Genomic DNA, 72,089 nt, shown 5'->3' with positions numbered 1-72,089 from the left:
GCATTCCATTTATCAGATGGAGGCAGAGGTTTAATTAAATATTAAAGGAACAAGAAGATCTTTAATTATTTAGTGTTTTCTCAGAGAGTTTTAAAAATACAGTTTAAAATTAAAACCCAGAGAAAATGCTGGCATTAATTTCACAGAAATAATGTGGCATAGTCTGCAATTCATAACTCAGACTTATAGAGGCTGTCTGATTCTAATGAAATAATAGAAGAAAATAGGGAATTAACAAGCAGGTTTGAAAAATTGAGTATTTATATATTTATTAAACTTATATGCCACCCATCTTGTTGTCATGCAACTGTTCCTTAATCGTTGACTTCTCTTTTAACTACCTGAGTGCTAAAATGAAAGCATACAATTTGGATATAAAATCAAACCTTTGTGCCTTTTTTCTCATTAGATGAGTTACAGGTGTTATGCACAGAACTTTGATTTTGAGAGATGATCTCATCACAAATGTCAATCCTCATCAGATAAGCCAGGGGTGTCAAACTCAAGGCCCATGGGCCTAATCTGGACCACGGAATGCTTAGATCTGGCCTGCGGGACTGCCCTGGAAACAGTGAAAGACCAGCCTGCGTGCCTCTGCCAGCAAAATAGAGCTTGGGAGGGCCGCGTGTGGCCATTCCAAGCGCCGTTTTCACTGACAGAGGGTTGTAAGAGGCCGTCACAGCCAAAAATGGAGCTCACAAGCCCATTTTTGCTGGCAGAGTGCTCCAGCCAGCTCAGGTGCCCCCAACCTGAGTGACATCAAGATGGCCATGCCCACCCTGATCATGCCCATCCTGACCTCACCCATCCCAGCTCCCTGAGGTCAAACACAACCCTGATGCAGCCCTCAATGAAATTGAGTTTGACACTTCTGAGGTAAGCAGTGAGAGTTGCCAGGAGTCATAGCTTGTCACCTCTTGTTTTGTCAAGTTTCAGGCAGTGTCTAGGTGAGAGACAATTGGTTCTTTGAGGGTCCAGAGACAATGAACTCACCAATGGATAAGAAGAGTTTAAGTTGTATTAATGACTTTAACAGGTAAACAGAAACATGAAAGCATAATATACCAAGAAAGAAGATTAATAATTCTCCCTTCAGCTGTTGAGATCCCTAAAACAACAACAGAAAGACTTCATACTGCACTAACTGCTTAAGTCTATGCCAAAGTTCAAAGCTCAAAGGACAACATTAAGGCTTTTGGTAAGGCCTGGACATGATCCCATGCTAAGGGAGCCAATCTGACCTGACCTTGACCTTGGTGCATTTGTTTATCATGCAGATTGACATAACCCTGGGATGGGAAGGAGAGTCTGAGATAAGCCGGGCCTGTGTGTGAAGATAAGCTGTGTGAAGATCTCTGCCACCACCGCCAAGAGTGAAAAACAAGCAGATTAACTCAGAATGAACTCCAAGCTTCAAGAATGTTCTTAATATGAAGGAGAAGTCAAAATATGCTACTGAGCTCCTCAAAATATAAAGGTCTTCTGCAGTGCCACTACAGGCCTACACACCTCACCCTGCCTAGAAAAATGATGTCACAATTCCAAATAGCATCCTCAATCAAATAAGACTCCGAGGCTTGAAGTTCCTCAAAGTTCCAATTTATTAGAGATATCATATTGGCACATCTGGGGAAACCCAAATCTGAAAGCTTCCAGATTTTCCCCACCTAGTTGAAAGTTCAAGACCCTGCCCCAGCACCCACATGTCCATCACATGGTCCAATCAGTTGTCCAGAGTAAGATTCCACCCAGTTATTCCACTCCACGTGCAGTGGCAAGTTGACCTTGACTCACTTAGAAAGAATGTTATTTTGACTACATACCTCCCATGCTCCATACAATCCCCCCTTCCGTTTTCCGACTGAGGCCCACTGTGAAAGATGGCTTCCAAACCTGACAACTGGCACTGGTAATGTAAGAGGATTTACTGATTTCTATGCAATGGTTTGGCAAATTCCAAACACCGTTCTGCAGCAGTGTTGTACCCTCGTAGCTGACCTACCATGCGGTCTAAACCTAGTCTAAGGGTTGAACTAAATAAGATGTACGAACTATGGATATATCTCTGGGCTTTTTACATTTTTATAAATAGCAACCATGGCAAGAAGAGACCTGATCTGGGAATGGGGCACAGGAGATATCTGTGTGTTTTTGAAATGATTGTGCTCTGCTCCATATTCCTAAAATAAATGACTGTATATATTCAATTTTTTTTTTCTTGTGGGCAAAGCATATTTGCAGATGTGAGTGTTCATGAAAAGGAAATGCCCCTGCAGATGTGGTGGTCAGTTACTGGTTTTCACTGAGTGTTTACTCACTGCTTCCCCTAGGTAAAGATGAAGGTTCCCCTTGCACATATGTGCTAGTAGTTCCTGACTCTAGGAGTCATGGTGCTCATCTCCGTTTCAAACCCAAAGAGCCAACGCTGTCCAAAGACATCTCCATGGTCATGTGGCCGGCATAACTAAATGCCCAAGACGCATGGAACAATCTTACCTTCCCACCAAAGTGGTTCCTATTTTTCTGCTTGCATTTTTTATGTGCTTTCGAACTGCCAGGGTGGTAGAAGCTGAGACAAGTAATGGGAGCTCACTTTCTTACACAGCACTAGGGATTCGAACCACCGAACTGCTGACCTTTCTGATCGACAAACTCAGCGTCTTAGCCACTGAGCCACCACATCCCCTAACCCTTCCCCTAATCCTTTGCCAAAATGGACATTTTTGAGAAAGAAAATATCTCATGTGCCACATCATGCCCACTTACTCTGAGGGACCATCTACAGGTCGTCTTCTATTTCAGGACCATTGTGTTACCTATTCATTGGGCCCATGTTGTTCCCAAGGTCCATGAAGTTTGAGTGGTATGAATAATATGAAGTCAAAGAACATGCTATTCAAAAACTCCAAATGGAAAGGCGTTGAGGACAAATTCAAACAATGGAATCAAATCGTTTACAGTTAAGCTTTGAGCTCCTTTTCCACCATAGCATAGTTTCTGTATTTGAATACAAACAGCAGTGGGTTCTCCTAGGGAACAGAGCAAAATACTCCATAACAACTCACTCAATACTATTATGAACTCTCTACACACACATGCTGGCAGCCCAAATTACAGCGTTTTATTATATTGCATCTTTGTGGTGTATTTTATTTATCTCTGTTGTATCTTCCCATTTTAGGCGTCAATTCATCCCTCTACCTGGATCTCCCTGCTGTTTGTCCTTCTAGAAAACTGTTGTGTGCTTTACAGTGTTAGCCGTACTGAATCTACAAAATTGTCAATCTGGATTGATAAAAACACTGAAATATACGTAAGTCCTCAACTAACCCCTCCAAGTATTGTTTTATTACTTTATTTTATGTATTATTTTATTACCAATTGGCTTTTGTGGTGGCTCATCTTACAACCACAACTTGGGGCATCTTACAACTGATATATAAAATCAAACATTATATAAAGAGGTAAAAGCAGAAAGAAAAACCTGGTGCTACAACCAATCTCCTTTGATGAAATCAGCACCACTGTCTTCCAACTCCAATTTTCCTCCTTCACAGCAATGGTTAGGGAAAGAGATAGCTCTTCATGGCTTTCGAGAAGGTTAAAAAGGCAGGGATAGTGTATATTGGATTCCAAGAGGAAAGATATTCCATTGGGTGGAGGCTGTGATGGAAAAAGCACACTTCCAGGTCAAGGTCCCACTAGATGAAAACATTTAAGAGAAGGAATCAGAGGTGGGTTCCTACCAGTTCAGCCCGGTTCAGCCAAACTGGTAGTGGCATGGCTGCCTGAGTCATTTGAACTGGCAGCAACCCAGGCCTGCCATGCCCCTGAACCGGTTCCCTGGTCACCGCCATCGCTGCCACCATCTTGTTTTTGCGTTCTGTGCATGTGCAGAACAATTTTAATTGAACTGTGCATGCACGCACAGCACGTGCACAAGCGAACCGGCAGTAAAGCCAGCCAAACCCACATAACGTTTCAGATAGATTATGTTTTACGTTCTATAAGTAACCAGGTGAGATCTAGTTAAGTTCTTCCTATCAGTGGAGCTAGGAAGAGAGTCTAGTGACAATTTCTTACCAATGTTGACATGACACAATCATTAGTTGCACAGGTCAGGCAAAGATTTTGTAGCAAATACGGAGCAATGAAAAAGTAAGTGAATATTTAAAGAAACCAAAATTAGCCAAAATAAGAGAGAAGCAAAAGCAGATGATGAATGGATCTACAAAAATGAGGGAGATTTGTGAAGCAATAAATAAGACTAAAATAGGTAATGCTCCAAGACCAAATGGAGGCATAAATGTTTTGAAGATGAATTGATGCAGCCTTTCCCAAAAATGATGCCCAAACATATTTTCAAGGCACTGAAGGGTCTAGAATTAGTGGTTCTGGAGGGTTCCAGCTGGCATTAGTGGTAGATTAATGATTAATCCAAGCTTTATGTCATCCAGTTCATCATATCCATCCGGTCTCGGATGAAATTGCTTTTGAACTTTTCTCATAGTCAGTTTTCATTTTAGAAAGCAAGCAACCTCTCCAGGTGTGAAGTTCTAAAAAGAAGGCCTTCTGGAAATGCTGCGGCTTAGGAAATAAAATAATCTAACTGACCTTTATGTCTAGGTCAGGGGTGTCAAACTTGATTTCACTGAGGCCTGCATTAGGGTTATGTTTAACCTCAGGGGGGGGCAGGGGGGGCCTGGCCAGCTCAACATCACTTGTTTTGGGGGCACCTGTGGTAAAATTAACAAAAAAAATATATGGCTTATGAGTGCAAGATCTATGTTTCCTTTGGGGGTGGGGAGTGTCACATCTCAGTCTACCGGTTCTATGACAATGGTGGATTATTTCAATTCAGTTTTAATAACAAGGTAATCTCAGTAGTTAATCTGTATTTTTTTAAAACAATACATCTGGAGAATGAGAATTTGAGGTTGTACGTCAGGAGTATCAAACTCGATTTCATCTTGGGCCGCATTAGGATTGTGTTTGACCTCGGGGGGGGGGGGGTGCAGAGTGGGCATGACCAGGGTGGGCATGGCCAACTCAATGTAACTCTTGTCCTATGGTGGCCTGAGCGCTCTGCTAGAAAAAAAGGGCTCCCGAGCTCCATTTTCTGCAACCCTCTGCCAGTGAAAACAGAGCTCGGGAGAGCCTCACATGGTCCTGAGCTCCATTTTCACTGGCAGAGGCACCGTGGGCCGGTCCTTCGCTGTTTCCAGGGCATCCCTGCGGGCCACATCTAAGTACCCCATGGGCTGCATCCAGGCTCCGAGCCTTGAGTTTAACAACCCTGGTCATGTGTTCAAGCTCCACTGGAATCATCTCTCCAGATAGAGCCTACTGTGTCTAGTAATACGTAAGTCCAATTAGCACATCCTAAGGCACGTAGCTTTGAAACAGATGGACTTAGCAGCAAGGTTCACTTAGACCCAGCTGCTCTCTTTAGGGAAATCTTTTACAGGTACCAGTTTGGCTTTAAAGGCAACATTACTGCTTTTGTCAATAACCTTAAATATCTGACATACAACGCCAGCCAAGATAATACAAGGATATGTGGTTATGTTAGGGGTGACATTACAGGTAGTCCTCAACTTACAACAGTTCAGTTAGTGACCCTTCAAAGTTACAACAACACTAAAAAAAAGTGACAGGACTATTTTTCACATGTATGACCATTGCACATCCCGATGGTCACATAATTAACATTCAGTTATTTGACAACTGGTTCATATTTACGACAGCTATGGTGTCCCATGGTCATGCAACCATCTTTTGCCCCCTTCTGAGAAGCAAAGTCAGTGGGGAAGCCAGATTCACTTAACAACTGTGTTACTTATTTAACAACTGCGGTTATTCACTTAACAAATGTGGCAAGAAAAGTCATAAAATGGGACAAAACTCACTTGCGGTTGTAAATTGAGGACTACCTGTACATCAGTGTTCCAATATCTATGGAGCTGCCACAAAGAAGAGAAGAGAGGAGATCAACCTAGTCTCCAAAGCAGCTGAAAACAAGAAATTGGTTGACGGAACAATTAATCATTGGAACGACTTTCCTCCTGAAGTTGTAGGTGATCCAACACTGGAGGTTTCTAAGAAGAAATTGGACAACTATTTGTATTTGTATTTATTAGTTTGTCAAACATGTACAGGATAGCAGGTATAAACATAGACATGGATATAAACGAAAGAAAGGAATACAAATAGATAGGGACGGTAGAACAGGGATGTTAGGCATGCTGGTGCGCTTATGCACGCCCCCTTTACGGACCTCTTAGGAGGGGTGAGGTCCATGGTAGACAGCTTAAGGTTGAAGCTGTGAGGGTTAGAGGATGTAACAACAGAGTCAGGTAGAGCATTCCAGGCGTTGACCACTCTGTTGCTGAAGTTGTATTTTCTGCAATCAAGTTTGGAGTGATTTACCTTGAGCTTGTATCGATTGTTTACCCGTGTATTATTGAGGTTGACGCTGAAGAAGTCGTTGACAGGTAGGACATTGTAGCAGACAATCTTGTGTCTGAAATGATATAGGGCTTCCTGCTTGAGCAGAAGGTTGGATTAGAAGACCCCCCCACACACACAAGGTCCCTTTCAACTCTCTTATCTGCCCTATATGTACACGCTAAATCTCATAGAGACGTTGCTGCAGAGATCAGAAAAGACCAGTATGGATGTGTGTGAACCATACTTCTAGATATATGAAAAGAGCTTCCTGCTCTTTTATCAAACCTCAGCCATAACAGATGCTAGTGAAGGCATCAGCACAGCTGCAGAAGCTGTATATATGATACACAGAGGTCACAACAAAGAAAAACCAGGCATTTTAGACTTCTCACAACCTCTTTCTAATACAGTTTCTGTTGTTTTCTGCAATCTGATCAAAATATAATCTTTGGATACGTTTTAAATATCCTGATCTTCTTGTTTGTCTTCTTTCCCTCTTCCTGTAGGGCACTACAAAGGTGTCATTTTCTCACTTCTCTTTTTCTACTTTCTCCCCATTGCTCTGCCTCTTCGCCAGTACATATGTCAAGTCTCTTTGTCCTGCCTTCTTGATTTCATGATACATTTATTTCTATGTTTATTGTATTTGCTTGGATGTTTTCTTACAGAGCTGATGGTAAATCTCTCCTGACTCAGCAGGAAACTATTCTTCACCACAATTACACCTGCTGTTGGCCTTTTCATTTTCCTTCAGCTTTTGATGAAATTGTATTTTCTGAAACCCTATGAATTTTGCCTCTGATTCTTACCTAACTCATCAATTCCACCATCTCCTTTCCCCCCACCCCCAATCTCTCTTTTCTATCAACGTTTCCATTTTGTGAGGTATTTTCCTAATTTTCTCAGATAATGCTGTTCTCCGATACTTTATATTTGGTTTCCTCCACTATAAGGATTGCAAATTGTCACTTGACTTTATATTTTCAAAGATTTTGCAAAAGATCCAGCCATACAGTTCATACAGTGACTGAAATAACCCCCATTGACCATAATGGGATTTGTGCTGTTCAACCCTATGCAAGTCTTGAAGAGTAGAAGGCAGTGTGGTTTCAGGTTATTTCTCCCCTTTTAACGCTCCAAATCTCTTCTTCATAACTCCAAAGTGAAGGCTCTATTTTCTTCTGATTTTGTTTGAAAACGTCAAAATATATGGATACCATGCCTGGATACAATCTACAGGACAGAGTGTTGAATTTAGATATGACAGATTAGTCTTAAATTTAGTGGAGCTATGAACTCACTGAATGATCATGGGCAAATCATCCTGTTTAAAACTATTCTTATATGTAAAATGAGCATCCCAAGGAGCTCTTATAGTCCTACAAAATGTTATTCATATCCAAGACCACATTTCCAGTCATCAATTCTAAAAGCTAAACTTTCTCAACTCCGTCATTGTCTCTTATGATGGATTGACTTAGATCAGCAGCAGTGGTGGGATTCAGCCAGTTTGAACCAGTTGTTAACTTTCTAAGCAGTTCAGAGAACCGGTTGTTGGAAGAAATCTCATTTTTGTTTTTTTCACTTTACAGGGCTAATCCTGTAAGGAAGACAGGAAGGAAACATTCTGGTGTTGTTTCTAGCTAATCTTTATTGCTCTGCTTATAGAAACTGCCTGTCCGGTTAACCTTTATTACATTGTAAAAGCTAAGGCGAAGCGCCCATCGACTTGAGTGATGTTGAATTGGCCATGCCCACCCAATCACATGACCACTGAACCCCATCTACCCAGCTGGTCATTAGGGCAGAGAACCGGTTGTTAAATTATTTGAATTCCACCATTGATCAGCAGTCACCAACTGTTGGTCCACAGACCACTGGTGGTTCACTAGAAAATTTTGGTGGTTCGCAGAAAAATTATTTATATATTTTTATATTGCACTCAATACTATTTATCTTTTTAAAAAAAATCATATTAGTGGTCCACGGGATTTTAAATTATGAATTCAGTGGTCCCTGAGATCCAAAAGGTTGGCGCCCCCTGATTTAGATCATTTCTAGGTTGCCCTATCTGTTATGACTCTGGAAAACTTTCAACATACAACATTAAAAAATTAACATAAAGAATTACATAATAATAAAAAAAGGTTAGAAAAATAAGACACATCAGCCATTCAAAAGACAGAAACATCATTCTTCTGTTTTAATTCCCTGGATTGATTTCCTCCCCTTTTTCTGAACTTCACCCAGACAATCAGGATTCTTGAAGTGTGAAGACCAGACACAAGATAAAGTATGAACAAAGCAGAATCAAGTGAAATGATGATTTTCCATGAACTGGAAACCATACAGTGAGATTTCAGTTTAACAGCTCAATTGTGGGATGGAAGTTCAGTTGCCCCCACATGACCATTACATCACAAATTATGCCATTTTTTTATATCTTATATCATTTGAATTATTGCATAATGGCATCATACTTAGAGAGTGCTGTAAAGCACTATGAAGCTGCGTATAGGTCTAAATGCTATTGCTGTTACTCAAATAATGTAGATTGTCTCAAAGGAAATAAAAAAGTAATGTTAAAGTAAAGTAAAGTAAGCCTAACAATCTCATATTTCAGATGCAAGGGACCTTCTGACAGAAATTGGATCCATTGCATCCTAAGGCCCACTAAATGGTATTTAAATACAGGATCTATTAAATCTATTAAACTGAGGTTTCGTTGTTCTTTTGGAATTACATTTGCTGTTTTTGCAGCCATGTCACGCTGTTGGTTCAAATTCCCTTTGCAATCAATCTCTATTTGAAGCTATTGTGACCAGGCAGGAAACATGGCCAAGTGTGCTCATTCCATTCTATTGTAATGTTACATCAAGGGAACCTTGCAATCTGAAAGTACATTTCTCCTCCCATCCCTTTTACAGGCCAAGAAAATAGGGATAGTCCTTTCTGAGCTGCTTGGCCCTCTACATTTCTGTGCAGTCTGTGGACACGCGAGCTGTTGCCCAGCACAGCTCCACCGCACATGCGCGCGTGTCTCCTGCCAGCCAGCTAATTTGTGGGTCTCTGCCATGCATGCGGGAGATGCACGCACATGCATGGGGTGCAGGGGGTGCACATGTATGGTGGGAGCAAAGGGAGGGTGCAGTGCACTCCCCCATGCCCCATTTTTGGTCCCAGGAGACTTCAGGGAGGTTTGCTCAATATGGCGTGTGGGGGGTCGCGAATGCATGTGCAGAGGAGCGGGGGCACAGGAAGTGTCACACATGCATTGCAGTATGGGTGTGATCACGCATATGTGTGCTGTTGCACGCACGCACACGTGCACACTTTTGGCATGCGAGGAAAAAAGGTTAGCCATCACTGTCATAAACCATTACAATCATTTTCATATGTATCATAACCAAGTCAAATGCTACCATCCTATGCCTATTAGAGCCCTGGTGGCTTAGTGGCTGGAATGCAGTACTGCAGGCTAATTCTGCTGACTGCCAGCTGCCAGCAGTTTGGCAATTCAATTCTCACCAGCTCAAAATTTACTCAGCCTTCCATCCTTCCTTATGGTCAACCAAATGAGGACCCAGATTACTAGGGGCAATATGCTGATTCTGTAAACCGCTTAAAGGGGACTGCAAAGCACTGTGAAGCGGTATATAAGTCTAAGTGCTATTGCTATTGTTATTAATCTTGAGTTCTGCTTCCTAACTGAAGAATCAGTTTAATTTAAAGATAATATTGAAAAAGAATAGGAATGCTGCTACATTTACCATACATATAAATAGAAAAATCTTTTAAAAGTCTAAAGGCCTCATATTTGAATACCGAAGTAGTATGTTCCTCAAAAGAAAGGAATATGAAAAGGGAATTGGAACCTGATGCCAGGATGATTTGCAAGCAATTTATAGAGAGGTTTCAACAGACAAAAATCAAAAAGAAATAAAGGAACATAAATCTTAGCGGGAGAAATGCAAACAGGCAATAAGAGATGAGATACCAATAGATCAAAACACTTGAGACTAATTTGAAATCAGATGGGCAGTTGGATCACATTATGGCTCAGTTGGCACTGAACTACATTAAAGGAAGATAATTGCAGAAAAGCTCAATCATTCTTTGCATCTGCTTTCATTGTGCAGTTGTGAGGCTCTGAGCTGGTTTTCCCAGAATCTGAAAAACATAGGTAACTAGAGATGGCAAGAGATAAGCTGTAGGCCTAATAGACTAAACAAACAAATAAAATTATCCAACTCAGACAATATCCATTAAGGGCTTCATATTTTTTAAAAAAATGTAATTTATTCCTAAGAGAATCAATCATCTCCAAGGTGTGATGAAGTTCCAAGATTGTTGTTGTTGTTTTTAACAAAAATTAGAAGTACCTTACAGCTTAATCAGAGGTGGTATTCAGCCGGTTCTAAACGATTCTGGAGAACCGGTAGCAGAAATTTTGAATAGTTAAGAGAACCAGCAAATACCGCTTCTGGCTGGCCCCGCCTCCAATGTATTTGCTGCCTCCCGAGTCCTAGCTGATCGTTTGGGTCTTCATTTGTTGCCCTGCACAGGAGAATGGAGCTGGAAAGTAGCTTAGGGAGGTGGGGAGGGAATGGGGATTTTGCAGTATCCTTCTCCTGCCATGCCCACAAAGCCATGCCCACAAAGCCACACCCACAGAACCAGTAGTAAAATAATTTGAATCCAACCACTGAGCATAATGATGAGTTTGGGTATACTGCTGGGAAGTATTTAAAGTAAAATAATTAAAGATAACTGCAAGGTAAGTTTTGTCTCACAAGCCTGGTGGTTTTTCATCTTTATTTTTACGATAGCAATAACTCATTCAAAAGAGAACACATTCTGAAACTTTCAAAATCTTTTCCCCTCGTCAGATGCACATTGAAACGATCAAACAGATGAGATATTGAAAGTTTAAAGTACAAAACATGTGAGTATATTTGTGCGTGTAAACACAACACACACATACACTGAAACCAGTTGTCAGCCTCTGCTTCACTTACTTGCTTTTGGCTGCCCTGGAAACAGAAGGAGGGCATAGTATTTGGGATGGAAATAATTGGTACCGGAGGATTAGTCAAAAAGAGGGGTTTTTGTTCTCACCACCTTCTGCGCATGCTGATGGCCGATGTTTGGACCTGGTCAAGGCCAACCGTCCTGCAAACCAACCTGATGCTGCTGCTTGGAGATGCAACCCACATGACATCTAAGGGAGTTGCAGATTGGGCAATGGGGTTGGGGGTTGTTGAAGGGAGAGGGCTGGGCAAATGTTTGATATGTATGATTTCGCACATTTCTGCCTCAGACCTTGCTTTACTTCACTGCTATCTATTCATAACCAGTAAAAGGACTTTTAATTCCACAAACAATGGTGTTGAGAGGTTTCTTTCTTGGTTACTAAGGGAGGCACGCCTGACACCAGTGGCAATGAGTTGATAATGACTCATTTGTCCTTTTTATTTGAATGAGAGTAATATTTATCCAAAATTTAATTCAATTATCATTCTAATTCATAAATATATTTTTCATGAAATTGCCTTCAAGTCCTTGGGCTTTTGAATCACGTAGTTTAGTAATGTTCCCTGCAAGTTTTCAAAATTGCTAATCTGTTGAATATATTTTGTGTAATTAGGTAGAATTTTTCCTTCAAGTTACATCAAACTCTTTTTTTATCGTAATTTGAGAAAATCAATAGTTGATATAAAATCTCTTTCAAGTTAAAAATAGATTCAGTAAGGAACTCTTTATTTCTATACATCAGCAGAATTCCTTGCTGGGTGTTTTGTTTTTTTTAACATTCTGCAGATCAGAGTTAATAGCAGTTACACTAAAATTTAAAAAAGAGAAAGAAACATGCAAGTATATTTAAAGGTTAGTAGGATGTCTTTTGGAATAGCAAATCAAATGAAGAATAGAGTTGGAAAAGCACATGAAAAGTTGGCTGATCAAGGAAAGGGCAACATGTGAGTCATGTTAGTGCAGTGGTTAGAATGCAGTATTGCAGGCTAATTCTGCCAACTGCCAGCAGTTCGATCCTGATCGTCTCAAGTTTGACTCGGCCTTCCATCCTTCTGAAGTCAGTAAAATGAGTTCAGTGTCCATGTTTGAGTTGAAGCTGCAGCTGAATTGTTATGATGAAATATTGGGTTGATTCAGAGGTTAGGGAGAAGAATGTCGAACTGCTACAGAAAAAAAACTTGAGTCCTAGGAAAGTAAGAAGTATTAGGGGGGGGGATCAGAAAACAACTCCATCTTAACTTTCTTAGATATAAGTTGAAGTAGAAAACAGCCATGACAGGCTTTTTCATTACAATACCCTAACCACATTAAAATATATTCTAAGACTCTCTTAATAATGTTGGGTGCAAAAGATCAGGCCCATACATGAAGGTCCAATTAAATTGAATTATTGCCAGGGGGGCTGCTACAGGTTCGCCCGGATTCGGGAAAACCTGTAGCTAACATTATGACTGGTTTGGAGAACCTCCAAATCCCACCCCTGCCTGATCCCACCCACACCATCCCTCCCACCCTGCCTGTCCCAGGAGTCTCCACACAGGATGCAATGTAAATGCAGGCCCTGCGCAGAGGCTCAGAGAGGGAGAAAAACAGGCCTCCTGGAAGGTGGCGCCTCCAGAGCCTAGGGAAGGTGAAAACACCCCCTGCCATGGTGCAGGAGGCCAAGTAGGCCATGCCCACCATGGCCACACCCACCCAGCAACTCGGCAGAGAACCCGTTGCTGAATTTTTTGAAGCCCACCCCTGCTTATTGCTACTCATACCTATGCAAAGGAATATTCTGAACTAATGGAGCTTGCTTGGAGACATAAGAGTCCATAGAATTCAAGGGGTGTTAGGCTTATATTGCTTGTGGCTATGTAGAGATTCTACGTTGATCCCTCTTTTAACTCCGTCCCAGGTTCTGCCACTCCTTTCCCTTACAATGTTTCCTTACTTTGCCTGCCTTGAAAAACTGGAAATTGCTTTCTAATGAAATAAAATTTGAAGTTTTACACATCCCTACAGTCAAGGAAAAGAAGAGAATTTTCCAGAATTGTAGCTTTCTAAATCAGTGAATGTATTTATGGTGGCTTTTGGGAGAAGCAACAGGTCTAAAGGAATCAATGGACACTGCAAAGGAGTTCTTCTCCATTGGAAACACTGTTTGCAAATGTAAAATTTATGTTTTCCAAGTGAGAGACCATACAGTGGGCTAGGTAGCCTTTGAATGCTCAGCATCTCTATTTCACAGAAATTAAATTCATTGTGCGACATATGAAATCTGGATCACAAATCTTTCATTAATATTTCTACATCACTGCAATGATTTTTTTATGATATCAAACTTCTTTTTAAGATTTCAGATCAAACCACATAATTTCCAGTAATTGTCCTACAGTATAAGAATAAGCCAGTATAACAATCATTTGGGGGCTGAAGATACTAACGTAATAGGTAACTGACTGGCAGACCTTTTTAAAAACAAAATCAAAGTCAGCTTCTCAGCTAGGCAAAGCTCAACTTGGACCACCAAAGAGGGTATAATTAAATACTAGCCGGAATCAACCCTCAATGTCAAATGGCAGATGTCCATTTTAAAATGCTTAAATGCTTTAATCAAAGAAACATATAACTTGCTAACTGAGACATGTAAAGTATATTTCCCCATCCCTGTCAATTATAAGACTGCAAACTCCGAGAGTAGGATAACAATTCCATTGGGGAAGCAGTGATATCTTGGAATGGGTCCAGGCCAGACAGATGGCGCAGAAAAGAAGGGGTAATGAGACATATAATATTAGAGGAACTGTGTTCTTCTCGGTAGCAATGTGGCATTATTAAGGCTCTTGATAGAAAGAAATACCTTGAAAATTGAAAAAAGAATGAGATCAGGAGGAAAAAAATCAAGTGAATTTTGTTTGAAAATTATTCCTTTATTCTTAATTTAAGGCAAATGCAGGGTCCTGCTTTCTATGGAATTGGTATAAAGTCTGACTTCAGCCTGGTTTCTCTTCTGCTTTTGCAACCCAGTTTGAAGGTGGAGGAATCTTCTGTTTTGCAATGAGAACTTTGCTGCTTTGTTCCTTTTTTTAATCATTTTTTTATTTCTTTATAATCTTTATACATCAGTGTGTGAATGGTGTAACTGGGTAACATACATTTCAATACACAAACTTAGTCTTATTATTCCCAAATATTACATTTCATTTCCATTATTTCATATTATTTATACATGCCTTTTATTATCACCTTTCATTTCTGAATCATCTTTCTATCCTTTTCTTTATCTTAACACATTAATATATAATAATAATTATTATTATTCCTCACTATTTTCTATCCATATTTTAACTTCCCCCCTTTCATTTCACTATAATATTCAAAGAAGTATTTTCACCTATTTTGTTGTTCATATTTCCTTTGTTAAATCAAAGTTCCATCCTTTATTCTTCTATTAGTCAATATATCTTTGAACATTTTAGTATCAATCACAATCATTTATATATTTAGGGAATTTCTGTTCATATTCTTTCCAGTTCTTTAATCCATACACACACACACACACACATATATACACACATACATACATACATGTATGTATGTATGTATTTAGAGTCACAACCCCTGGTATGCCCAAATGTGGGAGGAAGTTTACTGCTTCCATTCTCTGTCTATCGGCTCGTCACAAGAGACCATCCAGACAGAAACCCAATATTTTTACTGTTGTCTTTGTTACATTTGTGTTGTATTTGTGCTGATAAATAAATAAAGGGAGACTAGTATAGATCTATTTCAAGCTATTTAGCTCTCATCAGCTAGCCATACCTTTACTGGGATTAGAACCTGTGCTGTATTGCATTTTAGGAAGATGTGTTAACCATTAAGCCACAAGGTTCTCCTCCTTATCAGCTGAGCCAGGGAAATAAGTATGTATTTAGAGTCACAACCCCTCGTATGCCCAAATATGGGAGGAAGAGGCAACAAAGGCAACAGTAAAAATATTGGGTTTCTGTCTGGATGGTCTCTTGTGACGAGCCGATAGACAGAGAATGGAAGCAGTAAACTTCCTCCCATATTCATTTGATATTGTATCATTTATACTTGATATTCATTTATATTAAAATAATATCCTGATATCTATCACACTGCTAAAATAATAATCCAACCTGTTCTGATATTAATACATATTGCTGAAATATATTCATAAAATATTCTTTTACTCTATTTTCCCTTATCCATAATCTCTTACCCACATCCGAACCTTTAATCTTATTACCTTTTTAGTTTTCCTCCCATATTTGTTCCTTAGGTCTTTTATTCCCTCTATTTGACTATGAAATCTAACTTTTTCTCCCAACTCTACCCTTTCCCACTGTCTAATTCCAGAACTATCCATTCCACCACCTGTCTCTTTTCCCCAGTTCTCTTCCTGTTTTTCCCATTCCTATTTTAGGTCTTTTACATTATTTCCCTCCTTTTTTATTTCCTTAATCACTATTGGTTTTGGCAACCTCATTTTATGTCCTGCTTTTTCCTTCAGCCTTCAAGGCAGCGCACATGGGATTTTCCCTCATGTTATTTGCTAAGCAACATGTTGACCCAACAAACATCTCTTCTCACCTTTAAGGAATGGCTTCTATGGATTAGTGGTTCTTTGGTTTGATTTTTTAAAAGAAGTTTTAAGATGCTTACAGAGAATTTACAGAGTTTACAGAGAAAGGGTAAGCAAAGACAGCCATCTTGGTGTAGTGGTTAGGGCACCAGGCAAGAAACTGGGAGATTATGAGTTCTAGTTCCACCATGGGCCTGACGCCAGTTGGGTGGTCTTGGCCCAGTCACTCTCAACCCTGTGAAGCAGACAAGGACAAATCACTTCCAAAAAATCTTGCAAGAAAATGGCAGAAACTTGTTCAGGCAGTTGCCAGAAGTCAATATGTGGCTAGGAATTTTGTTTTACAGTCTTTTTAATGGTCTTATACATATTGTTTTGCTGTTTTTTTATTGTGAGCAACTCAGAATCTTTTTCAGTGATGGGCAGCTATATAAATAAGATAGATAGATAGATAGATAGATAGATAGATAGATGGATGGATGGATGGATGGATGGATGGATGGATGGATGGATGGATGGATGGATGGATGGATGGATAGATGGATAGATGGATAGATGGATAGATGGATAGATGGATAGATGATAGAGGGATAGAGGGATAGATAGAGGATAGATAGATGGATGGACGGATGGATGGATGGATGGATGGATAGATGGAGAGAGACAGACAGACAGACAGACAGACAGACAGACAGATAGATGGGGATATAAGGGAATAATGAATTAAGCTAGCTGCAAATAGAAGAACTCCTCAACATTAATCAATAAGATCCTAAGATACAATTGGCATTGCATCTGGAGATGAAGAGCAAAAAAAGTAATGAGTTAAGAATCAGACAAGAGAAGATACTGTAATGTTAAAAAGTCATAAAACGTCAACTGTGTGCAAAACAACTTCCTCCTTACCCCCGCTTTCTCATATGTGTATTAAATTTGCTGAGCCACTTAATCAAACAAACCACATTTTAACTATTCAGCAAAATATTTGCTGGCTGATGGTATATATTTGCACATACAGCAAGTGTTGGCAAGATGGTTCATAGATGAGGCAGCTCTATCAGCATTCTTTATAATGAGCTCTTCTTATACTACTGACACCTCAAAATAATTTAAGAAGCTTCAAGTAGATCATATCAATGTTAGCCTGTGTCATACTATGTGTTAAGATGCAAAAAAGCAAAACCCACATAGGCAACTTTAAATAAATTCAACAACTGGAAGCATAATGAAATATCTGATATTACCTGGATGATGGAAACAAGAATTTCAAGAATTCAACACGAGAACTCTTCAATTCTGTCTCCAGTTTACAGCAAGATTGGGATAATTCTGTAACCATTCTTTTCTTCCAAATTAATAGAAGGAAAAGCTTCTAAAATATGACACAAGAATCATCAGCTTAGAATCAGTGATGGTATTCAGCAGGTTCTAACCAGTTCTGGAGAACCGGTAGTGGAAATTTTGAGTAGTTCGGAGAACTGGTAAATACCACCTCTGACTGGCCCCGCCCCCATTTATTCTCTGCCTCCCGAGTCCCAGCTGATCGGGAGAAAATGGAGATTTTGCAGTAACCTTCCCCTGCCACGCCCACCAAGCCATGCCCACAGAACCGGTAGTAAAAAATGTTTGAATCCCACCACTGCTTAGAACCCATTCAGTAACTGTTCTAAATGCAGGAAGATTGCATGTGAATTACAAGACTTCATATAGACTTAGTTGTGAGACATATTTTACACTACTCAATGAAGCGGTGGACGTGATGAACCGGGGTCTTGAGGCCGTTAAGAACTGGATGAGAGCTAACAAACTGGTACTCAACCCAGACAAGACCGAGTGGCTGTTGTGTTTTCCTCCCAATAATTTGGCCAGTGTTCCATCGCTCAGGCTGGGGGGTCAAATTTTACACCCCTCAGATAGGGTTCGCAACTTGGAAGTCCTCCTGGACCCACAGCTGACTTTCGACCATCATTTGTCGGTTGTGACCAGGGAGGCATTTGCCCAGGTTCGCCTGGTGCGCCAGTTGCGACCCTACCTGAACCCTCACAACAGTCACTCAAGCCCTTGTGATCTCTAGGCTGGAATACTGCAATGTGCTCTACATGGGGTTGCCCTTGAAGAGCATCCGGCAACTTCAGCTATTCCAGAATGCGGCCGCGCGAGTGATTGTGGGCGCACCGCGGTTCGCCCACATAACACCTATCCTCCGCGAGCTGCGCTGGCTACCTGTTGATCTCCGGGTGCGCTTCAAGGTGCTACTCACCATCCATAAATCTCTCCATGGTAGTGGATCTGAGTACTTGAGAGACCGCCTCCTGCCGATTACCTCCCTTCGACCGATTAGATCGCACAGATTAGGCCTCCTCCGAGTTCCATCCGCCAGTCAGTGCCGACTGGCGACTACACGGAGGAGAGCCTTCTCAGTAGCAGCTCCGACCCTTTGGAACGATCTCCCCATGGAGATTCGCACCCTCACCACCGTCCAGACCTTCCGCACAGCCCTTAGGATCTGGCTATCCCGTCAGGCCTGGGGATAAGATTCTAATTTGCCCCACCCGAATGCTGAATGAAAGTTGTGTTTTATTGTTTTATTTTTATTTATGCACTGTCTTGTGTTTTTGTTTTGCACCCCCCTTCCCATGTATTGTAAGCCGCCCTGAGTCCCCTCAGGGAAAAGGGCGGCCTATAAATCATAATAAACTAAACTAAACTAAACTAGTGCCACAATCTTTGCATTTCTTATTTTCCAGACTCAAAGAAAATGACATTGAACTATAAAGCAGATAGCAAGACTAGACTCATATGTATATACACTAAAGTAAGTCCATTGTAGTCCAATAAAAAAATTCAAATCCCTTTTGCTGGAAAACTGTTTTTACCATATTGCTGAAAAGTCTTGCTTTCTAGTCAATTGCCTAAAAGACAATAGGAATACAGGTAGTCCTTGACTTACCAGTTCATTTAGTGGTGCCATCTTGTTTTTGGCTTCTGTGCATGCACAGAAGCAATTTTTCACTACTGTGCATGCACACATAGTGAGCATCAAGGGCACACGCAAAGCACACACGCATACACGAAGCGCATCCCTGAGCGAACCGGCAGTAAAAACATCTGGAACCCATCTCTGCTATAATACTTAGCAAGCAGAATAACTGGGGGGCAGCTATCTACATGAACCTCAGTAGATAGGAGCTGGAAGACTTTCATAACCTACTGGACTCCATCTTCCCAAATACACAATTCAGAGTGGAGGACAAAATGGCTAAACAATTGCCATTTTTTTGTGTTACCAGTTGTGAAGTCATGTCCAATCCATCGCGGCCCCTGGACAATGTTCCTCCAGGCCTTCCTGTCGTCTACCATCCTCTGGAGTACATTTAAGCTCATGCCTACTGCTTCAGTGACTCCATCCAGTCACCTTATTCTCTGTCTTCCCCTTCTTCTTTTGCCCTCAGTCTTCCCCAGCATGAGGCTCTTCTCCAGGAAGTCCTTCCTTCTCATTAAGTGGCTAAAGTATTTGAGTTTCATCTTCAGGATCTGGCCTTCTAAAGAGCAGTCAGGGTTGATCTCCTTTAGGACTGACCAGTTTAATTGCCTTGCAGTCCAAGGGACTCACAGAAGTCTTCTCCAGAGCAATAGATCAAAGGCCTAAATTCTTTGGCACTCAGCTTTCTTTATGGTCCAACTTTCACAGCCATACATTGCAACTGGAAAAACCATAGCCTTGACTATGCACACTTTTGTTGGCAGAATAATGTCTCTGCTTTTTAGTATGCTGTCTAGATTTGCCATTTTTAGATTTTTTTTTTATAATTAAAATATATTTTATTCATTTTCACATTCCATTTTGCAATCACTTATATACAGAGTATTTGCTATAAGAAAAGAAAAAGATAAAAAAGGAAAACACAACTCATCATTCACAACCCCACCTGACACTTCCATCCTCCATACACCCCATCTACCCCCTCCAACTTTCCTTTCTCCCTCTAACACTCCCCTCCTACTTCCCTTTCCCCTCAAACCTTCCTTCTCCCCTTACTCCCAACACGCCCTCCTTACATTCCCCTTACTCCTTCCTTACTCCTCCCTCTTCTTTCCCTCTACCTCCCTCCTTGGTGTATGCCTTTATTCAAGTGTTGTTTAATCTGATAAAAAGTAAAATAAACCAAGGAAAAAAAAATATAAAGAAAGAAAAGAGAAAGAAAAAAAAACCAAAAAGGAAAAAAAAACCGTATATAAGTACATTCTTGTTCTTATTGAGACTATGTTAACACCCACCCACCCACCCCCCATGAATCCCCATCCCTAATCCCCCCGACTTCCCAGGGCCCACACCTGGCACTGCCTTCTGTCTAAAGTATCTTGTATACGTATGGATTAAAAATAAAAGTAATATATTAAAGGAAAGAGAAACAAGAAAAAAGAAGGGGAAAAAAAGAGAAAAGAGAAAAAAGAAAAAAGAAAAAAAAAGGAAAAAGAACTCTTTGTGTTGAACTCAGCCCCCCATCTTTATCTATGCCTAAATAGTATAAGTCATTCTATCTATATTTTATTCTCGTCTCTTACTTCTTTGTTATTTACCCCAACCTCCTGTAGACTCTCCCGTTCCTCTTCCTTAGCCTTGTATTCAAATAAACATTTATACAGATTTGTGTAGGCATCAATATACAGTCTAACCAAAAATAGTCCCTTCCGGTAAAGTTTAAGCAACGTGGATCATGCCACATATTCAAATATTACTTTACAGAGGAATAATCAAACTTTCCCTTCTAATAGAATTTAAACAGCGTAGATAATCTTTCTTAACCTCATTTTCAAACAGTAATTCAAAATAATCTAACCAAACTTTCCCTTCTTAGTAAAGTTTAAGCAGCGTGGATCAAGTATTACTTTACACAAAAATCAGTTTACAATCTATTTTAAAATAATCCCAACCGGCTTTCTCTTCTAATAGGATTTAAACAACGTAAATCATTCCGCATGCATTTTGCCCTCATCCCTTGCTTGTCTGATATTTACCACTATCAAATTTATACAGACATTAGTTTAAGATCTAGCTCAAAGTAATTTCAGCCAACTTTCCCTTCTAATAAGAATTAAATAGCATGGATCATTCCACATATTCAAATAAAACTTTACCCTCATCCCTTGCTTGTCTGATATTTACCACTATCAAATTTATGCAAACATTAGTTTAGGATCTAGTTCAAAGTAATTTCATCCAACTTTCCCTTCTAATAAGAATTAAATAGCATGGATCAATCCACATATTCAAATAATACTTTCAACAAAAATCAGTTAACCTTCTGTTTTAAAATAATCCCTTCTAACAGAATTTAAACAACATAAATCATTCCGCATTCATTTTACATATATACAATCAATATCACCCCACCGATAAGTTCCGCTTTTTCTACCGGAGAAAGGTCGCAAACCCCCATTCAGTCCACAACTTTGGCAAATATTTTAAAATGTCTAAATCCTCGATCTCCGCTTTTCTGCTTCTCCGGGGGAGGAAAGGCTACCCCCTCCATCTTGCAACCACGCGGCCTGCCGCTTGCCTTCTCCTTCAGCTTGTCTCTCCTCTTTTCTGAGTGAATCAGGAAGTCCCGCCTTCAAAGTCTTGTAATAGAAATCTCGAGCCTCCGAAACAGAGTTAAGACGGAATCTTTGATTCTCAAATGTGACCGTAATACCGGCTGGGGCCTCCCATCTGTATTGGATCTGTTGATTTCTAAGCTCTTTAGTTAAAAAGGCATAGTCTCTTCTTGCTCTCAACATCTGGAAAGGTATTTCTTTGAAGACAATCAGGTCCTGGTCATCAACTCGCAGACTGTTATTATGAAACTTTTGCATAATCGCGTTTCTGGATTCTTTTGTGGAAAAATATATAATTATGTCCCTCGGGAGCTGTCGCTGTTCCGCTACCAACGAGTTCTGGCGATAGATTTTCCGAATCTGCCAATCAAAGTTAAGTCCCGGGCTTCCCACCGCATGGCTGAAGGCTTCAACAAAGGTCTGTTTCAAATTCTCTCGCTCCTTTTCGCGGAGTCCTCTGACTCTTATTGCAAATGCCTTCCTATTAAAATTTATCATCACGAGCTGTTCTTCAGTGTCTCTAATTTTTTGTTGTAATATTTGAATATTAGTAGTCAAATTAGAATTAGCCTCCTCCAAGCTTTCCAATTTATTCTCTATTTCAGCAGAGTAATCTGACAGGGCAGACACGGCTGCAAACGTATTCACCTTCATTTGGTCAATTTTAAACTTTAAATCATCATATAGCTCCAATACGAATTCCTTGATTTCTTGTTTAAAACCATTAAGCATTTGAAAGAAAAATTCCTGTGTTAAAAATTCTCCAGTAGAGGGCATAGGAGACAAGGGCTGTGATTCCAGTATAAATTCTTTAGATTCTTTAGGCACATTTGTAGAGAGACGCTTCGATTTTGACCTGGGTGCCATAATAAATAAACAAATAAGCAGCGCTTTCGCTCCCCTCTGTTTCCAAAAAAAAAAAGAGTTTATTTTGTTAAGGAGCGGTCTGCAGGAAGGTAAAACCGGCTAAGTACATCCCCTATCAGTCACCAACGGAGAGAAATCGCCATTTTGAAGTCCGTTTAAACAAAGAAGTCTCTAAGACAAATGGTGCTGGTAATTAAGATAGTAATAAAAGCATAAATCTCACAGGAGTGGGACCCGCCCGTATTAATCCTGGCTTGGAACAACTTTGCTTTGTCCTGGGGGGGGGGCTCGCCTGTCTAGGGCTGCAAAAAAAGGCAGCTGAGAAGAACTGGCTGGAGATAAAAGCTCCGCTCCCGCTGGATCTAATCTCTGTCCACAGCCAAAAAAAGAGAAAGGCTGTGGATTACGAATAGACCCTAGCACACAGAGCTACTCCCTGCCCCTTTCTTAGCCAAAAAGGGGTGATATCTATGATCTTATTTAGATATACAGACTAGATCTCTGAGAGGAGCTTGGTTGAGCCCTCCTCGGCAACAGGCTCCGCCCCCAGGAACGCCATTTTTAGATCTTATCAACAGACCGGAAGATGGCAGCCTAGAAACCATGATATATCATTAGAATACCCACACTCACATATTCTGAGCTTCAACGGTAACCATCCATGGTGTGCAAAAAAAGAGTTGCATGAGAACACTATATGACAGGGGGAGAGCACTCTCTAGTACCCATCAAGCAAAACAACTGAAGAGCAAGTACCTACGTGAACCCAAGACACATATATTTACCTTCAGTCACAATAGGAATATTTCTCAATAAGGAATTTAGTAAGAATTTCTCTATAATTGTTAGATATAGGAGATTCCATTCTATCCCATATAATGATCGTACATGTGTTTGCGGAGTTGAAGAGGTAGAAAACCTGATTCATGTTCTTTTATTCTATTTTACATATTTTATGTATTAAATTGTATTTTACCCTATTCTTATTTTAAATTGTTTTAACAGGATTTTATTAGTAACTAGCCGATAAACATGCGTTGCCCCAGTATTTATTTATAGGGGGGAAATGTCCAGACAAACGTAATTTCTAATGTTGGATTTCCCCGCTTACCAGAGGGGATCCCCTTATGGAGTACTGTGAAGTTGTTGCCATGGCAACTCCACTGTACTGTAAAGTAGAAGCAATTTAAGGCAGTACAGTAGAAGCCATTTAAGGCACAAAGGCTGTGTCTTAACAGAACACACACCTCGAGGAGTGTTAGGGGTGTCTTATGCCCATAGTATTTTTCTCCAGAGAGTAAGTCATCTGGGTACCAAGTTTGGTTGAAGTTGCTCGAGGCTTTCCAGAGTTAGGCTGGAACACACACACACACACACACACACACACACAGAGCCATTTATATATATTGAACCTTGTATTTTGATATGGCCTATAGGCTAATCAATAAAATTAATCTTAGTAAGAATTTCTACTTTAGATGATGGGATGGTTTCTACTTTTTAAAAAAGTAAACTCCTTTTTATATAAATGATTTCCAGCACATTTTATTTATAAGGAGTTTTAAAGCAAATGAGTGTGATAACTTTTCCTACTAGTGATTATACACCGCACTTCTGAGATGTCCATGTATGTCTCCAACAAAGCTTATGATGAATATATCAAACAAGCCACTGTTGATCTATAATGATGTAGCTTTCAGTGAAAGCACCAGAAACATAAACTATACTAGTAATAAAACTTCTTTAAAAATGTTTCCACTCTCCTGAGATATTTCAGCAGTCAAGGACTCACTCTCTGCTCATCGGCTGTCTGCTCAGAGCTTCTAAGAAGCCCACATCTGGCTGACTCTGCCATTTCTGATCATTCTTCCAACTTATCTTTGGAGAACAAATTGTCTCCAGCCACTAACATGCTGCTTAATTATAATCGCTTAGCTCTTCTCATGGCCGAATATAAGCAGACCTCCTATTTGTAAACATACTAGGCCTTGCACTTATCAGTTATCTTAGCCAGAACTAATGCTGATGTCTATTCAGGAAAGCCAGCAAAAACTTTTGTTTTTTGTCTATTGAAACAGTCCCACCTATTTAATACAACCTATTTCTTCACCACCCCCAAAACACATAGCAATCCAATGGATCAATTACTACGGAATTTTACCCTAAGCCTGTGATGGCGAACCTATGGCACACAGAGCCCTCTCTGCAGCTATCGCCCCAGCTCAGCTCCACCACGCATGCACGCGCACCTCCCACCAGCCAGCTAATCTTTGGGTCTCTGCCGCGCATACGCAGGGGAAAGAGCGGCTGCAGGAGATGCGCGTGCATGCATGGGGGTGGGGATCATGTGTGCATGCATGGGGCAGGGGGTTGCGCACACATGTGCTGGGGGACTGGGGAGCATGGGGGATGAGGCACACCCTCCTCCTGCAGCCCATTTTTGGTCACAGGAGGCCGCAGGGAGGTCTATTAGGCCTAAAATTGGGGGGGGGGGGTCATGCACACACATGGGGGTGGATGGGAGCACGGGGGTCATGTGCGCATGCACAGGGGGCAGGTCACCAGGGGGGTGTCGCACATGCATTACATTATGGGTGCAGGTGCACACACGCTTTCCGCACGTGGCAACAAAAAGGTTAGCCATCACTTCCCTAAGTTCTCGTTAGCCTCATTTGCTTTCGACTGTGTACTGCCTATTTTCTAAGTTATTGTCTTATTATTTATTAATATAATAGGGAGGCCCATTGAACTTGGCCATTCATACACTTTCAGAAAATGCAAAGCTGGGATCTGTATGGTGCATTTAAAAAAGAACTCAAGAAAAGTTGGGGGACAAAAGGAACCACATTCCTACAATTCTCTGTGTGGTTTGGGATTTGGGGCAGACATGATATTACTAATGAGACATTCATGTCACTTAAGTCATTTTGAGTTCTTAAATGTGGCTATTATGCCACCACATGATTCTGCTGGAAATTCCTATAAATGTATACCAGATAGTTCATGGCAGCTGTATCATTGTGTCATGCACTTTGCATTGGTAGGAACAAAAATACCAGGACAGCTGTTGTCAGAAAGAAAAATCATTCAGTATTTAAGAACTATTTCAAGTCAGCAGCTGGATGACAAATTCCAGATGAAAATTAGGATGCACTCATACACATCTTTATCTATTTAGTCAGCCCAAAAGGTACCTACAATGACTTAATATTCAGATGTTTACTAAAAATGTAAAACTACAAAACATCACTTTGCAAAATTTAGAGGAGGAAAGCAGTTTTTTTGAAAACAGAATAGAGCTAATATTAATATATTGAAAAGCTATCTAAAACATGAGAAACAAGAAAGGGGCACAATTAAATTGTTTTTTTACTTCCAGCCTGATAGTTGCCTTTTCCTACTTTGGGCTGATTTTAGAAATTCTTTTAGTCTACAGTAATTTGAAGAATACAATGCAATGCAATGCAATGCAATGCAATGCAATGCAATGCAATGCAATGCAATGCAATGCAATGCAATGCAATACAATACAATACAATACAATACAATACAATACAATAGCAGAGTTGGAAGGGACTTTGGAGGTCTTCTAGTCCAACCCCCTGCCTAGGCAGGAAACCCTATACCGTTCCAGACAAATAGCTATCCAACAACTTCTTAAACACTTCCAGTGTTGGGGCATTCACAACTTCTGGAGGCAAGCTGTTCCACTGATTAATTGTTCTAACTGTCAGGAAATTTCTCCTCAGTTCTAAGTTGCTTCTCTCCTTGATTAGTTTCCACCCATTGCTTCTTGTTCTACCCTCAGGTACCTTGGAGAATATTTGACTCCCTCTTCTTTGTGGTAACCTCTGAGATATTGGAACACTGCTATCATGTCTCCCCTAGTCCTTCTTTTCATTAAACTAGACATACCCAGTTTCAAGAATTTGAAGTTTATGAAGAAAATCAAAGGGATCGTCAACAGCTCAATAACTTCTGCTGCCCTTTCATTCTAAAATTATATTGAGGGTTAGATATTCTCTACGGGGACATTTCTAGAACTCTAATAAAACCATGATCAGAGTATGATGAAGTGGGCTAAAATTCTAGTTATAATATAGAGATGGAACAATGGGAAAATGTGTGGTTGAAAGGATGGAATGTTACACAAGTTATAATCTTAAGGAGAATTTTTTTTCAAAAGGAAGTACTATTGGTATATATCACCAGAAAAAAACCACCTAGAATTTATAAAAGTGCCTCAAATCTAGGCTGGAAATGTGAATAACCAAAAGGTTTATCATTAGGAGTGGGCGTCAAAAAATTCAGCAAAGGATTCCCTGCCTGTTTGCTGGGTGGGCGTGGCCTAGTCAGCCTCCTGCACCATGGCAGCACTGTTCCCTCTAAGGTGCGCGCCTGCGCGGCCGCGCACATAGAAAAAAACCGCCGCGCAGAGATTTCTAACTGCCGCGCAGAGCTTTCTACCAAAGCAAACGTGGGGAAGTCCTTTGCAGGCGGCTAGAACTGGCCGCTTTCCTACTAGCTCCCGCGGCCTCAAAAGCACGGCAGAGGAGGAAGGGGGAGGGATAACGCGGGGGCCAGCTCAGGTGCTCCGCGTGGAGAGAGAGGCACCACTGCCACGGGCGGCTCATCAAAACAAGTCTGGGGAGGTCCTTTGCAGGCGGCCAGTTCTAGCCGCCTGCAAAGGACTTCCCCACGTTTGCTTTGGTAGAAAGCTCTGCGCGGCAGTTAGAAATCTCTGCGCGGGAGTTTTTTTCTATGTGCGCGGCCGCGCAGGCGCGCACCTTAGAGGGAACAGTGGTAGGAAAGCGGCGGAGGTGGAGGCGATGGCAGGGATAACCCAGAGCCCAGCTGAGGTGCTCCGAGCGGAGGGGGAGGCACCACCGCCGCTGCTTTGCCGGTGAAGGAGAAGGAGCAAGAGGACTGGCGGCTTTGAAATGGTCCCGCCGGCTGCAGATTTGATTCGGCGTAAGCAGGGGCCGAACACATGCTGAGCCGACTTTGCGCAGTGAGGCGGAGTAATTCAACCCCCCCAAAGAACATGTGTGTGTGTGTGTGTGTGTGTGTGTGAGTGTGAATGAGAGAGAGAGAGAGAGAGAGAGAAAGAGAGAGAGAGAGAGAGAGAGAGAGAGAATTGGATCAAAATTGGTGGCCAAAGGAGTGGAAGGAAGGAAGGAAGGAAGGAAGGAAGGAAGCAAGCAAGCAAGCAAGCAAGCAAGCAAGCAAGCAAGCAAGCCCTGCCCCCTGTGAAAAAAACTGAAGATGGAGCAGTGAATGAATAAGCCATAAAAGCAACAAACAGTTAATGCGTAAGTAAGCTGAGGAGGAAGTTCTCAACTAAGGAAGCAATATTAGAAAGAAATATAAAAAGCTCAATATGCCAAAACACTTATTTTAGTCTTCATTTAATTACTTGTATTGTAGTCTGATGTAACATGTTTTTAAAGTTAACGTTAGTTAGAAAAGATAGGGTACAAAACTTAAATAATAAAAAAAATTCTACATTCATTTTGAAAAATAAATGCAATACTTGATTAATTTCATATCTTTATTTAAAATAGTTTTGGCATGGCATATCATTTTATTGACTCAGTTGGAAATGATGTGGATGTTGTATCTGATTCTGAGGTATATATATATTCTTAAGTAACATAACATATAGCATATTGTCCAAACTTGCTAGACTATTCAATTGATCTTATTACTTTAAAGGGGGAGAGTTTCATGAATTATTTTATTACATTTATGTTGCATTTATATATTATATTTCTTACATTTATATTCCACATTATATATTTGTATTGTTATTTTAGTGTTTATTGTCAATTTTGATAGATATATTGATATATCAATACTGATTTTAATCATACTAAATAACAATTACTGCTATTATTTATCAGCATTAAATATTTACATTTTTAATATCGAGTTAGTCATATTTTAGAATAATAGGATTATCTTTTAATAGGATAATTGGCAAAAATTAATTCAAATGTGATGGGTTGCATTCCAAAGGAATGTGAGAGGACAGGTTGCCTGCAAAATGCCAGGACCCAGGACCTGTTGGTGCCATGTCTCTCTCTAGCCAGTCTAATGATCTAAAAGCTGAGCAGAAGTCTTTTTTTTTTCAGGGTGAGCGGAAAAGTATAGTGTTTGAGTAGCACATTTTCATGCCTGGCATTCATCAGGCTGAAACCTCGCTCACAATTGGTGCTTGGCGCTTGGAATGTTGCGCAAATGTCCAGCAGACGAGACAGAAGTTCAAACTGTTGCTCTCTTAGGTGCTCAGGCATGAAACTGTGCCGCTCAAACACTATACTTTTCCGCTCACCCTGAAAAAAAATTAGAGGGAACATTGCATGGCAGGGGGCGTTTTCGCCTTCCTCAGGCTCCAGAGGCTTTCCTTGAGCCTCTGAGAGGGCAAAAACTGCCTCCCCTGCACTCTGGAGGCCCTCAGGAGGCCAGAAACAGGCCCATTTCTGGCTTTCCAGAACTTCCAGAAGCTCCGTTTTTCCCCCTCCCCGAACCTCAGCATGAGCCCTGCACTTACCTTGCATCCAAAACAGACTGCGTGAAGACTCCTAGGAGGGGACGGGAGGGGACGGGAGGGGCAGGATGGGGTGGGTGGGGCCAGCCAGGGGTGGGATTTGGAGGTTCACCGGACCAGCCAGAACATTAGCTACGGGTTCTCATGAAACTGGGCGCACTTGTAGCAGCCCTGATTATCATGATGGTAGACATGCAAAAAACCTAGAAAACTTTGAGTCCAGATACATACAATGTATCTGAGGATTTTAAAGATTAATATATTTTTTTCTTTTGGGACTGATGGATAAACAGTTGGGAAAAACAAAATTATTGTATACACAAATTTGGGAAGATCTGGGAATACCTACAATGAAGGAACAGTTGGTGAAGCTGATAGAAGCTGATGAGATGACCAAATTCATCTATTTAACTAGAGAAAAGACAATATATTTGGACAGGAAACCTTTTATGGACTTTTTGCATAAAATAGGAAAAAATAAATGTTTGATTTATGGTTTTGACGATTATGTAAAAGAGATTATAAAAAGAAGAAAGTCATAAATTTACAATTGTACTTATTACTGATATAAAGAAGAATGGGAGCCAATTCTGGCACGGTCACAAACACGAAGCCAAACCACAGCACCGCAGCTGAACAGCTCAAATCCCCCGGCAACTCAGACTAAGCCGAGCACAAACCCCCAACCAATCAGAACACATCTCCACCCTATCAGAACACAGCCAAGCTCCCACCCAATCAGCTCACACCCCCACTGGCAGTTAAAAGGAAGAAACAGCTGTGATCCCACATTGCTCCTGGAAGCACGAAGCCGAGTAAACCAGCCTGAAGATGACAAATGAGACTTCGTTGAAATGTCGCCAAGATACTTCCAATTTTACGCAGGAGAAAACCCGAATAACCAAAGGAATTCAACATGGTATGCAAACCAAGTCACACACCGATAAGATCGCACAGACTGGGCCTCCTCCGAATCCCATCTGCCAGTCAATGCCGACTGGCGACTACACGGAGGAGAGCCTTTTCTGTTGCAGCTCCGACCCTGTGGAACGATCTCCCCATCGATATACGCACCCTCACCACCGTCCAGGCCTTCCGCGTAGCCCTTAAGACCTGGCTATCCCAACAGGCCTGGGGATAAGTCTTCAATTTGCCCCACCCGAGTGTGAATGTCGAATGCAAGTTGTGTTTTTATTACTTTATTTATTTTGTGCACATATTGTTTGTTTTGAATTTCACCCCCTCCCTAATGATTGTAAGCCACCCTGAGTCCCCTCAGGGAAAAGGGTGGCCTATAAATCCAAATAAACTAAACTAAACTAAACTAAACACTGATAGCTTGGCAAGCAAGCACTTTCAAATGTGGCAAGAAAGCTACAAACTCCAGTACATTATAATATTTATCAATTTCATTGATTGATCTGCTATAGTTCAGAACAACAGTTCTCCAAAAGAAGCTTCTCAGCTGTATAAACAATGCTAAATCACCGTGAATATGATTTAAATACTATTGACAGAGGCAGAGGCAGTCCTAGCAGGATCAATTGTATGAAAATGGTAGAAGTGACCAGATGACCAAAGAGCTACCTTTTTTAAAAAATAGGCATCATATGTACGTAAAAAGGAGCAGGGTTTTTTTAAAAATATTTTTTTATTATTAATTACATAGAAGTATATTGAACATACAGTGTGATTATCCTGGTATTTCACTTGTCATAAAAACCAAAGTGAGAACAAATAACATATATTGTATTTTTTGGAGTAAAAAATGAGGCTAAAAATCTGGGTGCATCTTATACACTGAATACAGCATTTTTTGCCTCCTGAAACCTCACCCCCTTCACCAAAATGGCCATGCATACCCTTATGGAGGCTGTCAGAGACCTCCTGGGGGCTGGGGAGGGCAGAAATGAGTGAAAAATGGGCTTTTTTTGCTCAATTTTGCCCCCTCCCCACCTCCAGGAACACTCTATAAGCCTCCTAAAGGCTATGCATGCCCTTTTTTTGACAAAAAACGAGCCTGTTTGCCCAAAAAATGGACTCTTTTTGGGAGGTCTGCAGAATGCAAACACTTTTTTTTTAATTTGCCTCTTCAAAATCTTAGTGCGTCTTATACTCTGGTGCATCTTATACTTCAAAAAATAGAGTTTCCTACTTAAACAGTGCTAGTGTTGTAAAATTATTTTTGACCATCCTATTCATTCTAATACCACGATGCATATGTAGATTTCCAGGTCCCCCTACGCTAATTTCTTTGTATTCCAACTTCCACCTTGTGCTTCTAACCATTGATAGAATCTGTTGTATGTGTCATTACCTGGCAGGGAAGACACCATGATCACGAAGGTGGTTTTACCAGAGTAAGGCTGATCCATTGCACTCCAGGTGTGCTGTCCCCTGCGATTTCCCCAGATGCGGGAAACTCGACTGCATAATTTGTGGTGTTCTGTCTCTCCTTTGTCTTTTATTTTTAATGTTGGTCAATCCATTTCTGCACAGACTAGTATCTTCCTTATTATCTCCTCCTCTGAAGGGGTATTTTCACTCTTTCATTACTGTGCATACAGCATTCTTGCTGCGGTGAGGATGTGTAGTATTAGGTATATTGTTCCTTTATCATAACCATCTGTAATAATGCCTAATAGAAATAATTCTGGCTTGAAGTCTATACGTTGTCTAACCATTTTTCCTAACCACATATGAATTTGTAACCAAAATTTCCTTGTTTTTTTACAGGTCCACCACATGTGATTGTATGTGCCTGGTGTTTGTTTACATTTCCAACAGCTTGGGGACATATTGCTAAATATATCAGCCAATCTTGCTTGGGGAACATGCCACCTATAAAACATTTTATAAAAATTATCTTTATATGACGTGGCCAGTGTCAATTTCCTATTTCTCTCCCAAATCTTTTCCCAATTGTCCAAATCAATATCTCCAAAAATTTTAGCCCATATAACCATAATCTCTTTAACTTGTTCTTCTTCCATTTTATAATCTAATAAATATTTGCATAGTATCCTTATGAATTTGTTTTCGGTCCCCACTAATAATTTGTCTAATGTTGTTAATTCTCTATAAAAAACCCATGTTTTCACACCCTTCACTTAACATCTGCAGCAGTGGTGGGTTGCCAATTTTTTTTAGTACCGGTTTGGGCGCGCTTCTGCACCTGAATGCACATTCGCAGAGGCATCCAGGTGGGTGGGCGGAGCCTCTCGCCACCGCTATTACTGGTTCGCCTGGTCCTTGCCGAACTGGGACCAACCCACCTCTGATCTGCAGGTATGACCACCACTCCAGTTCCAGCTCTTGGAACAGGGTTTTAATTGATTAGCTAGGTTGCCATTTTGAAGCTACACACACACACACACACATACAGTACATTGTGGCGTTTAAAGGATAGTTATGACAATGAAAATTCCATCTAGAGCTTTTGAGATGCCTCTCTCTCTCTCTCTCTCTCTCTCTCTCTCTCTCTCTCTCTCTCTCTCTCTTTCTCTTCCTGAAGGAATCATTATCATTTTAAAAATTCTATTGGGTTTTCTATGCATAAAAATCCAAGCCTTGCTGTTTGTAGAAGGGGGGCATGTTTCAAATATACTCCAAAATAAAAAGAAGGAAAGGCAGCCCCCTCATTGCATGTTATTAACAGACTACCTGGAGATTCTAAACTTTAAGTAACCCTATGCAATATTGTAATGCACTCTACTTGAATAAGTTAAGTACATAATAACATGAGTAATTAAAATATTAAACTTAATTAACCTTAATTTTTAAAGGCCATTTTAGTAACTCAAGAAGATATCAAACAAGCTAAACACACACAAAAATGCAGGAGGAAAGCTATTCTTTGCTGCTGTCCCATGCTGTTAAATAATTGTGTATTTATGGCACATTACTATATAAAATTGATTAAAAAATATATGGTAAATTTCACCATTTTCCCAGTGTGTGTAATTATTAATCACAGCACCGCAGCAATTTCACTCTTATGTTTTGGGAAGAAAAATTGAAAACAGGAGTATGATGGATTAATCGCCATTCTTTTACTTTCATTATGTAGAAATTAGGAAACACTAGCCCATTTTAAAAATGTTCTCACTATTCAGCAAAGCAAAAACCATATTGCAAGCCTTCCATTCCCTTTTGTTCTCCATGTCATTCTCTGATTGGCTACTTAGCAGGGTCCAGGTGTTAGGGAACCATCATTAAGAGAATAACAGAATAACAAAAGAATAACAGAATTGGAAGGGACCTTGGAGGTCTTCTAGTCCAACCCCCTGCTTAGTCAGGAAACCTGTATACCATTTCAGACAAGTAGCTGTCCAATCCCTTCTTAAAAACTTCCAGTGTTGCAGCATTCACAACTTCTGGAGGCAAGTTGATTTCCACTGATTAATTGTTCTAACGATCAGGAAATTTCTTCTTAGTTCTGCAATAGGTTGCTTCTCTCCTTGATTAGTTTTCCATTGCTTCTTGTCCTGCCCTCAGATGCTTTGGAGAATAGCTTGACTCCTCTTCTGAGATATTGGAAGACTGCTATCATGTCACCCCTAGTCCTTCTTTTCATTAAGCTAGACATACCCAATTTCTGCAACCATTCTTCATATGTTTTAGCCTCCAGTCCCCATCATGGTAACCAAAACTGGATGCAGTATTCCAAGTGTGGCCTTACCAAGTGGTATTAACACTTCGCATGGTCTTGATTCTATTCCTCTGTTTATGCAGCCTAGAATTGTGTTGGGTTTTTTGGCAGCTGCTGCACACTGCTGGCTGATATTTCAGTCATTGTCCACAAGGAGTCCAAGATCCCTCTCACAGTTACTACTATTGAGCGAGATACCACCTATACCCGAGATGGCGAACCTATGGCACGTGTGCCACAGGTGGCACACGGAGCCATTTGTCAGGGCATGCAAGGAGTTGCCCTGTCAGCTGACTGGCGCACATGCGTGCACTGGCCAGCTGATGTTAGGCTTTGTTTGAGGCCATATTTGCCCTCCCCAGGCTCCAGAGCCTTTATAGGAACCTGGGGAGGGCAAAACAGCCTCCCCCCCCCAACGGAGGCCCTCTGGAGACTTCAGGAGCTTCTCTGAAGCCTCCAGAGCACAAAAAAATGGCCCTATGGGCAAACTGGAAGTTTGGGGACAGACTTCTGGTTTGCTGGTAGGGCCAGTTTAAGCCCTCCAGAGCCTTCAGGGCCCTTTCAGAGGCTTCCCTGAAGGCTCCAGAGGACTAAAAACAACCCTACAAGCAAACCATAAGTCCGGTTTATCCGTTGGGCCTCCGGGGGGCAGGGGAGGCTGTTTTCTCCCTCCCCAGGCTCTTATAAAGACTCTGGAGCCTGGCAAGGGTGAAAAAAGCATGCAAAAATGGGGGGGGCTGTCATGTGTGCATGTATGCTAGGAGGGGGTCGTGCACGATTAACATCGAGTTTCTCACCCAGGCAAAAAAGCTGCACATAGAACCTAATAAATGTCAGGGTTCCAAATAGCATTCAAAAGTAAATCAGAGCCCAAGGTAAAGTATTGCTCAAAGTTCCAATTTATTAAGAGAGCCGTGTCGGAACATCTGGGAAAATCCGAATCTGAAAACTTCCTGTTTTTTCCACCCAGTTGAAAGTTCAAGATCTTGCCCCCACACCCACAAGTTCATCACATGGTCCAATCTTCCACTGCTATGCTGGCAGCTTCCACCCATCCAGTTCCAGTCAGATGCCGAGGTGCAGAGACAGAGAATAACCTTGGCTTTCTAGAAAGAATTTTGTTTTGGCTACATATCATCTAACTCCATACAACCCCGCTCTTCCTTCCCATTTTCCCACAATAGAAAATGCATAGTAGAATAATAGAAAGTGTGGCAGGCCTAATATCCACAAGAAAATATAGCTGCCGGCCTGACAATAAGTATAATACGAAGATACTTCCACCATTATTCGTTTGGATTTCAAATCACATTGGAACAATATATTTTTATTATACGAATCACATTTTTTCTGAGCTCCAACATGGAGCTCAGAAAAAAACCTTAGGCTAAGTAGTAAGAGGCCCTTTGCCTATATGCTAACCTCTTTTTTAAGATTAAATACAGAGGGGGAAACTGCTGGACTCATAAGCATATACTTTGTGTCTTTCCTCAGCTACTGTTTTTGGATGAATGCTGTATCACACATTATCAGGGCACAAGTATTTGTTGGCCTGTAATCAACACTAAAGGAGGGCTGTTCTCTAAACATTATAGTGAAATAGAGAGGCAGCAACCTTCACCTCAGAATCTCTAATTGCTGAATCACAAACTATCATTCAAAAGATGTAGAGTAGGGGTGTTGAACTCGTGGCCCACAGGCCAGATGCGTCACGCACTGGCCACACCCACATGCCATTTAGTGAAGGGGGAAAAGTCACGATACATCACACATCACGTAACGATGCGAGTTTGCCACCCCTGATGTAGAGGGTGGGATCTCTCTAGCCCCTCAGGCTCATCCCTGCTTATATGGGGGGAAAGCTCAGAATATAAACCAATTTCATACCATAGATAAAACTAAATTAGAGGTGATGCAAGATGTCTCACGGCAAACGGCTAAATCAACTTATCCAGTAGGTATATCTGAATAATCAAGATGGTTTCTTGAAAATACATCCCATATGGGTGTTTATAGCGATTCTCAATTATTCAGGCCATGGTTGTCCCAAAGGTGTTTTTCCAAAAGGCAACTGGAGCTTTTTTGGGGAGGGGGTTCCTTGAAAATGTTTCGCTTCTCATCCAAGAAACTTTTCATCCAAGAAAGTTTCTTGGATGGGAAGCAAAATGTTTTCGAGGAAAAAAACCAAGAAAGCCATTGCCTTTTGGAAAAGCACCTTTGGGATCCCATATAGGCCCTTTTTAATTCTATCTGGTTGCTTAATAAAATGAGACAATTCTCATTTAGATAATTAGGGCAATTACAAGGTCTCTACAGGAGTGAATTGGGTATTTGCTAAGAAAGTAGGCAAATAATCAAGGTGCATCAAAATTTGTTGTAGGACTTGTGATAGGGCTACAAAGAAATTAAAATTAAGAGTAATACCGTACTGATCATGTAGCATTTAGGAATGTAATACAAGATATATGTCATGCTATATAGGAGATCCTTCCAATGGACTTGCTTGGAGCTCTGGCACTACCATAAATTAGCAAACAAGCAATTATGTATCTTTACTCCGTTGCTTTGGTTATGATAAAAACAAAACACTATTCATTCCAAGCAACAGTAAAAGCAAAATACCAAACCTAGCCTGGTGAAAAGCTCCAGTGTGAGGAAGCAAATCTGCTGGCATCTTCACGGGAGCCGAAATCTGCCAGTAAAGACTTCAGCAAAGTTTGCCATTTTTATTTAGGTATTGCTCAAAATGATTGACAGTCACGTGCCCGCTGGACCAGCAGCCTCCCTGCATTCTCTAATAGCCCAGTGATCTCATGGGGGCAGTGGAAGATTGTTGGGGTGTTCAGTTTCTTTCAAAGTATAGGCCCAGATATCAAAATTGTGTGTAAAAAAATCCAAATCAAAGGCTATATATCCAATGAGATCAATCAAAATAAATTGAAAAAACAAAACTGTCTTTGAGTATTTCTTGGTTGAAATGAACATGAAGGAAAAATTATACTGGTCTATTGGTCAACAATGAAGTGCCTAAGGTTTGTCGTGCAGAGAAATGGTAAAAGGGAACATCATCTGTTTCCATGAATTTCAATGAGTCATTTTTAAATAAGGCCAAAAAAACCAGAAATCCCAAGTCAAAAGGAAAAAAAAATAGTGTTTTATTAACTACCACACTGTTATAATACACTTTAAACGTACAATAAGGTAACCTTTAAATTTGAGGTGGTTTGAACAAATGAACAGATTTTCCAAATGTTTGTAAATAGTGAACTGTTGCAATTATTGTACTTTTTTTTTTGTAAAACGGGTAGAGCACTTACAGACTTGGCTATGCAAATTAAGAGTGTACATTTTTTATAGTTGAAAATATAAACAGTAATTAAAAATAAAAAAATCAGCTTAATAAAAAACATATATGTTTATCAGTTAAATGTACTGGATACATACAATTTAAGGGAAGCATAAAGGAAAGATGTGGATATTTAAATGCAGCTCAACTAACCAAAGCTTGGCAGAAAAAAGCGTTGTAAAACCCTTATTCCACTATCACTAATATTAATATGGACTATTGTCCCTATAGAAATGATTTTCTATTATTTGCATTTGTATATGTGTGTGTGTGTGCGTGTCTGAGTGCTTATGTGTCTTTTTTACTGATAATTTACATGATGGCTTTTAAGGCCCTGGCAGACAGATGTATTTGGAGACAAAGTTAGATAAAAATTGCAATTGACATGGATACCCTTAATTTTTGGTCCTCCAATATTCAAGAAAAGGGTATCTTTATTTTTGTTTCATCACCCAAAATGCAGCAACTTATTTTTATTTAAGCCTTGAATAATTTTAAACATCAGTTATATTGCCCAAATGAGTCACTTAAAGAATATTATTAACAAGACATTATTTTGGCAAAATTAAACTTTAAACATGGCTTTTCAACAGGATTTAAAAGGTGACTAACCCTAGAGCTCCATGTTAAAATGTAATTTTCAAAATCTTACAAGAGTAATGCTTAAAATATTGTACATAGTTAACCTAATTAAAATAATTAGCTTCAAAATGACAACTTGATGAGCTAAGTAAAGCCTGTACAATGAAATATTTGCTTGGAAACTTGATTTGTCAGTTATGCATAATAAAAATTCCAGTCAAGAAAATTACAAAATTTCTTTTATCATAACATGATTTCTTTTCACCAATCAACTTTTATCTTACAATAGATAAATACCAACATGTTCTCATTTTTACACTAAACCACAAAGGATTGATGCATTTGATTAGACTACCATTTCCATTGTTAAATTTCTTTTTATACAAGTTGGTAAAATTTAATCTCTTCTAGATTCCAAAAGTACCTACAAAACTCATGCAATTTTACCATTTTAATATACTATGGAATATCATACAAAGTAAGGCATTTCAGTGTCATGTATAACCAAGTTACTGTCAATCCAAAAATTTTTGCACATCAATAAAAAGATATCTAAGAACTTAGGAACAATATTCTTCTCACTACTGTATAAAAATAACCACAATTAATAGGTATTTTGTGTATATTTATTCCATTGTCTCATTTCCGGAAACGGTAACAAGCTGTAAAGGTATTTCAGCATTGGTAAGAATATCTTGATTGCTGGTGCCAGATGTATTAACAGTTCCTATCCCTGAAACAGAACCTTGTTGAATATTAGCAAGGATAAGCGTTGTTCCGCCTGCAGTAATCAAAGTATCCTCTGGTGTTGCTTCGACCGATGCAAGCACTGTACTGCTAGCATGAATAGCTTTTTTATTTTGATGGGTTTTAATGTGTTTGGCAAGATGATCACTTCTCATGAAGCGCTTGGAACATTCTGGACAGACGAATTTCTTTTCACCTGGTCAACATATAAAAAAAGGGGTTTTTTTCTTTCACATCAATGCAAATGTAACCTTAACACGGCTGAAATTTGAAACGCTTGACAGCTCTTCTTTTTCTTTAAATAGAAAAGCACATACGATTTATAAGCATTGCTATTCATGTTTAGAAATCAGTAGCAATGGTTAAGTGAGATTTTTAACGATTAACCGGTGCTTTAATTTCCCACCCCATACGCCAAAAGAAATAAGTTTTTTTTAAAAAGAATTGGTCACCTGTATGTGTTCTCCTGTGTCGCTGTAGCTCATCACTACGGGTAAATCTTTTCCCACAAAACATCCACGTACAAATAAATGGACGCTCTCCAGAATGCCAACGAAGATGAGCTCTCAAATGTGATGTTTTTCCATAGACTTTCCCACATCCTGGTATGTGACAGATGTGTTGTTTCTTCTTTCCCAAATTGGTGCCTCTGTTAAAACATGCAATGAAACGTTACTCGAAACACTGACATCATCAAAACATGTTGCATATTATACTGAACTGTAAGAAAACACCTTCATGTACCTCAGCATAGATGTATAGTGATCAAGGGCATTAACTAGCTGAGGAGCAGCATGAGCTGTCACAGCGGAATCTAATGCCACATCCTTCAATCTGTCACTTCCCCATTGGCACCGAAAGAGCAGGATGCACAGATTTCCCACAGATACAGGTGCTCAATTTAATGATCACTCTCACTTTTACCTCATTTATTTTAAGGCCATTTGCTACACAATGAGACACGGAATGCATACCTTCCACCACCTTCTTTACAATTAGGGCAAGTGCAAGCTACTCTTCGCAATCTTTTTCCTTCTTGATGCGGCTGGTCCCCTTCTTCATCCACCACCTGCACCCGCAAATGTGTCAGGTCATTGGTATTCAGTGTAGAATCACCACCAAGCTGCCATTCTTCGGGATCAGGCTCCTCTTCTTTAATCCTAATATCTAAAGGGAGGGGGAGGGGGAGAATATTACAGATCAACAGTCATTCCCATTACACAGAAAGGAGAAAACTGTCTTAAGGTCTTAAGCTTTGCAATGTTATCTGTTTATCCTATCTTATCAATCAATCAATTCCAATCTCAGAATGCCAGACAACAATTTATGTAATTTTATTCATAGCTGTAAGAACTACGGCAGCCATTCTCTACTGAAAATGCACATCCAGCCTCAAGTGTCAAACCAACTAAGTATGTTTTTAAAAATACCATTAAAAATGTTACAAACAAAACCATTTTTTCTAGCTAGAAAGCAAAAAAGTAACCTTTATTTTTCCAAAAAAAAGGGGGATTTTCAATGAAATATATAAAATAATTCTGTTGAAACTAGATAGAAGATTTTAAAAGGTGACTGATGTTTCAAGAATGCTTTAAAAAAAACAACCCACCAAACCCTTGCAAATTATTCTCTTGGGCTGGGAGCTTCACTGATGTGTAGTTGTCTAAACAGCTCAAGCAGATGTTTGATACCAGGTAATGATAATGATAAACTGACACATTAAAAACACATCAAAAAATGGCAAAGATTGAGAAATTCAAACAAATAATTGATAGTTGTGAACCAGTACAATAATAGTACATCTGCTGGAGAGATTCTGAAGCTACATGTGTAAGTGGGATGGCTGCACCAATGCTCAAGTCAACAATCTTCAAATCCGTTCAAAAATGTATGTTTCCTGTCCTTAGATCAGCTCCAGCTTGCCGCAACTATTTAACTGCCCTTCCCTCCACATCTTGAAATGAAAGCTCGGTATAATGCTTTGCCAGTCCTGATGTGTTGAGTGTTAGCTCTTCCATTTACTCTGAATGGGAAGCCTTAAGAAGCCTATATATGGAAGCAGCATTCTTCCCAGAAACAGCAAAGCCAGGCCAAGGAAAGATGACATTCTAATATGCCAAAGGAAGAATAAAAAAAATCCTTAAATGCCAAGGGCTAGCTTTCAAAAGAAACAGAGCCAATATCAATTAAATACAAAGTTTTTTTTTTTAAAAAAAAAGCTCTCTAGGTATTCACCTACTTTACATTTGCAGTACTGTTTTAGCATTCAAACTACTATGATTAGCCTATATTTGTCTAATAATATCCACCTCTATATTCACCAGTGGTATAAAGAATATTTAATACACTTAATTTACCCTGACATTTAATAGCCTTCAATTGCTGCAATACGTATATATCTATGAAGAACTTGTTGAGGAAAGTTAACGTTATAAATCTGTAAAGTGTTGCAAGCATAACTTGTAAAAACAAAAAAGACAACCTAATTGTCATTTATATTTGTTTAAGTAACACAAGTTAAATTATAGTGCTTGGTGGAAAAATTTCATATTCAGTACAAAGAAGAACCGAAAATATTTTTCAATAACACATTTACCGGTAGCGCATGCACGCACGCACGCACACAGAGAGAGATTTTCCCACAGAACATATTTTATGTCATTGGTATTAACGTTTGATGTTGAGGAAGATATATAATCAAATAATATAATATTGATCCATTTACATGAGTGAGATCATCTGTCACAATGGATTGAAACATTAACAATATGCTGGTGATATTCAACTTTATATCTCCATCCCTGGTGACCCAAGTGATGCTGTCATTATCCTCTCATAGGTCTTGGAGACTGTCAGAGCCTGCATGCAGAACAATAAGCTATGATGACCTTAACAAGGCTGAGTGGCTTTGGGTACATGGAGCATCAAGAACTGGGTTTTTGACATCTTTCGTTCTGGATGGGGTTGCACTACACCTGTCAGGCCCAGTTAGCAACTTAGGGGTTCTCCTGGACCCATGTCTTCTGCTAGAAGAGCAGGTGGCAGGAGTGGCTAGGAGAGCCTTTGCACAACTTTGGTTTCTGCACCAGTTGCAGCCTTTCGTATATCAGGACTGCTTGCACTCAGTCACTACAGCCCTACTGGATTACTGCAATGCACAACTAATGCAGAGCGTGGCAGCATGAGCAGTCTTTGGAGCTCCTAGAATGGCCCATGTTACAACACTGCTGTATGAGCTGCATTGGCTGCCGGTTTGTTTCCTGGTGCAGTTCGAGGGTTTGGTTATGACATTTTAAGTCCTCCTTGTCAAGGGTCCAGGTTACTTGATGAACCATCTCATCCCGCTAGGACAGGTCCATCCCACTCATGCCAGCAGGACGCCTGCTGCATATTTCATCTGTCAAGGAATTCCAGCTGGCAGGATCCAGGAGAAGAGCCTTCTCTGCCATAGTGCTGGCTCTCTGGGACATCCTGCTCACTGGTATGAGGCCTGCTCCCATCCTCTTGCCTTTCTATGAGAGCCTGGCTTTGCCAATTGGCCTGGGAACCTCATGGAGGTGGCTATTAGATTAACAGTAGACCCCTGCACATCCCGCTCCCTCCCTACCCATCTTTTTAGTTCATTTTTCTGTAATTTATTTGTATTGTTTCACTGTTTACTATAGTACTGTTACATTTACATTTTTTATTTTACATTCTGCCATTGTAAGCTGTCCAGAATGGCCCCAGAGGGAGATGGATGGCAAATAAATTTATTAAATAAAATGAAATATTACTCAACTCCAAAGATGAACAAGAACCACTATATAATGGAAACATGCACAAGAGTACATGCACCTCTATTGTAGTTCCCAATCAAACTGCACTTCAAGCTTCTAAATTTGGCTAAACTTTCAAGCAAACACATGGGCAGCTTGCTCAGCTACAACTCCCATGTGCCTCTATTGTAACTTTCATTGTAAAAAAAAAAAGCCAGTAGGAAATGGACATATGCTTCTTTCCATCCCCTCCATCTCTGAGTTGCAAAGGAAGATGTATTGAGGCCACCTACTCAGTTCTGAAGAAGCTTCTCTTTATAAGTCATCAATGCCTTCCTATACTTTTCTGATGAACATCTTTTAGATTAAAAAACTTTAATCAAGAAAAAAAGCATTAAAATTTCAACTAGCAAGAGACATACATGGATCTCCCACAAATTTGAGCCCTTTCCAAGATTATTTTACTACTAAATGCTAACTCATTAAAATCGAATGCATTTGTACAAAATCACTGAATATATAAATATTTTCATTAAAACCAAAAATATATTTATCATGAGAAGAGAAAAATGAATCTAAAACATAACAATTACACAAAGTCATGTTTGCTAAAGGACTACTTCAGGTGAAAATTCATTTGGTCTCCTCAGCTGTCAGACATGATTGATAAAATTTTGGAGGATGAAGGCAACTTATTCAAACAGTGAGAATCCCATTAAAATTCAGCCTGCATGAAAAAGTTATATTACAAATGACAGTCGTATGTCAATATAAGAAACATTTATTAATTAATAATTACTGGCTACCATTCCAAATACTGTATGAATACTTTGCTTCCTTGTCTTTTGTTTCTCTTAGAATATAATTATAAAAGCTCAACTATCTTTTTTTTGAAAGTGTGCAAATATGTCAGCAGCTATCAATATTGATAAAAAATATCCCCTGCACCAGGAAAGGCATTATTCATCCTCTCTCCCTCTGTAAGTCCAAAATCTGTTGCAGGTATCCCACCAATATTCTAGAACAGGCTTGGACACAGAAGAGCTACAAGGGAGAGGGGGAACATATCTGTTCCTTTAAGCAATTATCCTAACTGGATATCACTCAGATTTTTTTTCAGGTAGGTGTACAGTTTTTCTTCTATTCAATCATGTCCAAATCTCAGAAACTGCCTGGACAAGTCCCTGCTGTTTTCTTGGCAAGGTTTTTCAGAAGCAGTTTGCCACTGCCTTCTTCCTAGGGCTGAGAGAAACTGACTAGCCCAAGGTCATCCAGCTGGCTTTGTGCAGTTATTTAAAAAGTGTGTTTTTGAAAGCTTTTTAGACAATTAGGTTAATCAATAATCCTGTTTCTAAACTACACATTCTTCAGTTTCAGGCTTCCAAATAATGACCCATAGGACTAAGAGATGGAGAATCTGCACATCCTTATTTCCTGCCCCCTGGACCCCAATCTTTTTAACAGGGAACGATGACGGACTAAACAGAATGACAATTATAATGGTTTATTTGTATCAGTACCAATCAGAAGTCAAGCAACTAAAAATATATTAAGGAAACGTGGTCAAAGATAGTGATTTCCTTCTTCATGCAATCTTCTCAAAAAAGAAAAATATCCTTATATGTATTCCTATGGGAAAAAATGTTTAATCTTATTTTAAGATGAATTTCACAGCCCTCATTTCCCCATTCCCCACAGCACTTTCATATTTGTGTTTATTGCTTCCTTATGAAGTAAACCCAAACTTGCAGACTCGAAAGAAATAGACAAAATTTCAGTAAAGGGCAATCTGGAAAAGGATGGGGGAGGTCAAATATATATAAATAAATAAATAAATAAATATATATATATACATACATACATACATACATACATACATACATACATACATACATATATATATATATATATATATATATATATATATATATATTTGTACCTTTCTAATAGTTTCATGTCTGCTTCTTCTAGCTTACAGCTGATTTACTCCTTTTGGTTATAGCCCATATTATTGTTGCCATTCAAACTTATACTGTAACTTCTTTTTACAGGTGCACTATCCTACAAGATTATCAAGTCAAGACATAGCATCTTCTTCCAAAGTGCTACAATTCACCAACAGCTGAACAGGAGATTTGTAGCAGCAAACTAGGTGATGGGTGGGTTGCTGGGAAAGTTCTAATGCTACCGCTTTAGAGGGATAAATTATTATCACCAATGAAATAGATCCATCCATCCATCTATCTATATCCTCTTTCCCAGGGTCAAGTGTGCATAGTCCATAATTAAAATGTGTGGCATGTAACCCTCCAGATAAAAAAGATTATTCTGTCTTAAATGCAGCAGAATCAGATGAAAAGACTATGTAGTCCTCTATCCTGTTTGTGACAGAAGCCAATAATGTAGCTCAAAAAGAGGACATGAGCGCAATGGTCCACTTCCACTTTTATTCTGCATAACGTACTTCAAGAATCATGGGGATATGCAATATATAACTACCATAACTAGTAGTCACTGATGCCTTCATTGACAAAAATTAAATTAAATTAAAAAGCTATCTGCTGGCAAAGCAAATAGCACAATTCAAGTATCTATTACATGTAACAATTATTATTGCCTGCCCAAATTTTCCACCACTGAGCTTCATCTCATGACATAGTTTGTATTATAGGGAGACTGGGGGGAGGGGGGAAATCTAGCTACTTTCTTCGCACCTCACAGTGCATTAAAAAAAATTAATATTCCCCTTATAATAATTCCCCTTTTTTCCCCATACAATAATTACCAAGCCCACACACAAGAGGGCTGTTTTGAAACCCCTTGTTGTTTTCAAAATACATTTGCCAAGTGGTTTCATGAAATGAGGTTAAGCGAAAAACACATCTGGACTTTCTGTTTCAGAACCAATTTTAGTGTTTCCGCTCTAAAATCAATTTATGCCATTAACAACTTGCTTTTGTTTTAAACTTATAAAAATATGAGATGAGCTAATGGAGTATGTACATCCAAATCTAGTGTCAAAAATCCTTAATAATCCAAAATTTGAAAAATATAATTTTAAAAACATCATCTTGACAAATCACAAATCAATTTAACCAAGAAAAAGCATCAGAATTTTAGACTGTATGAAGTGAAATATATTTTGTCAGCTGAAATAATTTATTTCTTCCTAAACGGCAACATCAAGTTTTACATGCTTCAATAATTGTGACTAATTTTACCATAATTCAAAGCATTAGTTTTACAATACCTGCAGGACTGTCAGCATTTTCTCCGGGATGCAGTTGAATACCTCCAGAGTCTATGGAATTTATTGTAACTGTTTGTAGGTTTGGCAACTGAGCAGTACTTAGACTAACAGGTGTCGAAGTCAAGGCCCCACCTGCTGCAACTTGACCAAGAGTGAGGGTCTGCACAGGTGTCAATGTTATTTGTTGGCCAGGAGCATTTTGAAGCTGCAAGTTCTGCAAGTTCTGTACTCCTTGGACTTGAAATGTTTGCCAAGTTATTTGCCCAGATGGGGTCACTGTCTGTGCCTGAATTAAAAAAGTTCCAGGGTTCAACTGAAGCTGAAGATTCTGTAAAGCCTGTTGTGATATACTTTGGCTGGCTTGCACACCATGGATTGTCTGTTGCGCAATACCTTGTACAATCTGAGCCTGACTCGTCGTTTGTTGAGATTCTTGAAGCTGTATATGTTGTACAATAGGCTGTGCTGTTGAGACCTGAATATTCTGGGCCTGTGTCTCCTCCGAGACAGATGTTTGGATGTAATTTCCCTGAAGATCTGAACTATGGACCTGCCCGCTAGTGGAGGGCAAACTGTTTGAATTTTGTTCTAATATGCTAGTATTGTCTATGGTTACAGGCAATTGTTGTGAGGATGACGATGTTGGCACAAATAAGTCTGTATCGGTGGTTGTTTCCGTCATTTCAGGAGAAACCTGTTCTGCAGTCCTATCAGAAGTGTCCGAACTATCCATTGCCTGTGCAGTGCTTATCAAGTGTCCATCGGCATTAATGCCTGCAGTCATGGTTTGAGAACCACTTAGTCCCAGAGAATCTAGGTCAACGCTATTGATGGGAACAAATGCGATGTTTCCTGGCAGTCCAAGAGGAACATTAGCAACTACCTGTGCTTGCCCAGGAAAAGAAGAATCACCAATTGTGACCCCTTGGACTTGACCAGTCTGTGATAAAATATTCTGAATGTTACTAGAGGATGTTCCAGAGGCAATAATGGTTTGATTGGAGCCAGGAATGATCTGAATTTGACCAGTTTCTTGATTCACACTACCATTATCAGAAGAGGCTGCAAAACCAAGCTGAACCTGCTGACCATCAGCTGTCTGTATCTGGGGTATTACTTGATACTGGACATTGGACACAGTACCATTTGATGAATCCGAACCAGGTGCAACAGAAAATATCTGCTGATTCTGCAGACTTTGAAGAGGAAGAACGTATTGTCCACTTGAAGTTACTGTGGCAGCCCCTGGGATCTGTACTATGTTGCCAGCTTCATCTTTAATAGTTGTCGGTGTAGCAGACAACACCTCCCATCTATTTGGCGTTCCTGCTAACTGTACAGAGGCCAAATCTCCTGTCTAAACAAAAGCAAAAACAAAAACCAAATTAAAACACCTATGCAAATAACAGATGAGCAATACATTACTTGCATGTACATAGTATGCCAAATAGTTCAATCTTAATGCCATATAAAGTTAAATAAAATTAAAAATTCAGCTGTTCTCCATACACAGGAATCTTTTGTCCATTGTTGCTTTAATTACTTTACAATGATTAATTCCTTACATCAATCTAGATTCTGAACTGTTAATTGTCGAACCTACAAGGAGCAAGTAGCAACTTATGCATTTTATTCCCCCACTCCCACCCCGCTTTTTGGTTAACTCGGTATATGGAGTTTGTTTAAACATTTGTTTAAAATAAACTATTTCCGAAATTGTGCATTTACATACATATATTAGAATAACTGAAGATACAAAAAATAGATTTTGACTTGTTATGCCAGGATGCAAACAAGCTAATCCTATCAATTCAGCCTCTTCATTTTTACACGTGTCAGTAAACATAATTAGAAAGATGTCTATTATATACTAATTCCTACTTTAGCTAAACTATAAAGCTATAATTAACAGCTCTGGAACATTAAAACATAGTTTGAGGGTAGTTTGATAATTGTTGGGTTCTGAAGTTGTTAATCATAATTTCTCAATTAAAATAAAAGGGAATCTATCATTAGCAAGATACATCCTATCAACTTGCCCTAAAGTGGAGGCCAAAATTTATTCATCTCTTGGTTTAATAAGTTGTGACTGCCTACACTAAGAAACAGGAGAGGCCTTTTCTCTGACACTACCTTTGATGTGAACAGTTTGACCTGATCAAGTAATTCTGTACAATATGCAATACTGCCTTTCCCAAAGTATCTTAGAGGCCACATCTCCCTCTTTAGAAAACCCTTTCAATTCCAACTTTATGAATACATACAAGTAGTCCTCGACTTGCAATAGTTCATTTAATGACCATTTAAAGTTACAACGGCACTGAAAAAAGTGACTTATGACCATTTTTTCAATTACAACCCCCTAATCACATGGTCAAAATTCAAACACTTGGCAACTGGTTCATACTTATGACCATCGCTGCGTCCCAAGGTCATGTAATCACTTTTTGCAACCTTTTGACAGGAAGCCAGATTTACTTAACAACCAAGTTATTAGCTGATCAACTATAGCAAGAAAGGTTGTAAATTGGGGTAAAACTCACTAATTATCTCACTTAAGAACAGGAATTTTGGCCTCAATTGTGGTCGTAAGTTGAAGACTACCTGTATTGGACATACATATAGCTCCTTAGCAAAAATTATGTTAAGCGCTGAAATGCCGACCTTTATATTAATTTCACAATTTTAAAGTATCAATATTTCCAAATCAGAGGAATAATGAAAAAAGGTATACATGGTCATCAAAAGTGATAAGCGATTTATTTTGGACATTAAGAAAATATATGATTCAGGAACCTTCAGGACAGCTATACTAATACTTATAATAGATATACAATAACATCTTTGGTCCTTTCTTAATATTAGCTGTTGCATTTATAAGAATGTAAGGTGGGTGTAAAAGATGCAACTGCTATAACTTAGCTATTAAAGTGTTTTGGAGAAATTTTGAAAATAGGAACGAGTTGAGTTTTCAAATCTTCCTTACAGTTTACACTATTAATCATTCCCCACTTAAGTAACTCTCCAAAAAGATTATCTGTGCTCAACCTTAGAAATAACACATGATTTTCTAGTCTTGGCCTTACATGTGTATATTTCTTCTGAACTACAATGTGCTTATATTTTTCCTTTACATGAATTTTCCTGCATGGTTATTTTTAAAATATTTGATGTACAAAGCCAAAGAAGCATAAGGAACAACAGAGCTTCTCTCTCTCTCTCTCTCTCTCTCTCTCTCATGCTCTGGGCAGAGTTTTAAAAACTGAAATGACAGTATCTCTTTCCTTTAAAGTCCTGAAAGACACCTCCTTGTAACACAAGGCTTTCCTCTTACATGTGGCAGCCAGGAGCAGAGTTGTACAGCTCTATGATTTCTATATAGTCAGATTCTATTAAGATACGCATCTTCCAAGAATCTTATGATCTTCTAACTGAAAATGTTTTTAACTACTTGTAACTTTTCTGGAATGTTAAAGTTGCACATCTTTAGCTATTTTCCTGCAGGGGTTTCCGGAAAGTTCAGAATGCGAAAAAGGTATTTAAAAAACACATACTAAAAAAAATGTAGTAAAAAAAAATTTCAACCGTACATTTCTCATTATATTCATGCAATACAAAACAATAGAAAGAACTCTTACATGTGTGAGATACAAATTCTTATTGGTTCCAAAATATTGCTGGCAAGAATAGATCTTATTTTTTTTTCTTTTATGCAATCCATTCCATCAGCTTTCAAAGTGTTTGAAGACACCATCTAATGTGCCAGGAGCTGGCAGTATAGCACTTGTGCATAGCATCCGAGAAATTCCAAAGTTAAATAAAAAATAATTTAAATCTATTACTTATGGGCATTGCCACCTCCATTTTTGTTGGCATTTTCCCTTGATTTGGATCTCTAACAGAAATGTGAATAAATTGTATGAAGAACCTTGATTACTTCAAGTTGGGAATTACTGATGTACTATATGGTAATTTTGGTATTATTGGTAACTATTTTATGCCATCCATTTCTCCTATTATAAGGTGACTCTGGGCAGCTAAATAAATAAAAAAGGAGAGGGAAATATGCCATAGACTAATAAATGCAATTGAGCAAATTTGACACATCAGATAATAGATAACTAAGGATATAAAGGAAATGCATGTTTGTCTTAATAAAAATGTTCACAGAAATGGAAAGCAAAATAAAATGGTAGAAATCTTATTGTCACTAAGTAACTAGCATTTACTAGGCAAAGAACACCTTAACAATTTATGATGCTTGTTTTGTACAATAAAATGCCACAATTCTGAAACTTGGTATTTTCCTGTTTTTTTTAAAAAAAAAAAACTATTGTTTTTATTATTAGGGGTGGTAATGGATGTACAAGATCTTCTATAATTGTTGATATGAAAAAGAGATGTAAGAATGTGCATGCATATGACATGAATGACATATTTCCTTTTATTTGTCGTTAACTTCATTTTCAGGAGGCCCATATAATCCAATTCAGTGTACCTTCCCTAATTAGAAATCATCCCAATCACATTTATATGGACTCTGCATTACCACCACCAATGTTCTGAGCAGCATAGCTAGAAGGAAAAATGAAGTCATATTGCTTTCCTTCCATTATAGTGATCTTGATTCAGTACACCCGGTATATGCTCTCGTTCACTATTTGCAGCAAGAAAACAAGAAAGCTGCCACATATAAGGCTCTACGGCAGTTTTCCAATCAGTGGGCTACCAGGAATATATTCACACATTGAGTACCTCACTGGAGGCCAGCAACCAGAGTAACTTGTGAATGTTTAAAACCAATGTTAATTTTAAATAGCCATCCAAGGGCCATCTTCCCAGTCTTGGGATGAATGAGTCTTGGGTTCACAGAAATTATTACCTGTATAATCAAAGAATTGTAATTAACTTAATTCTTGTTGAACTGATCAATATCAAAATGCAATTTTGATATATTCTGAAAAAAAACATTTGCTTAAATTAACTGCTATATAAGGAAGAATTATCCCTTCATGTACAACTTACATTGTCCAGAAGAAAAAGACAAAAAGAGGCAAAAATTCTTTTTGTGATTATTTTACAGAAGTCTTGTTAACAGAAGGGAATGTATTAAACAAATTGGTTCTATACTACATTGAACAATCTTACAACTCTTTGTTTCTGAGAATGAACCTCATCAAGGTATCAGAAGCTACTTGAAACCAAAAGCTTTAGCTATATTAAGTAAAGGAAACCATAAATAAAGTTATTAACTGTAATGCCAGAACCTAAATCAGTTGCTTAACTTACACAAGATGCCATTAATCATTACTCAGTATGTCTTTGTAAGAACACATAATTAAAATTGCTACATAATATTGCCACTATGTAATTGGGACAAATGCACACAATTGAAATGTATGGTAAACATTATTAGATTTAACTCCCAAACTAAATGTATTTAATTAGAAGCAAATCCCATCATGTTCAAAAGAACTTTACTTTCTTATTAAGTCTAAATCATAATTCAAGAAAACTTTAAATGCACTGATTATGGCATGTAAGTCATATACTGTCCTTTCCTTTCTGATAACATTAATCAGAAATCAAATTTCCATTTGCTTTAGTTTACCATACAGTATTTCTGCATCCAGCTCTAGATAGTGCCTGGCCCAAAAGGATGAATAACTTCCTGCCCAACTTCAAAATGTACAAAAAGAAAGAGAGCAGAAGTGGAAAAAATGGCACACATGAGGAAAAAAAATCCAATATAGGAAGTAAACAATAGAATAAATGAATATATTAATTATATAACAGAAAGCTAGATTATAACAGGCAGGCAGACAGACACATATATGAAAATCAATAAAAATAAAGGCAGCGAAAGCAGTTATAGGAAAGCGTATAGAAACAGTTTGACTAAACACAAGCAATTAATAATGCAAGAAGTGTATTATTATTTTTTCTAACTCTAGGTAATTATTACAGAAAGAAACAACGTGAGCTGCTGTAACTGTATGTGCATTGTATTGTACTGTAATACCACCCTTTTTGCTAAATTCCCAAACAGCTCAAACTTACACTTCAACCAGACTCAATTTTTAAAAATGAAGATAAAACAAAATAACATCATTAAAACATATCAGCAAAACTGTCTGGAAACAACCAATTTAAATCTCTAATTCAGCAGTGGACAAAGCATATCCACAAAGGCCAATCTAGGCACAATTTGCACAGGATATAAGCAGAACTCTCAGCAGATGTAGATAAGTAGCCAGCACAGCTGTTTTAGAAAAGAAAACATACTTGTTTCCAGACACCTTGCAAAGGAAAAAAAAATATTTAAAAAAATCAAGTCACCTTCAAGTTGGTATCAGTTCTTGATGACTTTACAAGGTCACATTCACAATTTTTCCATCAGATATGGAAGGGATGTAGCACTGCCTTTTCTAGGATTCTTATTTTGACCTCCTTAATAAGCCTGCAGCCCTAGATTTCTCAAATGGTCTCCCATTCACTAAGATGAATCCTGCTTAACGTTCTAAATTAGTACAAGTTAACAACAGTAAAAGCAGGATCTAACCACTAGGATCAGGTACAACATTTGCAAGATCAGTCATGGTATACCAGAGGTGTCAAACTCATGTCATCACACTGGTAGCATCATGTGAAATATTGGGATTCCCCCCCCCTTTGCTAAACTGGGCATGGGCATGGGCATGGCCAGTCCATGACGCAGCCTGCCCACAGGCTGGAAGTTTGACAGCCCTGTGATATACTAATATTGGCTGCTGCTACCTGCCACTGAAAGATAGGCACACAACTCCAGAGCTGAATCTAGGAGCATGATCAGATTTCAAGCAGATCTGTTTAAAACTTGCCTGAAAACGTGTTCTCTGCAGGCTGAATATCTGTTCCTCTAAATTTCTATTTTGCTTTATTTTTAATTTTTTTTAATTAATTAAATTAATCTGTTTTAATTTTTTAGTTTGATTTGCACATTACAGATAGTTCTCAACTAACATTTGGTCACTAATGACCATTTGAATTTATGACAGACCTACGTAGAGCTACTTACAACCTATTTCCAGAGTTACAATGGGTATACACACATCTCTGAGGACCTGTGACCACATTTTGGATACTTGGCAGCCAGCTTACCTATATTCATAGCATCCATGTAGTCATGATTTGTGACATTTTTACTGGATTCCTGTAAACGACCATGGTAAATAATGATCCTAGCTTTAAATCTGGTTACATGATGCCTCAAATTACAGCTGCAATGACTTACCACCATGGGATTCATTTAACAACTGCCATAAATGGTTGTAAAATTATGTCTGATCCAATAGATGCCTTAACATAAGGTCATGACTTACAACTAAAATTCTAGTCCCAATTGTGGTCATAAGTTAACTACCTGAATCTATCATTTACAGTCTACTGAGTTTTGAGCAAACTGAAGCTGGAGAAATACACACTAATCACAACCATTATTTTATTTAAACCCATTTTCCCCACTATATATTTACATGAAACCAGAAATAACTTGATAATAGTTTAAACTTGCCACTGGCAAAAAAAAATTCTGTTTTTTTTTCATCTACCTCTTTGCACCTTTTGGTCCTGAATTCACATAGTAAATTCCCAATTTTCTGCTTTAAAAATCATAACAAATTTTGTACGCCAAGACCACATTTAGGATGAAAAATTTCAATAATCATGCCAAAGAACCTCAATTCAGATTCTTCAGCTGCCTAAAAATCTGAGACCATACTGTGTTATTTTTTTCACTATATCACATTTGGAAGGACGTGTATGAACATGTACAACAACTGGCTTCATTCCAGGCCCTCGCACTAACTACAGAGGCTGAAAGAAGTAATAAACTTGGAAGCATATATTACTTTTCTGTTGTGCTAAGGATATAATACTGTCTGCTACATGAAACTGCTATGCTTAATCCATTAGTGTGTTTTTAAGTTACAATAAAGCTGATCACTTATAAGTATAGCTACAGGAAAATGTATAAACTAAATAAGCATTAAATTAAAACTGTTTGATTATATAAGGTAGAGTCACAAGCATGAGATCACACTTCCTAGGTATGTTTATTGAAAAGTCCCTACAAATTCCATAGGACTTGTGCAGACTATACACAAGATTGCAAACTTTGATAAAAGATACAATTAGTCCCCCGCCCCATTTAATATAAACTCTAAATAAGACAGGAAATATGAAGCTCAGAAAACTAAAAAAAATTGTGCAATTTTGACTCAGGATCAGTGTGGTGTTCACTACTCATTAAAAGCCAGCCCTTCCGCTTTTCTTACCCAGCTAAATTCCTGAGAATTTAGGATCCTGTGAACTAAACAAGCCATCCATCAAGAAATTATTTCACCCATCAATCCTTTCCTCATTCAATTTGCAAAAGCAGGTTCCCCCCTCCCCCAAGCCTTTCAGATGTCCCTAATAACCTCAAGGACTTAAACAGCCCACTCAAAGAAACCCTCCCCCTTCCCAAAGGACAAGAGGGGAAGGCATTAGGAAGGGGTGTGTGTGTTCTGACTACTTTTATCTTCCAGGGATCTGCAATGCACACACACAGACCCAGCCTAGAAACAGCCTTCAAAAGCAACTCTCTCGCTTCCGCTGGGGACTATACTGTCTCTTTTTTTTTTCCAAACAGCCATTTTACACGCTTAAAAGTGCATCCTGTCTTCCAGCCCAGCCTTCATTTTGTCTGATTTGTGGGGTTGAAAGGGGGGGGTGACAGCTGACAGTCCAGGAAGGAAGGTTGTTCGTTTTTTCTCAGGGACCAAAGCCACCCCACCCCCCGGTTTATCTCCCGTTTGCTATGGGGGGGAGGGGTGAGAGAATCCGCCGCCTTCCCGCCTCCCCACCCCCGCCGAGGAGCAGGGAAAAGGCGCCGCGGCGAGAGGTGAGGGGGAAGTCCCAGCGCCGCCTCCCTCCTCCCTCAGGGAGACCGGCTCCTCCTGGAGAGGCAGGGGAGCCTGGGGACCCCTCTCCGGCAGGTCGGCCTTGCGATCGTCCCTCCCCCGGGCGGGCGGGCAGTACGATGCGGTGTCTCCCCGTCCCTCCCCCCGGGCGGGCGGGCGATCTGCGCCGTCTCTCCCTCTCCCCCCCCCCCTCCGGCAGGCCGTGCGAGCGCGGCGGGGCGGGCACTTACCGCTCCGGCAGATGGAGAAGCGGCGTCGTCCTCCTCCGGTGACGGCGGCCCGATCTTGCTGCAGGTAGCCGCCAATAGCGCCAGCGGCGACGGCTGGGTGTCCTAGGCGCGGCGGGAAGGCCGGGGACGGAGGACAGAGAAAAAGCGGGAGGGGAGGTTAGAAGGGCGCATACCCGCCGGCCTTCTTCTCTTTCTCCTCCGCCGCCGCCTCCCTCCCTCCCTCCGGACAGCGCGCGCGGCGGGGGCGCCTGCGAGTCCTGCGCTCGCGACGTGTCACCGGGCAGCACGCGGGCAGGCTGGCGGAGGGGGGGGGGAGAGGCGCCGCGGGGGAGAGGGAGGAGGCGTCGGGCAGCCGCCCGGCTCCGCGTTTACCTGGGGAGTTCCGGCCTCGTCAGAGGCGTCGGCCGAAGTGGCTGCCGAGGCCCCGTTTCCCTGCTGCAAATAGTCGCCGTGGGGGCCGCCGCCGCCGCTGCTACTGTCCACGTCCAAGGCAGCCATTTCCTCTTGTTTCACGGGCTTCTCGGGAGCTGCGGGCATAACGGGGAAGCGAAGGCGCGGGGGGGGGGGAAGGGTGAGAGAGGAGAAAGGCGGAGGGAAGCGGGGAGTGTGGGGGGGGCGGTTGTCGGGCGGCGGGGGAGGGGAGGGGGTGGGGGGAGGAGAGTCACTGACTGGAGCGCTTGCCCCCTCCCTTCCCCATCGCCCCAGCGCTCCCTCCCGCGCAGAGGAGCCCGCCCTGCTCTCCTCCTCCTCCTCCTCCTCCCGCCCGCCAAGCGCAGCCCTCCTCCTCCCTCCGTGCTGCCGCCGCCGCCGCCGCTGCCCCTGCCCCTCTTCTCCCTCCTCCCCCTGGCTCTGCTCCTCCTGCTGCTGCTGCTGCTCAGTGCCGCTCGAGCCACACTCCCAAGCAGACGCCCGCCCGACCCGGGAGCAACAGCAGCAGCAGCAGGAGCCGCCGCTGAGGCCCGTACGTACCCGTCATGGCGCGGAGGAGCCAGCGGCCAGGGGCGCCTTCTGCCGACTTGGCAGGCGGGGAGGGAGCGAGAGAGAGGCAGGAAGGAAGGAAGGAGAGCGAGCGAGCGCTGGCTGGCTGGTTGGCGGCTGGCTCGCGCTCTCTCTCTCTTCCCCCCCCCCCGGCGCGCGCAGGCCCCGCTCGCGCCGCCGCCGCCGCTGTTGCTGCTTCTGCCGCCACTAAGGCGAGGCGGCCGCGGCTGCTGCCGGGGACATGCTTATGGTGCGCGCGGGCGGCAGCGGCGGTGCTGCTGGTGGAGGAGGTGGTGGCGGCGGCCTGGAGCCCACTCCGGGGTTTTCCCCTATTTTGATTGACGGTGCGAGGAAGCCGAAAGGTGGGGCTTGCAGCAAGGGAAGAGGGGGCCCGGCCGACTCCGCCACCACCACCGCCGCCTTGCCCGCTAGCCCGGAACTTCCGCCTTCCCAAGACGCTCCCGTCAGCTGATTGGCTGCGGTCTGCCGAGCTCCGCGCCGCCACTGGTTGGCCCGGGCTGTCGCTCCTACGCTGCGGGTGCTCCCCCCGCTCTCCTCCCTTGCCGAGGTGGCTTCCTGTTTGCCAGGGTTTGTGTGAGAGACAATGAGCGCGGCCTTCTCAGAGGAGCCGCGCTGCGGGGGGAAGGAGACCGGGGTTTTGCTCGCCTCACGGCGGGACGGGCAGAAGCCTCATGGCGGGACCGCTTCGCTCTAAAAGACACCCGTAGAGTCTGTGTTAAGTGCCCACTTAAGGCGGAGGGCCTTCGCTTGCTCTGTCCGCCACTGATTTTCCCCTTGCCCTGCGGAAAGGCCGGGAGCGCTAGGATGGGTTGTCCGTGGGGAGAGATTGGAAACTCCGCTCTCTCGGACGCCCCTTAGCTGCTCCTGGCAGCGGACTCGGTGGAGGGAAGCCGCGCAGCCATTGCCCTATATAGGAAGGACAAGGAGGAAGAAGAAGTGCGAAGGAACACAAACCTCCCCATTGAAATATCAGGTGGTCCGTTTTGGGATCACAGATTTGCCTCAAACTGAGGCCCCAAAGGGTCCTTTTCTTCGTGTGTTCTCTAATGGAGCTGGCCTTTCCATCCCTCCCTTTTTTCCCCTAGCCATTGTTTTTAAAATAACGCCCCAGTTCTCAGATTTTTCAGAACAATCTGTCACTGAGCTTGGTAAATAGTGTAGTAAGACACGTCAGAGTTACTTTATTTAAAAGAACTAGCTTAGAACTAAAGGCCCAATCCACATTTTAAAACTGAATAACAAAACTTCCATTGGGATTAATATTTATGAATTGTTCCTCTGAGAAACAATTGCATCTTCCTCTGGAGAAATTACCTTTGGTTCTAAGTGTTCTGGGGTTAATTCTCCAATGAAGTAAAGTCATTTTCTTAAAATGAAACTTTGGTTTAGAAGATATTTTCATATCTACATTGGGTTTTTCCATTGCTAGAAATCTCACTCTAAAAAAGTATATCAGAGCATCCATTTTAGGATTTTTTTAAAGTTACTGAATTTTACTGAATTTCACTTGGACTTAACCCTGAAATCTCAATCTGCCATGTAGAATGCTGTGTGTTTTACTTGGAGTTAAATGGGTCATAGTCTTAATTCTAAACCTGTTTCTTGAAAGACCCACTTTTTGAGAGGTTCATTTCCTGCTATTTTGGTTTTGTAAACAAGATTACAAAGCTAGATAAATATTTAACATTCCTTTATGAAGACTGTCATCTACATCAATGTTTCTCAACCTCAGGAACTTTTAGAGATTATGTGGACTTCAATTCCCCAGGCAGTATATAAAGTAAAGATCAATTTTAAAAGTTGCATTACAACTGAATCATTATGCATATTATCTCAAGGAGAGACCCAAACTAGAACTGAGGAGAAATTTCTTGACAATTAGAACCATCAGTGGAATGACTTGTCTCCAGAAGTTTTGGGTGTTCCAACACTAGAAGTTTTTAAAAAGATTGGACAATCATTTGTCTGAAATGGTATAGGTTTCCTGCTTGCACAGTGGGTTGAACTAGAAGATCTCCAAAGTCCCTTCCAACAATGTAATTCTGTTAAGCGGTCCTTCTTTCCTCCTTTTACAAATATTCCTCAGCTCTGAAACATCAGTTTTCACCCATTTCTCATGTCTTGATGCAGAGACCCAACTCTTGTTATTCTGCTAACACACAAAGCTTAGTAACTTAAGAAATTTAAAACGGACATGTTTAACGGACACAACTCTGAAAGAGAATCAAATCTAATGAGCACAGTACAAAGAGTTAAGGAAGAATTCTTGTTTAATTCAAAATACTAGCAATGCTCAAATCCTTATTGGTTGCAGACTGATAAGCTAAATACAAGATTGGAAAGAGCTTTTTTTGTGTGTGTATTTTACCTGATTTAAAAAAAAGATATTGTAACGTTTCCCTCCCTAAGTAACAATGGGGAAAAATATTTGGAGGACATTCTCAGTGGTTGAAATGAGGAACCCCCAACCTTTTAGGGCTGTAAAAGGTGGTAGCTTGCCCATTCACAAAAGAATTGCTATTGGGTGTACTCAGAGGAAACCAACTTATCAGAATACTAACTACTAACTCCTCTTAGTATCCCATATCCATGCCATAGGAATCCTTACTCTTCTACTACTAATGGTAATATTTGGGGGGGGGGATATGAACACAATTCCAAACAATACACAGATACAGCTGTCCATTTCTATATTCCTCATCATTGTAGTTAAAATATTTTTTTTTAATGTAAAACTCACAACTGGTGCCTGGCAAACTGAAGAGAAAGTAACTGAGTCTATTAGTGTCCCTGAGATCCACATGCAGATGCCAGATAGGCTGAGAATGCTGAAGATGGTCTGTCGGCTTGTATTGCAGCTTTCCAAAGTTGAAACTTTCTGACTTGAAAGAAACAACCATAAAGAAAACTGAAGGCTAATATTTCTCTTCCAAGGTTGAAGTCTGATCTCAGGAGGAAAAATGATAATCCCAATTTGGATGTAATTTAGGTGAAATTTAGAAAAAAGCCAATTAAAGGTAATTATAATATCTTCGAAAGTTGAGGAGAAAGCAGTTAGCACAGCCAGTTCGGATCGAAGGGGAGGACACTCCTCAGAGGTGATGACATCACTTTGCTAGACTCAGTTCTATTGGTTACTGACCGAGTTAACCCATGCATGACCGCTGTCTCCACCAATGTTGGAGAAAAGGTCTTTCTAGATCTTTACTACTGTATTTCTTTCAGTGTTCCCATTTTTTTTCCTTTCCTACTTTTACCATCATAAATTACTTCAGTATGAAGTAATGTCTGCTTTAAAAAAAAATGCAAATCTTGAAGAAATGTCTTCAGAAAGTGAGGCTGAGGGAATACTGCCCATTTAGAGTTGCCAAATATGTTAGATAAATACCACATCCTGCAATACACATTTCATGGAACACACTCATGACTAAGGAAGAGAGGAATATGGGGATTTCTCCTTATTGCTCAAATAAAGCAACATCTACAACTTTCAGAAATGGTTTCATTTGTTTCAAATGGTTACTTCTACAATATGAAGGCATATTCACTTGATGAATATCTTGTCCTAAAATCAATTTAGAAATGAGATGAGATCCATTTGTTCACAGTATAGATAATAGATGTTTCAGAATAAGGTCAACAAGTAATAGAAGCTAATTAAACTCTGCAACTTAGATTAAAGAGTGTGTAGATAAAAGGGAGGCAGTTGAATACTTGGCAATGATGTAAAGAACAAAATTAGTTGCATTGCATGCAAAACACCATCCTTTTAAAAATTCAGAGTGAAGATTAAATACAATAACAGAACTTTAAATAATCCAAAAAAGAATAAAAATCATATGAGCAACCCTCTATGTTAAAATGTTTTTTCCAACAACATATTTAAATAAATTGATAACTTGTGTAATATAAATATTGAAACAATAGACTTTTTTAAATAGATGTATTTAAATGTATTTATGTAGTTTGCATAGCGATAATATAAGTGGATTTATCAACAACAAAATAATGTCCAGCTGGAAGCAGTTCCTGAAAACACAGGTAAAGAGAGCAAGAGGAGGCTTGGACCAATGCAGTTATGCCCATCTATCAACAAGCATAAAACAAGTAATTTCCCCCTCCTGTCTTCAAAATCTGAAAAAGTTGAGGAAATAGAAAAGGAGATACCTGCTCCCATTGGAGACACATTCAAAACCTTTCTGAGACCCTTTGCACCATAGAATTCCCTGTCTTTGCTATAGAAAAAAAGGATCTTCATACTAGCAGTCAAAGGTTTGTTTATCTGTTTATAATGACTTCATATGGAGACTGAAAAACCAGCTACTATAACAGGGTAGTAGGGATTGCATTGCAATTTTTTTTCAAACACATTTCCAACTTTTTCAGAGTTATCTCAATATAGTCCCAAAAATTTTAATGAAAAAGTGGGCAAAAATGACTATGGAAAAGTTTCCAAACAGATTGGATGGAAGGGAAAAAGAAGCCACTGACCTCAGTTCAGCAATCCTGTTGAATATCATTGCTTCCTTTTTACAGACTTCATTCTAGTATGTGCAAAACGTCATGGGCAGAAACTGTTCCATGTATGGAACAGCTAATTGTGGAGTGGTTTGTATTTGCATTGAAATGTATGTTTGGCTTGGGCCAAAACGTGTATTCTGAACAGAAGTGTTTTAAAAGGAGTAAGGGAGAGCAGGAAAAAGCAAAGGATATGGGTGACCCATAGTAAAACTCACCCACCCCCTTTCTGATTTTATAAAGGGCTTCCTTTCCCTGCTCCCCTTTAACTATCACCATTCTCTACTTAAAGGAAGGCACTGGAATGGCTGGCACATAAACCATGCAAGAAAAGAAGAGAGAGACATGCTAGCCTTGCTATCATCATCCAGTTAGGTCTCCAGATGATTTTTTTTTTCATTTTTGTTTTCAGATGAAACACCAAACATCTGAAGTGTTCCGGGATTCAATTTTGCCAAACTGCAGCCTTCCTGGAATAGCTCAGCAGAGCTTCTGAGAAACTATTTTCAGTTTGAAACAAAGCATACTAAATGTTTTCTGCATATTGCTATTTCATTCTCCTTCCCAGAAATCTGGGTAGTATTTTTGGCTCTCTCCTCTAACAGACTGTTCACAGTTAATGTTGGGGAAAATAACCATATTCCCATATTTCTACCATTTTTTGCATCATGAAAATCAGCTGAGTGACTATGGTAGTCATTTTCCCTCTCCACAACCCACATCACAGGGTGGTTGTTGGGAAAATAGGAGGAAGGAATATTATGTATGTTGGCCACCTTGAGTAGCTTATAAAAATAATAAACATGGGATAGAAATAAAATGTGACTACAAGTTAGATGCTTATATTAAGGATACAATTTCTAGTATAGTCCACATAATTTTATAGGTGTCCAGATGCTACCTTCTTCCTTTTATAAGCCAGGGCTTCCCAAAATATCCTCTGTCTTACCTACATAAAATTCATCAGAATAGCTGCATAACATCTTTTGAATTTTAATACTCCCCCCCCCTCCCCAATAACTTGGTAAATACTCAGAATATTGTGTACTGGATAGAATTGTTCTATATGTTCATGCCTGTATTTATACTTGAAAAATAATAATTACAATTACTTGTTTTATTTTCTCATCTGTTAATCACTTTTTATCCCTCGGTCTTTCTAGTCAAGTCTGCTACCTCTTTAATCATTAGTGTTCAAAATGAGTGGGCATATCCATGCCAAGGTCAGATTTCAAATCTGTACAAGTTGCACCAACACTCATCAGCACAATTCCCCCTTTAAGTAGCCCCAACAATCAAACATTTCTGAGTATATCTGTGAGGAAAAATTGATTAATTTCTCTCTTATAACCCAGTTTCCTTATTTCTTTTGCTCTTGTTTCTGGAAAGGTTTAAACAAGATGGGCACATTTAAGTCAATCCTTCAGGGCCAAGGACTGAAATCCATATCTCCCTCTGATCTGTTGTATAATTCAGAAAGGAGAAAATGGGTTAACAATTTGGTGCTAACATTTCTACTTTAAGGGACAGAAACAACTTTGGTTCTAGCAGGGAAAATAAAAGAAGTGAACTTTAGAATAAAAGTTAAAGTTTGCCTCAGTATGAAATTACCTGGGGGCTTTGATGAGCATGGGGGAAAGTTAAATAGTTTTAATGCTTCGGGGAAGATTTTAAAGAAAATAATGCACAGTGTGTTTCTTCTTTGCTTCAATCCTGACCAAAAATCGGCTTTCTGTGAGCTACAACTGACATCTTTTGTGCTAACTTTCTTGTCACAAGAAAAGCTTTTTTTTTCCAGGACTGTGGCTGGCAACAGCATGTAGTGTTCATTGTAAAGAAAACAAAATGTTTTAAGTACTGATCCTGAATGTGAAGATATCTTTCCAGCTCTGTAGTCTTTAAACTGTGATAATCAGTTTAGATAGATAATCCTAGATAGATAATCAGTGGCTGCTGGTTGTAATGGGTAGAACGCTCATTGTCAGGATTGGAGGCAGAGAACTTGATACCAGTTGCCTGGGAAATGAGTGGGAGGATGCTGCTGGATGTCCCATTGGGATTTGGTTGACCATAGTGAGAGCAGAATGTAGAACTAAAACCATGTGTTCTTCATTTGCTAGCCTATTACATCTAATTATGGGAATAAATTATCACTGCAGTTAAAAGATACCTTGAGAAAAATTATTTAATGAAGAGTGAAACATTTGGGATATTTCTAATAGTCAAATTAAAAGAATATACTTGGCAGACTTCCTAAAACAGAGAGACAATGACTGAAATGACAATTGGATTGTCAACATTAAAGAAAACAGTCTGGTACTTGCTACTATTCAAGTCACAGATTGACTTCATGCGTTGATTAAAGTATGTGGAACACTGAAACTACTGTGGGAAATATCTATTGCTCTCCGGGCCAAATCAATCTTTATCTTACTTAAATTGATACAGTTAAAATATCCATTCAATGTGTGGGAGGGTTGGCTCAGAGGATGCATAACTCCTTTCAATACTGCTATCAGGTTGAAAAAATACCATCGTGAGCAAGCTGACTTGCTGGCACCCTTATGTGCTGGAAAGGGGTGGTTGGGAAGCCAGATTTCCTTGGAATGCCCTTAACATAAAACACCACCTACCCACCCCCAGTGTAGAGTAGAATATGACCTTGATGGGGAGAAAGAGGATAATTGCCAGGGTAGATAAACATTGCAGAAGCCCAGAGTTACAATATTTGGGGCACCCTACTAATTCATGACATGAGGGAGGGAGGAAAGCTCATTCAGACTTGCAAAATTTTTGTTTCTATAGCCAATCTGAATCAAAATAGTTTTATGCCTCTTTTTTGGTCTGGTCTATCTCAAAGGGTTGGCTTCCAATTCAACAAAATGTTGACACAATAAGAAATGAAAATGATCCCAGACCTAACACTTTAAAGCAAGGATGTGACTTTTAAAGATATTGAAGCATGTTTTTCCACATTATCAACTTTTCATGATACTGGCTATTATGCAGTTACTCAGCAACTCTTCTGAAATCTTTTTGGCAAAGAACAATGAAAATTCCATCCATCTTTATTATGTTTCAGTCCATCAGGGAAGCCATTAAACAAACCACAGAGTCCACTACATATACCAGTGATGGCTAACCTTTTCGGCACCAAATGCTGAAACTGGCACGCAAGAGCCAGAACCTGGAAGAGAGCAGCTGGCTGGTGCGCATGCATGCAGTGACAGCTACTCTTCCAGGTTCCGTCGTGTGAATGGGCCAGCCAGCCGGTCCAGTGTGCATGCGCGCCAGACCAGCTGGCCGTCGCGCATGCCTGCAATGGAACCTGGAAGAGAAGCTGGTGACAGTGCACGTGCCCACAGGGCTCTATGTGCCCACTCTGGCACACATGCCGTAGATTCACCATCTTGGACATATACTGTATCATTTACCCCAGGAAGTTTAATTTGGTACTCTGCTTAATTGTCCAGCCCCTGATCTTCCCTGTTTTTTTTCCAGATCTTCCTTGTTAGTCATTTCCATTATTCCAACAATACACTCGCCCTAAGGCATGGCTGCTGTATGATGGTATCTTTTGTAAATATCACTGGCCAACACTATGCAGTATTGTATACTGTGGCTGCTGTCTCTTGCATCTGATCCCTCATTGCCCTTAAGCTCATCAAATTACCAATCTATCATACGTTAGCTAATGTATGAAACAGTTGCTGGAGACCTTTTTGTGAGATACTTGACTGTAAGTTGGAATTTCTGCATTGCACTTTACCCCACTGTGGTATTATCAGCTATGCAGATAATTATAGGAGGAGGCAGGAGAGCTGGCAACCACCCGGCTGCAGATTTATTGCAGATGCCTACGCCCCAACCACAGGGGAATTGCTAGGAAGTTCACACACATTCTAGCCTGCAGCTGAAAGGAGAGGCTCCGTTCCAACTTGAAAGGCACAGGAGAAGGCCTCTAGTCTAGTGCATTGAAACTTAGGCAAGACCCTTTCCCAGCAACTGCAAATTTCCCTGATGCAGGCTCTGAATGCTTCCATCCTTCTGGTATCCCTTATAAAACTGCAGGCATTGCTTAGAGAGCAAGACGTACAGAAGTACTCACCAAGTAAGAATTGTGCTACTTCCTATTTAAGCAAAGACTTTTTATACTTTTCTGGGTTTTGACTATGAAAATACCGACGCTGGTATAATTGCTAATTCCAGCATTCGGAGTTTATCCTATCCTGCTGCTATTGCCAATTCACTGCACTTCAGAAAAGTCCTCTGCTTAGGATAATAATCAGTGACAAGATCTTGCCCCTTGTTATTCATTGGACTCAGGAATCTCTTAATAAATGAGAGTATTTGTAACTCAGGGTTCAAATGAAGGGTCCTTGGTGCTCTCTGAGCTTGGTTGTTGTAGACACTTCATTGCCCAAACTAGGTAACATCATCAATGCTGTGATGTTACTAGCACTAGCACTGATGGTGTTACCTAGTTTGGGTAATGAAACGTCTGCAAGAAAATAGCCAAGCATGGAGAGCACCAAGGATCCCTCATCTCTTTATTCTTCCTATCTAACAGTTTAATAACCACTTTCCCAAATCCCAACCTGAAGACTTCACTTTGTTCCCACTCGTTAAATTATCCAGGAACAATAGAAAAATGTTGCCAGCTAGTCTGAGGAGAACCAACATCCACTATACACAAGACGAAGAATGAGGACAGGTAATCCTCAGAAAGTAATCAACCCTTCTCTATCATTTTCTTAGGTTTTTTTTTCACTAAACCAATGTCAGCAAACCACCCCCACCCTCACCTTGCTTTATCCACTTGCCTGGCTATTTGTTCAAAACACAGGTGCCCACAGATTTTGGCAATTTCATCAGAATGACAAAAGCGGCATTGTGCCACTACAATATAAGCTCCATCCCTTTCGTAGAAGCATGTAAACCCACGATCCTGTATGATGTCAATGTGGCATTTTGTCAATCAATAGCCTGACCTCCTCCCAGCCATGTTGCCTCTGGTCCTACAGCCAATTTAGGACGCGGAGTACTGTTTATAAACCATCTATTCATCCATCCATCCATCTATCTATATTGAGCTGCCCACCTTACCTTGTGTCTCTGGCTGCTACATGCAATTAAAAACTTAATGTCCAAACAACATAATTAAAGCCAGAGATTGCAATTCAATCCTACACATGATGCAACCTTTTAATGGGTCCCAGACTGACACGGGATCCCCAGGCCTAATAGTGAAACTATGTTTTAAGGGCCAATGTCACCTTGGGGGAGAAGAGGGGGAAATGATGTTACCATGGGTGGATGCCATGACAAAAAAGACCTTTTCTGTATCCTGCTGAATGAAGCTGCTTGGCCAATTTGACCTGCCACATGCCCCCCCCCCCCGGCTGGACCTGACAGGACAGGTAGATGTAACGGGACAGGTGATCTCTCAAGTACAGCGATTATGATCAGATACTACAGTTCTACATTAACTTTGGTTAACATCTTTTTAAGTCTCTTGCTTTATGCATATACTGTGATGTTTTTTAAACGTATATATTGTTGTTATATCTATATTGATGTTATATATGCAAATAATAGTACATATACATCTAAATACAAAAAAGGGAAAAAAACCAAACTAATATTACAGTGCACCCCCACAGGAGACCCTGTCTTTTCCCCCTTCGTCTATAACAGTGATGGCAAACCTTTTTGGCACCAAGTGCCCAAACCTGAACACGCGTCCATGTGTGTACATGTGCACACGTTAGAGCACCAGAAAACCTGAAGACCATCTGACCGGTGCACGCATGCCTGTTTTTTGCCGTTTTTCAGGCCATTTTCAGGTTGTGTTTTTCAGCCATTTTAAGTCCGTTTTTTTCAGGCCATTTTAAGGCTGTTTTTCGGCCCTGAAAAACAGCCTGAAAAAGGCCCCCAAAGCGGCCTGTTTTTTAAACCAGAAGAGCAGCTGGCAATGGCACGTGTGCCCAGAGAGAGGGTTCTGCATACCACCTCTGGCACATGTGCCACAGGTTGGACATCACGGGCCTCTAACAAATAAAAGATATATATATATATATTCAATTGGGACCTTATCTCCTCCAAAACAACATATATTCTTAGGTAGGTTTATTCCCTTTCTCTCCCACCAACACTGATTTCATAAATTCCCTTCCTATTTCATTATAATTGTTTGCTTTGGTCATCCCTTTTTTAAATTTAATTTCCATTGTTAATTTATCATTTGTTGCCATATTCCAAATTTCATCATGCCACTCATTTCTTTGAATATCCCCCTCATACTGTGATGTGAATCATCACAGTAACCCAGTCTTCATCCTTTTTTCCCAGTAAACTGCTAACTGCTTAATATCTCTGTGTAAATCTTAAAAGTACCAGCAGTAACTATTGAACATGAAATGATTACAGTATTTCATTGCCTCGTGTCATTAACCTCACACATTCTTCAGACTGCTTAGCCTTATCTATTGATTTTAGTTTGGATTTTAGGCCTCTGGAACGTGTAGGCCTGTTTTCATGATCTTTATCTGGAATTCTGGGATCCAAAGGAGTGACACTATAACAGAGGTGTCAGGTATATGGCCCATAACACTTCTAAGTGCAGCCCAAACCAGATTAAAAGCAATTGGGTAATATTTAGGAAAAATAGAAATACTAAGCTGACCAGATTTTCAGATTGGAAAAGAGGGACGCCTTTGACCGGAGGGGGGGGGGGAGGCTTGATTTAAAAAAATTTTTTTTGTCAAAAGGTCACCCCAGGACACTGAAACCAGCATAAATACGAATCTGTTGCCAAACAAAATTTTGATCACGTGACCATGAGGATGCTGCAACGGTCGCTAAGTGTGAAAAATGGTCGCAACGGTCGCTAAGTGTGAAAAATGGTCATCAGTCACTTTTTTCAATGCCATTGTAACTTTGGTCACTAAATGTTTTCCCCCTCCCCGAGACTCCTCACTTCTTCCTTCATTCCTCTTGCTTATCTACCTTCACCTTATCCGTCTTCTGCTCTTTCCCTCCCTTCCTTTCTCCTTCCATCCTCTCTTCTTTCCTCACTCACTCCCTTCCTCCTTTTCTCTTCCTTCCTCCTTCCATTCTTTCAGATTCATTTCTTTTGCCTATCTACCTTCTCTGTCTTTCTGCTCTTTCCATTTCTCTCTTCCTCTTCGTTTCTGTTCCTTCCTCCTTCCCTCCTTTCCTATTTTCCTTCTGCCTATCTACCTTCACCTTCTCTGTCTTTCTGCTCTTTCCCTGTCTTCCCCTTTCCTCCCTCCCTTCTTTCCTTTCTAGTTCCATCTTTTCTTCTTTCCTCTCTCCCTCCCTTTTTCTTTTTTCCTTCCTTCCTCTTTCCTCTTGCCTATCAACTTCATCCTCTTTGTCTTTCTGCTCTTTCCCTCTCTTCCCCTTTTCTTCCTACCTCCTTCCCACTTTTCTCCCTCCCTTCTTCTTTTTCTTCTTTTTTTCTTCCATCTTCCTCCTCCTCCTCCCATTCTTTCTCCTTCCATCCATCTTTTCTCCTTCCATCTTCTCCCCCCTCCCTTCTTCTTTTTCCTTCCCCCCTCCCTCCTTCCTTCCTCTCCTTCCCTTTTTCGCACACAGGAAGGGGAGGGGAGGCTTTCTAGTCGCTTTCAGAGCACAATTTCTTTATCTAACTTTTAAAAAACAGTGTGCAAATCAAACTTGAGATTTTCGTAACCTGCGAAGCACCAAGTTATTATCTTCTGTTGTTACAAATTCGCAGCTACTCCATTCTTTCCGATAGGGAACTGCATTTCCCAAGATGCCTCAAGTCCTCAAAGAGCTGAACGCGGTTTTGCAATTGACTCCAGCGAGGCCCGGTAGCCGCCGGCTGGGGTGGCTGTCAAGGCGCTGAAAGCAGAGCAGACGCCCGTTTGTTACTGCTTCCAGCAATCGAGACGGACGAGGGAAGCGGCGGTGGCGGGAAGCAACCAAGCCTTGCAGACTCGCTTCCCACCGCAGCACAGGGGCCGCACAGGCGTGATTGCTTCCCACCCGGAGGTGGCGGCAAGAGCAGTGCGTTGTTGTTGTTGGGGCCAGCCTGCTCGTCCATGGCTGGAGCCGGGCAGCGACTGTAAGGACTGCTCGGGCGAGGTGCGGAGGAAGAACGGAAGGTCCCTAACGCCCGCGATGACGGCTCCAGCCATGGACGAGCAGGCTGGCCCCAACAACAACAACGCGCTGCTCTTGCCGCCACCTCCGGGTGGGAAGCAACCAAGCCTTGCAGACTCGCTTCCCACTGCAGCACAGGGGCCGCACAGGCGTGATTGCTTCCCACCCGGAGGTGGCGGCAAGAGCAGTGCGTTGTTGTTGTTGGGGCCAGCCTGCTCGTCCATGGCTGGAGCCGGGCAGCGACTGTAAGGACTGCTCGGGCGAGGTGCGGAGGAAGAACGGAAGGTCCCTAACGCCCGCGACGACGGCTCCAGCCATGGACGAGCAGGCTGGCCCCAACAACAACGCACTGCTCTTGCCGCCACCTCCGGATGGGGTAGATTGATGGGGTATTTTAGAATTCAATCAGCGCAATAACAACTAAACAGGCAGGCATGCCAAGTGGCACAGGACAGGCAAGAATTTACCAGGGGCTTTTTAATTAGGGGTGGAGGGAGATGGACCTCAATTCAGGACCGCGTGAGGGAGTCCTTTTTTTTCAAGCAAGAATTCTCAAAGAGCAGTTGCTGCCGCGAACAAAAAGCAGTTTTTAACCCCAAGCGCGATGCCACGAATGTCACTATTTCCATCCAAGCCGCCACCACAATCCTTGCAAGCCGGCAAGAAAGCGGAAGCAAGAAGAAAAAAAATACATAAATAACCACCCTCCCAAGCAGCCGGAATGGCAACGTTGCAATGAGGGTCGTACTCCTGACCCTCTAAAACTCTCGGGAAACTCCTTCGCAGCCACGGGGGGGGCAATCACAGGAGCAGCCCCACTGGCGGGAGAATGATGGGACGGCTGCGAAAAGGCACAAGGGGAGGGGGAGATTGACAGCAAGGGTCCGTCCCGCCGCTCGCCTTAAAGTTCTCGCCTAGCTGAACTCTGGGGTTGCAGCCGCTGCTCGCCATTCCCTCAACTCAGAGTACGGAGCGCGCGCAAAACCCTGCCAGGCGGGACTCCCCGCAAACCTCTCGCATATTCCCCCCCCCCCGCTTGCTCCGTCTTACCAGATTTTGGGGGGTATCTGTAGAGGAAATTGGATGGGACATCCACCTCTTCCACTCCAGCGTTCTGCCGGCTGGTGAGCGCTCCCATGCTTCAGGCACGGCGGCAGACAGAGGGTATCCGGGGTTGCAGAGGGGGGGCAGAGAGGAGGGGGGTGCGTGCGTGCTAAGCGGACTCCAGCCAATCAGTGAGCTGGCTGGGATGGAAAACTTTAAGCACGCCGCGTTTTCCATCCCAACCAGCTCACTGATTGGCTGGAGTCCAGGCCAATCCAGTCAGTGAGCGGCAGGCTGGGCTGGCTTAAATTTGTAGGTAGGTAGGATAGAGAACAGAACGATGAGCCAGCCCAGCAAGCTAGCAGCTGATGGGCGGGAGCTGTGAGCGCCAAAAAAAGCGTGCCTTTTAAAAAGGCGGGCGGGACGCGGGAAAATGCATTCAAAAGCGGGGGTGTCCCGCCAAAAGCGGGACGTCTGGTCACCTTAAGAAATACAGCAAAATATACCATTACACTTTAAAACTAAGTACACTTTAAAACAAAGTAGGTAGTCTTCACCTACCGACTGTCTCATGCAGCGACTGTTCAAACTTAAGACGATGCTTTAAAAAAAAATAACTTTGTGTCCAATCCTTACATTTATGACTATTACCTTTTTCTCCCGTCACGTGATTTCTATTTGCATGTTTGGCTTGCAGCAAGCAGAATCAATAGGCAAAAGTAAAATTGTGGGCCCCAAATCGCACAATGATACAAAGAATTTGAAAGGTTAAAATTCAGTTGCTGCAATTAATGGATAGAGAATTAGAAAAGAATTGTGCAAATTGTTTTTGTATATAATAAGTGCTACAAGGGTATTGTGTGCATAACAATAGAAAAATTCTCCAATGCCCATGCTCTCAAATGGCCGGTGAAGATGGCAGAATTAGCAGAGATGGCACTTGTCTGATTAGAGAAAGGACAATGACTACTTTTATTAGCTACTGAAAACTCCTTATGAATTTATTGCTGAAAGAAGGGGGGGGAAATGAATTTGTGGGTTTGATGATTGGGAAAGGTAGGTTATGGAAAGAAGGAAAATATGTTGTAGTCTTAAAGAGGGTAAAATACAAAGACAACTGCTGTTAAGAAGATTGGAAGATGCTTCTTTCAAACTTTTCCCTCTTTCTCTTTGCAACTTTTTTATCTGCTTATTACTTTATCTACTTCCCCCCCCCAAAAAAATTGTATTGTTTTTATTCTTAATTTTTTTTTTTGATAAAAAGTACATATTAAACAAAGAAGGCAGAAGTAAAATCATAAGTTGCAATTGAATCACCAAGGTGAAATAAGACTGAAAGTCTCTTGGTCACGTGATTTTCAAAATCATTTATGATTTTACATGCAGCCCAAAGGGATCGTCATCTACTATTAACTATTTTTTCAGCCCCAATTTCTGTTGACTTTAACTGCACTGCTATAGGAGACATTGCCAAGTGCAATGATGTGGAATAGCAGAAGAGCTGCAGGAAGTGACAGGGGAAGGATTAATGCTTCCCTCTGTTGTGTCTCATTAAAATTTGCTCCACCGAAACATGCATCTGCACTAAATGGGCCTTCTACTGGCACTCTGGAACACTATGCTCATCTTTTCAATGGGGCCATTTTCATCTGGAGTTAAATAAGAAAATAACATACTTCCACTTCACTGCAGTCTCACTTCTCTGGATACCCTTGTAGGTTGTATTTATAGCTCTTTAAAGCAGCCCATTAATTGCTGTCACACAATTTAACATCCCATCCAGCTTGACCCTTTATCACCCCAAGGCAAGACTGACATTTAAGACCTCATAATTTAAGACTTCATAGCAGCTGCCCACTGAACGTAGGAAGTCAGGCAGTGGCGAATAGCATCTCATTAGTGCCCTCCATATTAGTCTCCCAACAATTAATTGCACATTATCAATGGTATCTGTCATAGTGGCTGGTTCCACATTAGTTTGTATGGTGACATGGCCACTTTTTAATACATTCACTTCTTTACATCTCGGTGTCATCCTCAAACCGCATGGCCTTCATACATTAGGAAATACAATGTTTATTCAGCCAATGATCTTTGAGTGGCATGTCCAGGGCAAAAACTGGACTGATGAAAAATTACATTAAGTTTAACTAAGATGGCCCTTGTGTATTTAATCATTTTCTACTGTCATATTAAAAATTGCAGATTGGCAAGATCATTTGGAAGAGCTCTGGAGTCATAGATTTTTGACCTCAGTTCTGCATCAGATTTTGCTTCTGTCCTAGCCACAAAGATTAATTTGATACTCTCTTGCTTCATGCACTTTGACCCTGGTTTAGGGTGTGGCTTCCATGCGCCCAGCCAGGTGGCTCTGTGCTGTAATGTATATTAAGTCTATATAGTGTTTAACTTTATGGCTTCATCTAATGTAATGGGATGTCAGCAAAAGTAACGATACTGTACATTCCTATTTAGTAAAAGGTTTGTATTCAAAGTATGAAAATTATATTCAGTAATGTGGATTTTTCTACAAAAGATTGACTCTGATCCCCCCTCCCTGTTGCTCTACTTATGGAGATTTCACTTAATTTGAGTTTTTTATTTATTTATTTCTCTTCTCTATTATTTTTATAAGTAACTCAAGATGGCAAACACATAATACTCCTTCTCCTCCTATTTAACCCATTGCAACAACCCCATGAGATGAGCTGGCTGAGAGAAAGTGACTGCCTCGGAATCACCCAAGTGTATTCTCAATGTTAAGTTCTGCAGGGATAT

The 72,089-nt window shown here is 40.6% G+C and overlaps 1 protein-coding gene, 1 long non-coding RNA gene and 1 pseudogene across 3 annotated transcripts; 2 read left to right on the top strand and 1 right to left on the bottom strand.

Moving 5' to 3' along the window:
* Window positions 1-31,402: 31,402 nt before the first annotated feature.
* LOC116523747 lies at window positions 31,403-31,543 on the top strand (annotated as a pseudogene).
* Window positions 31,544-36,875: 5,332 nt separating this feature from the next.
* On the bottom strand, window positions 36,876-57,523 carry SP3 (Sp3 transcription factor). Of its 2 annotated transcripts, XM_032209858.1 has the most exons (7): window positions 55,569-57,523; window positions 54,972-55,126; window positions 54,600-54,701; window positions 45,428-46,784; window positions 39,394-39,586; window positions 38,872-39,068; window positions 36,876-38,615 (listed from the first exon to the last, which is right to left on the bottom strand). In XM_032209858.1, exons 1-7 carry the CDS (start codon window positions 55,573-55,575, stop codon window positions 38,299-38,301), a joined length of 2,328 nt encoding a protein of 775 aa, XP_032065749.1. In that variant the 5' UTR covers window positions 55,576-57,523; the 3' UTR covers window positions 36,876-38,298. The 2 variants fall into 2 exon arrangements, with proteins under 2 accessions (XP_032065749.1, XP_032065754.1); XM_032209863.1 differs by lacking the exon at window positions 55,569-57,523 and having other exon boundaries at window positions 54,972-55,384.
* Window positions 55,403-61,233, top strand: LOC116503465. Its single transcript, XR_004254711.1, has 2 exons — window positions 55,403-55,560; window positions 60,529-61,233. It is a non-coding gene; the product is annotated as an uncharacterized LOC116503465 (long non-coding RNA).
* The last annotated feature ends 10,856 nt before the right edge of the window (window positions 61,234-72,089 follow it).

Source organism: Thamnophis elegans, chromosome 1, assembly GCF_009769535.1.
Source record: "Thamnophis elegans isolate rThaEle1 chromosome 1, rThaEle1.pri, whole genome shotgun sequence".
NCBI lineage: Eukaryota > Metazoa > Chordata > Lepidosauria > Squamata > Colubridae > Thamnophis > Thamnophis elegans.
This window is presented reverse-complemented; position numbering and strand designations above follow the sequence as displayed.

Coding starts and splice junctions, on each gene's coding strand:
- SP3 (XM_032209863.1), bottom strand. CDS start 55,136: ATGCCCGCAGCTCCCGAGAAGCCCGTGAAACAAGAGGAAATGGCTGCC. Junction 54,702..54,971: donor ACGAGGCCGGAACTCCCCAG/GTAAACGCGGAG, acceptor CGCCGCGCCTAG/GACACCCAGCCGTCGCCGCT. Junction 46,785..54,599: donor CTTCTCCATCTGCCGGAGCG/GTAAGTGCCCGC, acceptor GCTTTTGTTTAG/ACAGGAGATTTGGCCTCTGT.